This window comes from Aythya marila, assembly GCF_965140915.1.
Source record: "Aythya marila genome assembly, chromosome: 1".
NCBI classification, from domain to species: Eukaryota; Metazoa; Chordata; class Aves; order Anseriformes; family Anatidae; genus Aythya; species Aythya marila.
Genome location: NC_139042.1, coordinates 92749129 through 92820499, shown reverse-complemented (window position 1 = coordinate 92820499; position 71371 = coordinate 92749129). Strand labels below are relative to the sequence as shown.

Below are 71371 nucleotides of genomic sequence, written 5' to 3'. Positions count from 1 at the left end.
GTGGTATATGTGTATTTTGTCAGAAAAAAATACTGCTGCTTAAGTAACATAGCAAAATATCTGTGACCTCCAGCAGTAACACTCAATTTTCAGGTTCTGTCCTTGTTTTAAAGCATATCTACTGCTCTACTGATGGGGCAAACCATAACTGAGAATTGCAGTTCTGCTGCAAGGTACAAATTCCTTTTCCAGAGAAATTCAAGACTTGGAAAGAGAAATTCAAGGCTTGATTAAAATTAAACTGCCATTATATGTCTTTGCTCATAGGAGGAGCAGAAGCTGTAGTTTGTTCCAGATCTGGATGAACCATTTTAATTTAGATGAATGGGTATGGTGATGAGGTTGGGACTATGAAGTGTGATGTATTTTTTCCAGTTAACTACTGCATGTTTTTTTGTTTCCAGTGAGGAATCTTAAAAGCTTTACTGGTTATAGTAGGTAAACAGTTAACAGTGAGCTTTCAGCATAGAGACGTAGATGCCTTTGCATCCATCTTGAATGAGGAAGTTCTATATCAAATTTTACACATTTTAAAAGACTGAAAAAGCACTTCCTTCATCACATACATAGTCATTTTAGCTACCCATCCATCTCCCCCTGCAGGTAAATCTGTCCAGTGTCTCAAAGTAATTTGTAGTGAAACATATTTTCTGCATGTCCTCTAATTAAATCAGTCAAACTAATGAGTGTGTCCAATAAATTTCTTGTAGCATCCACATTCATATTTTATTTCAAAATTTCTCTTTTTTTTCTGAATGAATGTGCTCTTTTGTAAGAAGGAAGACAGAGCTATTAAGCCCAAGTTACAAACAGAGAAAGAGAAAAAGAGTTGTGTGGACCTCCACTGTCCATACTATAGTCCTATCCCTTTCCTGAGTGATCTCCACTTAGAAGAAGCCCAGTTCTAGGATCTTGTTTCACTAGTGACAGATTTTACCACCTTCTCTCCTTGTCAGTGTGATAAACCTGACATTTAGAGCCCTGTGATTGGAAGAATTTTCCTCCAGTATTTTACCATGTGTGGATCAAAGATATGCTATAAAGAAATCAGGAACTGTTGGATCTTATGATAAGAAATAAGTTGACGGTATAATAAATAGAAAAATACCTTTCACATAGCAGGGGTATAGGATAACCAAAGTAAATTAGCTCAGTTGACATGAATTTAGAAATTTGAAAAGTATTTCCAATGGTACATGTCTTCCGAAAACAAAAATAACCATCTCAACAGCAGCATAACCAACTATGAATATTGACCATAATGTTTTGGAATGACTAATTGTTTGCATGCCCAATTTTTGTTATGATAATGATGTCTGTGTGTTGAGTTTCTGTCCACTGAGATTCAAATAGTATGAGAGCCTGCACATCTGAATCAGGGCACCAAATAGGCACATTCACATACACCCAGGCTTAGCCAGTTTGCCAATGTATGGCCGTGACCTAGTGTTGTATGTGTGTATATATAAGACCATGAAAGTGCACAATAAACTGTATTCCTTCCTTAAAATAAAAAGTAATAAAAATGTTTTAATCATTAATGATGATTCAGATTCAGTCTGCAAGTGACTTCCTTTAGTTGAAAGGAGAATTCATTTATTTCCAGTGTGATTTTCTTTGACAATTTGCAGGTCTGTGCTGTAATAGAAGTGATTTCTGAACAATTTTTTTCAGCTGACTGTTGCCACAGGCAGAGACTATACAAAACAAAATATTATACCCAAATCTTAAACTTACATTTTTCTATATTCCTTCCAATTTAAAATTCAAACAAAAGGTAACTCAGAAGCACAATAATACTGAAAACTGGAGATGCCTTGCCTTAGCTGAAACTGCTGCGTATGCTGACTAAATGTAATAATTCTTGCTTATATTTCCTTTTTTTCTTAATTACAGATAAAACAGGAAAAGTGATATCAGCAAAATTTTTTGACATGTGGGAAGGAGGTAGGAAAAAGCACAGTAGAGCTTTTGTTAATGTTTTAGCGTTAAGTAAAGACATATTACATATTTATCCTGCTTTTTAAATGACTGTCTCGTTGAAAGGGATCAGCTAGAAGCTAACAGCTGTTGTTTTTGTTAGGATATGCTGTGGCCAGGTCTCCTGACAAAAAAATGTTGCCTTAAAAACTGTGTTTCTCCTGTTGGTTGAGTTGGTTAATGTTTATTGTAATTAATTGTCCTTTTTTTCTCTCTATTTTTTCAGTCTGGTAAGGATAGCACTTTTGCAGATACCACATCCAGATGTGGTATCTCAGTCAGCAAATTCAATTTTCTGCTATATTTTGTTCTATTCTGGTTGTAAAATCATCATACAAAATATGCTAGTCTGTCTCTTGGTATCCTTCAATGCGTCTAGAAAGAAGATCTACTTTAAGAATACCTTTCAATACATTTTCCAGACTTCGAATGATACAAATTTCCTTACTAACTAGTAAGGAGAAACAGAATGCTGTGAGGCACTGGCAGTTGATTCTTTGACCACTTAAGAATGCCTATGGCCATGCACATACATGCATGTACATGCATGCATAGAAATCGCACTTGGTCTAATCATGGGGCTACAGTTTTATATACAGTATGTAGACAGCCATGTCCCCAGTGTTCCTGTTACACAAGATGCTTATTTTCTGTAGAATATAATGTATGCCTAGCAATTACAAAACCAATAAATAGCTTAGTGCTGCAAATAAGCAGCCCCTCTTAATGAAAACAGGCATACAATGGGGTGTGTTACTTAGCTCTACAATTAGCACAGTAGTTAGCACACAAAAATAAAGGCACAGAATATCAGTGACTTCTGCTGGACTATTCCATGTTTTCCCTGCTTTTGTTATATGAGGTAAACATAAGAAACCATCTATACATTTGTGTATAAATGTTTTATTTTTCAGAGGTTCAGAAGTATCTTTACTGGGAACTGTAGATCTAACTTTGCTCTCCTAGTCTTCAGTGAGAGCTAGCAGCTTTCTCCATCTTTCAGAATTAGACAGGTCCTCTGCCTGCAAAGAGAATAATTGCCTAATTAGGTCTCATTTTGAATAGACAAGGCCAAAAAGCGAAGAGAATTTGAAAGCAATAGAAAGTAGGTGGAATTTGTTATGTGTGTATATAAGGGAGAAATGAATAATTAGCCGTGTAATTAATTCAACAGAGCACTCAGGAGAGCTGGCGACTTTCATCAAAAATGCACCACAAGGGTCCCTGCTTTTGATGGTGACTCATGACGATGGAAGCACCCAGTAAGCAAATAATTCATTTTGAGAGAATAGAGAGATAGAGCAGCACATAGTCTGACAATCACTCTTTTGAAATGGTGTAAAGGAATGATTTATTTCATCATGTAGTCAGGGTTGTTCTCTCATTGCTTCTCTTTAGGTTTTGATTTCATATGCATTCAGTGCTTGTCCATATCATGTATGTTGATGCTTCCAAAGATGGAAGGAGTGTGTTAAACTTGTTTAAAAACAACAGTTATTCTCATAAAGGGCCGTGCTATTACCTCTGGGTCACATTCTTCTGTTAAGAAGCTATCTACAGTTCTAATTGGAATGTATGTAGTTAGCATTCCTTTTTACATCTTAACCTGATTCTTCAAGTCCTTTCAAATTGTATGTTATTTTGTTCTGAAGTGATGATATCATAATTAAACAGGAACAATCTTAATCATTTGGTTGATAAACAGTTGATGCCCTTGTCCATATTTAAAAAGGGATGAAATATCAAACAGTATTTGAGACAAAATTTACTTCCATTGTGCTGTTACAAACAAGTTGTATTAACATCAGGGAAGCAGAGAGGAATATATAATTTTGTTCTGTAAGTTTAATGGCATGCTACTAAGATAGCACTCGGGAAGTTTTAAACTTCTTATTATTGCTTCTGCTGACCTAATGACATAAACCATGAAGCCACTGTGTTCTTTTTCAGGTTGTTTATGTTATGCATTTTTAATATGTTTTCTCTAAATTTTCCTAGGTTACGAAGTGATGCCAAAACATTAATAGAAGCCCTGGGAAGTAAAGAAATACAGAATATGAAGTTCAGGTCAAGCTGGGCTTTTATAGCTGCCAAAGGTTTCAAGCTGCCAGATGATATCCAAAGAGAAAAGGTCAGGTTAATTTTATTTTCACTTTGTATTTGTCTGTATATCACGTATAACTTTCAGGTGCAGATTTCATGGAGCATCTGTCTTAACTGTAATCTGTTCAGTAAGCCTCAGTTGTACAAATCAAGTTCTCTAATGTGTCATCATTCTTTGCTTTTAATCTGGGCCACGTACACTACTGGCTTCTACCACTGCAGCATTAAATCATGTTGAGACTTTTTTTTCTGTAGACAAATTTCAGAAGTGACCGATGATTCTAGATAGTCTCAGTTTTGGAATGTCCAATCTGACATGCTGTATAGAATCTTGCATTTTCTTCTAAAAGGACAAATTCCAAGGACTTCCTAAAAATGATGACTGCTTTTATATCAAAACTGAGCAGTCTCAAATTGGCTGTCCATGAACAGCAATCCCTGCATCAAAAAAAAAAAAACCAAACCTTTTTTGAATAACTTGTCCTCAGGCTTCAGGAAGTCTAAAAATACCATTTTTATATCAGATTTGTGTTTACATCTGTGACCTTGTTGTATTTGTTTTCTATAAGCCCATAAGTGCTTATCTGTATGACAGAAATGAGATTTAACAAACTTAATTTGTAAATGATAAACCAAGTATTGATGATGATGATAAAGATTGTTATTACTTTAAAACAGATAAACCACTCTGATGAAGACAAGAACAGATACAGTGGCTGGCCAGCTGAAATTGTGATAGAGGGCTGTATCCCAAGGAACTTGATCTGAACAAATGTGTCCCTCATCAATAAAGATATTTCTATATTTTTATAAGTATGACTAGTAGGCTGCATCCAGAACGCAGTAAGCATCTGACCAGCAGTTGTAAAATAAGTCATGTACAGGTTTTACCCTTGCTTTCAACTGTGAGGTTTTTCTGTAGTCTGAAAACAATAGATATTTTGATGACAAGTGGGAATAAAATACTCTGGTTTAGAATTACAGTGGTCAGGCAATCAGTTGTAAAATACCAGGATTATTGAAAGTGATTGTACGTTGCCCATAGTAATTTGTTAGTTATGTTTTCAATACATGTTGTTTTTTTGGTTCCCTATAAAAACTAACATACAAATAGAACCTGGTATAACTGGTAATATAAAATCACTAGCAATAAAACAAGTTATTTTTATGTTAATTTATTAGTAACTTTGCTTCTCTTCAGAAGAAGCATGGAAAGAGTTGTTACGTTTGTTGAGCTGTTTTTGGTAACGTTAACTATATAGAATAACATTGTTAACATGTAAAGACCAAAATATTTTAATTATTCTAGCAAATGTAAGCTGCAAATTTACTTGGTTTGTTTTATTTTCCCTTCCTGTATGTTTAACTTAATTTAAAAATTTGTACTGACTTCATGCAAGCTTAAGTGTTATTCATGCTAACTGGAATGGAACATATATATGAAAGGGAACTGTAGGATCCATTTATTCAATGTTCCTTTTTCTGAAGTAAAAGAAGTATGTCTGGACTGTTCTTAACTCGTGTTTGTCCCACCTGTTGTTCAGAAGCATCCAATAAAGCAGATGCCACGTTGCTTCTTGTAATATTCAAACAGTTTTCAACTGTTTGAAGTTGCTTCCTGTAGCATTTCACTGTTTACAGCTGAACATACAGAATTAACCTAAATGGGCCAAGCCAATTGCACAGAGAATAGCTTAACACCGTTCTCCTTACGCCCGTCTGTTATGTATTTGAAGACTGTCCTCATCCTCTCATTCCTGGACTGAATCTACCAGGTGCATTTTAATCTTTCTTGACATTCTTCTCATCATTGAAATGTTCATTTAGCAGCAACTTTCTTAACATGCTGTGCTTCAAATGGGCCACAAGCAGCCTTTGCAGCTCTGTACTATAGTCCTGCACTCCAGACTTTGGGCAGGAGAAGATCTGAAGTGGTGACCTGAGGGGGTGGCTGCCAACAGCCAGGGATTCAGTCTGCTCTTGCTTTCTCTTAAAAGGGTTAAAGCCCTCACAGCAGTGCTCCCTATCTCTACCCTTGTCATAGCTGCCACTACTCACTGCTGTGTTCCTTGCTTTCTGGTAGCAGCTCCCTCCACAGTCCCTAAAGCTAGAGTTTCTGCTGCCAGTTTAAGAACTGCTCCGTTGCCCAGGGACGCTGCCAAACAAAGCAGCTAAATTAGTTTAACACAATTTGATTTTGGCAGACACAACGGTTATTCCTTATCACCTTGCAACTGATTAGTCAGTGAAAAAATGAGTACTTAAATGGCTGTTTCAATATTTTTATACATTTAAATCATTCTTCTTTTGTTCTTTTGCTTGTTCGTCCTACAGATTTCATAGGTAAAAGGCCTCATTTTGGTATTTTACATATCTAGTAGTACATGCACTGTTTGCAGTGAACTGTTGTGCCACGTCCTAAATTTGGGTGCATTCTTGAAACCTAGAGATTTGGATGAGAAACCCAAGATCTGCCAGAAGTTTGCTAGTTCTCAGTTAAGAAAAGTACTCTGCATCTGCTGCTGTTTCTTATATTTTACCAAGAGAAAGGAGAGATATCATAAGCATCTATTTTGCATGCAAGACTTGCAGCTTTCTGGAGCTCTAGAGATATTCCAGAGCTTATTCCTCAGGAGATTCAAAGCAGCAGGCTGCAGATGCTCTGTAAATGCTTCCTAGGGATGTTATAGCAGATAAATTACATCTCACCTGTGCGTCTGATAAAGTGATCTAACCAATTTTACTTCAGCACTCATGTCAGACAAATCTGTGCTAATGCATACAGCTTGTGTATGTTCATTTTCTTAAGTGTACACCTTCACATGATCAGTAATTTGTTCAGGAAGCGTTCATGTTACTGGCTGAACAGTTACATCATAACTATTCCTTTACATCATAATCACCCTTTGTTACATGCCTGATATAATGTAATTACAGTAATAATGGTAAGTGAGCCTCAGGATGTCGAGCTCTGAGACAGTCCTGGGACAGTGCAGTTTGGCAGTGATTGCCTTCTACTCCAGCCTACAATTAAGTCAATTACAATTAAATTTTACATCAGTTTCTGTTTAGCAATTATCACAACATGTACTGCTGCTACCCTTTGGAGATAAAAAGCAAAATACAAAGTACAACCAAAGCTCTGCCATCACCAAGCCTCAACAGCATCTTGCTTTACTGCTCCTGTGTTTGCTTACAAGCCTTAACACCCTCAAAGAAATCCCCTCTTAATGTCATGACAAGAATGTTACCCTGTTGCCCAAACAACCTTTTTTTTTGTTAGAAGGCCCTGGGCATTCGGTTTTGCACATCCACCCACTAGATAACTGCTCCGATGTACCTGGGAACAGGGACACCAGATACAAGCACAGTCCTTTGCATTATTAACACCCTGCCCATCAAATCCAGATCACACAGGTACTTCTTGTTTGGGGTCTGTGGGGAATGTGTCAAGACACGTTTTGCCCAGCTGGCAATACAATTAGTTTCTATTAACTGTGTGTCTTCTAATTTCTTAGCTAATTAGGTAGAAGCACCTGCAGTGCATATAAGCTACCAGTGATTTACAGAGCAAGAGCCATTTCAGTCAGTGTGTGCCTTACCTAACACAGAATCACAGAATCACAGAATTTTCTAGGTTGGAAGAGACCTCAAGATCATCGAGTCCAACCTCTGACCTAACACTAACAGTCCCCACTAAACCATTTCCCTAAGCTCTACATCTAAACGTCTTTTAAAGACCTCCAGGGATGGTGACTCCACCACTTCCCTGGGCAGCCTGTTCCAGTGCCTCACAACCCTTTCAGTGAAGAAGTTCTTCCTAACATCTAACCTAAAACTCCCCTGGCTCAACTTAAGCCCATTCCCCCTCGTCCTGTCACCAGGCACGTGGGAGAACAGGCCAACCCCCACCTCGCTACAGCCTCCCTTGAGGTACCTAAAAAGAGCGATAAGGTCGCCCCTGAGCCTCCTCTTCTCCAGGCTGAACAAGCCCAGCTCCCTCAGCCGCTCCTCGTAGGACTTGTTCTCCAGGCCCCTCACCAGCTTCGTCGCCCTTCTCTGAACCCGCTCAAGCATCTCCATGTCCTTCTTGTAGCGAGGGGCCTTTTAGTGCCTTTATTTCTACAGAGAGGGGTTGGTTTCTTTGCCCATCCCTATGGAGCAAGTTCACAGTGCTCCATTCTTTACAAGTGGGCAACAGGAAAAGGTATGTCCTGGCAGTTTGAATCAAAGCTGACTACCAGAGTGCTCTTCACAACACATCCCTGCAAAATGCTCCGTCAAGTTTTCACTTTCTCAGAGATGCAGTTGGGTCACCTAGACAAAGCCAGGTAATACTGTGAAGTGTTGAGGAGCTGTTGGCTTTGTTTTCCTTCACTCCTGCCCCAGTGCTTACATATGGTAGGTGGAGGAGCCTCACCAGCTTTGATACCTCTCTGATCTCATTAAACCACAGAGAAGTGATCACCTGAGTAAAAAGATGTCACTTTTTCAATCACTTTTAAGAACAATCTTACAATCAAAGCAATCTTACAGAGAACTGGTTTGAAAATGGGATTTCAATTTTATACACAGTGAGCACGTTGAAAAGAACTGCCTTCTAAATTGGAGTGAAAAGCATTTAAGCACTTTCAGGGAACGGTAATTCTGAAAAGGTGACCTGGGCAAATGTTAAATAGCTTTGGATTTCAACATGAGGACAAAAATCAGGAAATGAATATTTAGTTTTATTTGAAGGTGAGGCAATAGTGCATAGGATCCCTTGCGCAGATCTCCTTACCTTCTCTGTCACTCACTGTGGACCACAAGCAAACTTCATCAGTGGACAGCACTGTTGAATTGAGGTAACATCGTTGACCATAAGCAGCAGGTAGGAAGCAACTTGCTGCACTCCTCTCGGTCAGGTAAGCGCTGTGGTCTTCATCATGCCTCATGAAATAATACTCAGCGTGGTTAGCGAAGGATGGGTGTCACCACCAACAAACAGGACTAAAGCCTTCAGAGGAACCAGGCTTTTTCTAAGCCATAGTACACACATCGAATGGGAAAACGTGAGCTTTAGGCAGCAGTACTGCTCAGGGATGGGTTTATGCATTTGAAAGCAAAGCGGCAGCAGGTGGCAGCAGTGCCGTTCCACATCCCGGCTCTGTAGGGTCCCCAGAGCTGTCACACCGGACAGGTACCTGCTGCCACCTGGCCGTGCTCCTGCAGCTGGGAACGCAGCCAGCAGCTCTGCCGGCGGCGTGCCAAATCCCCCCCCTGTGCTTTGCCAGCAGCAGGCTCCCATTTCAAGCATCTCCACAGGCAGCAGCCTGTTGGTCAGCATTCCTCTCTGGAAGTGTCCATATAGGCCCTTCATATATCCTGGGCATTTAGATAGACTTCTGGACAGAAACAGGCAAAGTAGCTGCCATCCCCACCTCTCTCTCCAGTGTAAACGTGACAGAAGCAATCCTATAAAGAATGGAGTACCAGGACAGAAGCCTTTTTTTATCTTTCTGTTTAAGAGAATCAAAAGTGTTTCAGGGTCCTGACGTGCCTCTTAAAAATCCCTGATGGATCTTGCAGTCCGGCCTGATGGCAGTAATAGGAAATACCAATCAAATAATAGGTAACATTTTCGGTTTCTCAGTGGTAACTGTTGCTTTAGGTTCTTTGTGTAATGCTATCCATTGCCAACTGGGAAGTTTGCGGAATATTTTCATAAGCCATGTACTTATGAAAAAATATATATATCTAATGAAGTTATACTTCCTATAGCTGCTTTCTATCTCTTGGACATTTACTACCAAAATGTTTTCAGGAATGAGACTGAACTTCTACCTTCTCCCCAAGGCCAGAAGGTCTATGACAACTTGTACCTGGAAAAGAGGAACTGAGTCCTGATGTAAGCCTTTCCAAAGGATTATTCATGCTTCAAAGTCACATCTGACTCAAGTTCCAGTCTTCCTCCCATCCTGGCTCATTGAACATTATTGTGCTACATGATCAGATTTTACTGCCTGCAAGAACTAAAAGTGACAGAATTAGACCTTGAGTATTTGTTCTTGCCTCACTCATGCCAGTCCCAATCCCCAGTAGCTGATTTGGGAACACACACCACTCCCATCCCACGGCTGGGAGCAGGAAATCTCTCTGCTCACCCCAGTAGCTGAAGCTAGGATCGCACTCGCTCTAGTAGCTGACACCACAGGCTGGGGGCACCCACACCCACGGTCTGACCAGCTTTACTTTACACACAACCAGCCCTTTCATGATATTTTCTACCTGTACCCCCCAACACACTTTGTTCCTCCTGCTCCCACTGTGGGTTTACTGAGCTCTGCAATTTCTGCACCCTCCGAGGGTGGGCCCCTTGGTTCACAATCTTATCAGTTGCAAGGTTCATCCTTCCTGGAAGTGGTACTTGTAGCTTGTTAGCCCACCAATTAGTGTGGCTGGGAGGTTTGTTTCTCATGATTGTCTTCCAGCTTAGAAATCCTCCATCACATGACCCTGCTGGAATAAACACTCCTACATTGTCACATGCTCTCATAAATGTGACTGACCAGACTTGGTTGCATCACTGCCTCCCTTTTGTTATTATCCCAGAGAGGTACTGGGGCTTGGCAAGAAGATGTTAGGTGAGAAAACAGAGACATTACTGTCTGGCTTGGATCACAAGACCTGGGTTCAGGTGTCATTGGACTGATGTTCTCCTGCAGACAGAAGAACTTGCAGGTAAATCTACCAGTTGGAGCCTGTTCTCAGGTAGGACTGAGCAGATAACAAGGGTAAGGATTTCCAAAAGCAGAGGGAAAAAAAAAAAAAAAAAAAGGATTTAAGGCATTCAAGGAAACAGGCCCATCTGCAAAACTGTAGGCTAGCTTCTTTAACCAGCTCAAGCATGGTTTTCATTAGCCATGGCCAACATTCACACAAATTGCAGAAAAGCTCCATGGCTTAGCACAACTGATCTAGACCAGGAGGTTCTTGAGAGATGTTTTATTCTTCCCTTCAAAATCTTCCTAATATTGATGGTCTCCTTTCACTTATAAAGAAGATTGTAGGATTGCTCTTTGCTTTCCATATAGTCACAGCATTTCAGTCTGTTGTGACTTGTCACCACAGTCCTGAAACTGCTCCAGCTCAACTGCTGCCAAAGCCAGCTTCAAGCCAGCTGTGAACTTCCACCCCTGCTTTCTGGCATTGCAGTGCAGCAAAGCTCTTAGCAATACACACAGCACTCCACCCTGTCAATAGCTCAACAGTTTACTGAAGCCCTCTAGCCTTAATCAGCCCTTGAGATGCATGACTCTCAAAGCCAAAACAAATAACAGGCACTCCTCTTGATAATTTTTGGAATTTTTCATAAGCATTGTTCTAGCAATAAGTAATCCTTCCTAGTTTTAATTGCTTGTCGATCGTACTTTTAGTCCTTTTCTCTTGTTCTCCTTATAATTTCTCTATAAATTTTTTTCTCCTTATAATCTCACCTATAATTCTTTGTCATGAAAAAAAGGAGGAAAGAAAGAAAGATATCAACCCTACAATAACTTCATCAGAAAAATCCTGTAAACATCCAGAAGCACTAATGCCCCAGCTGGTACCAATTTTAGCCCTGATTACCATCTGCTGCAGGAAATAGTATGGGCAAGATTGACCTATTTGCTGAGGTATTTTTGTTTGTCCTAAGATTTACTGCTTTTTTTTTCATACAGCTCTTTAAATGTTTTATTGCTTGCTGATGAACACAGTAAGTATTTTCTTCCAGGCTACTGGCAAATAATTGGATTGTTAACAGAAGCAGAGGTGGCAAGCAGGAATGTGTTCCTTAGCTGCTCCCTGTTGCTGTGTGCCTTGCCAACACAAATGTGCAGCTAAAAGCCTTGGGTGCTAGAGGAGACAACAGGTCAGAGGGATTGCAAAGGAATCTAGCCGTGGTGCTAAAATAGAAATGTGTCTGCAAAGATTGTGTTCATGTAGGTACAGCCTGGAGCTTGGGGTGTTACTGCAAGTAGGTGAAATTAAACATCCCCACGTGTGTTGTTTTGCTGAGCTCAAACAATGCTGCATAGCAGAGCATATGGGAAGGCTTGAATAAGATATTGCTGGAAACTGACCGTTGTTTATTGGTATTGTTGTAGTTGTAAAAGTATATGATGCTTTTGGAGAGTGAAAGTGTAGTTTCATAACACAAATATAATGAGTCTGCAGCTGTTCTGGCATAGCAAAGCATGTGTTTCTGGAGGAGAGGGTCTAAGGCTACATCTTGGTTTTGGCTGGGAGAGTTAATTTTCTTCCTAGTAGCTGGTAGGGTGCTGTGCTGTGTATTTGGAATGAGAATAATGATGGTAACGCACCAATATTGTCGCTGAGAGGTGCTTGCACAGAGCCAAGGACTCTTCAGCTTCTTGCACTGCCTTGCCAGCAAGGAGGCTGGGAATGCAGCAGGAACTGGGGGGAACACAGCCACGACAGCTGGCCCAAACTGGCCAAGGAGATGTCCCACACCATGTGGTGTCATGCTCATCAATCAAACTAGGAGGAGTTGGCTGGGGGGCTGCCATCACTTGAGGACTGGATGGGCATAATTTGGCCAGTCGTGAGCAACTGCATTGTGCATCAATTGCTACTTCCTTTGCTTATTCTTCTTGGCTTTTTTTATTATTATTTTTTTATCCTTTTCTTTTATTATTTTTCCTTAATAAACTGTCCTTATCTCAATCTGTAATTTCTTGCACTTTTCAGTTTACTCCCCCATCCCACTGTGTGTGGGGGGGGGAAGGGGGGAAAGGTCAAATGCTGTTCAGCTGTCTCATGGGTTAAACAACAGCAGGCTAGCACAAATTTCTTTCACTCCCCACAAATGTAGAAGATGAAGGATACTCCAACATGCTGTAATCACATAGCTTTTTAGTTGGTATTGTCATTAATACCCACAGGCTATAAACCTTTATGCTGCATTTGTGAGGCCTCAGCACTGGGGTCTGTCAGATCTGTTCTATCTGAAATTTCTATGGTCTGCTTGTAGACTGCCTACTTGGTTAAGCTATGACAACTGTTTCTGTAATTGACTGGGTATCTATATCTAGTTTGTTTTACTTTTGTTTATTTTGGCATGGTACAACCATGGTTTTACACAAAAAGCAATAACAAATAGTAAAATGTGATATCTGCAACTCCAAAACAATGATGCAATGTAGGGAAATACAACCAGCAGAGGACTCGAGAAGTAAAGAAATGGACTGTGATATCAAGGAGTGCAGGTGCAGGATGGTAAGAGATGGGACATGGGCTTGGCACTGGAAACCCAACTCACTAATGGTCAATTAAAAAAATAAATAACACAAAAACTTTCAGAGCTGGAGCTGGAGCTGGACATAACTGGCTGTAGGTGAAGTAAATAGAACAAGGAAATGCTATTTCACATGTGTAAATGGTACCGCATATTGTGAATTCAGATGTAACCTGGAACTACATACCAAGGAAGAAAGAGAAAGGTGTAAATATGTGCTAGTGAGCATAGAAATGACCATAAGTACAAGGAGGAAGAGAGGGAGGAAAAAAAAAATGAGGGGAGGATGAAGCCATCAACATTGACATCATATTCTACCCCACCCCTAGTGAAGGACTCCATGTGCTGACAACTCACTGTAATATCCCAACACCAGCATGATTTATTAGCAGTCTAGACTTTTCTTCACTCCTCTCCCAAGTGCAGTGTGGATGGGGTGGTCTGCAACCATTTCTGTCCAAGTTCTCATGTTTGTTCTGCAAGGATCACCAGCATGGTCACAGGTTTCCCAGTATTTTTAAGTGTGTGGATCATATAGAAACAGCAAATGGGCTTACAGAACTTTGCATGCAACTACAGCTTCAGCAAGGCCTGGACAGGCTGTAGAGTTCGGCAGAGAGGAACCTGATGAGGTTCAATGTAGAGTCTTGAGCAAATGTAGAGTCCTGCACCTGGGGAGGAATAACTCCATGTATCAGTACAGGTTGGGGGAAAGCAGCTCTGAGGAAAAGGACCTGAGTGGATGACAGGTAGGCCATGAGCCAGCAGTGTGCCCTGGTGGCCAAGAAGGCCAATGGCATCCTGGGGTACATTAAAAGGAGCGTGGCCAGCAGGTCAAGGGAGGTGATCCTCTGCCTCTACTCTGCCCTCGTCAGGCCTCACCTGGAGCACTGTGTCCAGTTCTGGGCTCTCCAGTACAAAACAAGACAGGGATCTCCTGGAAAGAGTCCGGCAGAGGGCCACAAAGATGATACGGGGCCTGAAGCATCTTCCCCATGAGGAAAGGCTGAGAGACCTGGGTCTGTTCAGCCTGGAGAAGAGAAGACAGATGTGATCATTTATAAATATCTAAAGTGCGGGAGGTAAATGGATGGGGCCAGGCTCCTTTCAGTGGTGTGCAGCAACAGGACAGGGAACAATGGCTAAAAGCTGGATCACAGGAAGTTCCACACAAATATGTTGTAAGAACTTCTTCATGGTGAGGGTGACAGAGCACTGGAACAGACTGCCCAGGGAGGTTGTGGAGTCTCCTTCTCTGGAGATATTCAAGACCAGCCTGGACACTTTGCTGCTCAACCTACTGTAGGGAACCTGCTTTTAGCAGGGGGGTTGGACTCAGTGATCTCCAGAAGTCCCTTGCAACCCCTATGGCTTGGTGTGCCGACTCATCTACCCTACCTTTGTGTGAAGAGTGACTTGATTGCCTCAGGGTTTTTTCTAAGAAGCATTCTGGAAGCAATGTTGTGGAAAATGAGTTCCAGTAAGCATGACACAGAAACACAGGGAGGAGAGAGGAGGCTGCTCCTGAAATGACGTGGCCAATACTTGCCCAGAGCTCTGCTTTGCATAAAAGCACTACTGCCTATCAGGGAAGCCAGGATCCACGCTCACTCTTTCACACCCCTGCACACAAATTACAGGGCTTTCCTCCAATAGCAGCAGCATCTTAGTGATGCTGCAAGGCAAAAAGCAAACTTCCTCACTTCTTCTTTCAACCGTAGTCAAAGGGAAAGGCAACGATAAATGTCTGAGGAGTCAAAGAGAGCAGAGAAAGAAAAAGTGCAGAGTGAGCCCTAAAATCAGAACCTTCTGGGGCTGCAAAACTCAAGCCCTGGTTCAGAAGAGAATTCTTCTGCACAATCCTAATTAAAGTCTCCTTGTTCCCAGAATAACACCCCTGCCTGCTGAGTTGAGTTGTTTCCCTAAATTCAGACATGATGGCACACAGTGGACTCTCTTAGAGCGAACCTTACAGCCTTCATTTGTGCTCTGTGCAGTCGTCTTGGGAAACAAACCACAGCTTTGTTCAGTGCCTTTCAAGAGACTGCCCCTGCTCACAGAAAAGCTCTGCAAACATTGGGATGCTTTGACTTTTACTTGTATAAATATATCAGCTTCCCAGCCAGAGCCCCATCATCTCTCTGGGTTCGGCATCTGTGGCTGATCTCCCACAGATGCTCACCACCCTGGCATCTGTGACCCAAGGGACCTTATTTTGTTGGATATTCATTATCTGTTAAAAAGCAACTTCTGCAACCAGCCATTAAATCCCAGCCTAGAGACAGGATCCCCACTGCCAGTACTCAGTGCATGTACAGGGGCGTTTACTCAGCAAGTTAAAGCCAGAACAGGAAATAACTTCTTGCTGAACTTGTTTCTGTAGATGACGTGTTCAAAGCAAAGCCTCATGCTGAAGGAATGGGACGTAGACATTCTCTTCCCGTTTAAAGACACATGACTCCTCATAAGTCATTCCTTTGCTATTGAAGGCACCAGCAGTAATTAGCTTGCAGTTGGCCATTATCAAACACCAAGGAATCTAGCATTTATTGTTGAGACTGCTTTCTCCTGACATGGAGGATCAGGCTTTTAACCCCCTTCACTTAAAACACAGTGTTCTTTGTTATCACATATAAGAACACACAAGTATATTACAGCCAGGCATGCCAGCTTTACAGCAGATAACTCAGTCTGACAGGCAGGGCTGGGGAGCAGAGTCACCCAAGGGCTGGCATAGCTGATGGTCCTGCTCGGGTGGACCTGTGTTCTTCTGTCCCTGGGACCACAGAACCCATCTGTTTTTCATCGTGGTTTGCCAGCTCACCTAGGCCATGCCTGCCTCCCTTGGCATACACCAACAGGAGTGGGTCTGTGTGTCAAAATACTCTTTGCAGTCCATGGGAAGGAGGAGGAGGTTGCTTCATATGATCTTGTTTGCTCTCAAGGACCATGTACCTGCAAGTGGCTGTGGTATATGAGGTATGATCTTGGAGCACATCTGCTGGCTTTCTCTGGCTCCAAAGCAATCCAGAAAGGATGCTCCAAGTCTCCTCTGTGACATGAGGCAAAATGCAATAGCTGGGGACAACCCTGAGATTTGCTTCAAAAGCATGTAATGGAGATGGAGTAAAATGTACCCTTAGACAAAACAGCACTGCCTCTGCAAGCCACATTACTGCAAGAGACTTGGAGGGAAAGACAGAAAAAGTGAGTTCGTATTGTCTCTAGGTAAAGCAATATAGGCAAGGCTTTTAGCATTGAGCTTTTGTCCATTTCCAGTCCATGCAATTGCTGACCAAGCCAGGCCCTCTTCTACTCTGAGGGATCTCCAGCTGTTGATGATTTCAATGCACAGCCAGGTTATCTTCTCTCATTTACCTCCGTAGATAATCTGCCATGGGGTGATCTCTTCTGCTTCTTCAATGCCAAATAACCTTGCTCTGGAACACCGCACTTACTGAATAACCGGAGGTACTTTGTCAAAGAAGTGAAGGAAAAATTCCCTACTGCTTCCTGTTTTACATGGACCAAAGCATGGTCCACTCCAAGTGTGAGCACTCCTTTTCCACATTTTTCTCACAGAGCACCTCAGCAGGGAAGCACCACCTCCCTCAGCTGCCAGGGCTGGTTCTACCTGCATTAGGGATGCAGTAAAATTGAGGAAATGGAGGCTCCCTCTCTGCTCAGCAGAGGGTAGGAGAAACCTGGAGAAGCAGCGATGATGTGCTTCACACTCTAGTCTCTCCTGGGCATTGCAGCATGATGAAGTGGAGCCATCTCCTCTCTCAAAACAAGGTTACAGAAGTGTCTGCCCTTTCTCTTACAGGACATGTGCTTTGACCAGCAGCTCTACCCTCTGTTAACAGCCTCCTGCCTGGATGGGACCTAAGTCCCCCATGGTGGGCATCACAGCAAGATGATTTGCCAGCAAATGGTTCATATTTAGGAGGTACAGTGACATAGCTGTTCTCTTCACTTGCTTTTCCTACAGCTGCTGCTCACAGGCTTAAATATTGTGTGATTCAACAAGGATCAATGCATACTTTTACAGTATGTCCCATTTTTCTCTTCATCAAAATTATTTCCAAACATACTCTGTACAGCTGAGATTTGAATGAAATTCAGTTTAATCTATTTTTATACATCCTTTATTGTGTTGTCTTAATCCGTGGAATTGTACTGCCGGTGGGACATGCTGGTATAAGTCATTACATAAAGATGAAACCTGTTTTCAATGCATTATTTCCCAGTGGGTTTTCCAGTGTGTTAAAGATGTTATTACGCTGATTCAGGAGAAAATAGGAGAACCTAAATCTCTACAATGGGAGAAAGGAGAACGCTGTCCTGTTCCTGCAGAGCAAGCTGCAGAATCCTTCTGGTGCTGCTCAGAACTCCTCTCTGAAACATGCAGAGGATTGAACAAAACCCTTTAACCAAGACAACCCCATCAGCAATGCTCAAAATTAATAACCCAGTTGGTGTATGTGGGAACTTATTCCCTTGCAGGTCTGTCTCCTACATGCCTAAGGGCATGATGACCAGTGCCAGAGGGAGGCCAGGACCTGCTCCAGCCCTAATAGTGGTGACCCGGGGGTGGCAGCAGGTGGGACAGGGAGGGAGGAAGATGGGCTGGCTCTGAAACTGCAACAGTGCCATTTCTGGTCAGTCTAATCTGCAGGGGAAAGTTGGGCAATTTGAGAATCACTCAAAAAAAAAAAAAAATGGAATTGAGAGTGGCTGATAAAAGCAGCAGTCAGAAACAGAGGAAATGAGAAATAACAGAGAAAGCTGATATTGCCTAACAGCTCAGAACCCATAAAACACCAAAAATGGGGGCAGGAGAGTGAAGACAGTCAATGACTCTGAGTAACAGTGCGGAAACACTGGAGACTTCACCTGCCCTGAACTGATGAGCAACCCTGAGAAATGCCTGGCAGCAGCGCAGGGCAGCAATGACTCAGCCCTGCCAGTATGGCCAAGTTGGAGGGGCAGGCATGGAGATGCCAAAAGCACACACACACACACAAGCCTCCTGCCATTTGTACAAATTGGGGTGCTGGGCAGCAGCAAGACATGAATTTCTTTGATTTTTTCCCCATCCCGGTAAACAATAAATTCCTCCCCGATCCTTTTCTTTACACACCAGCCAGCTCTCTTCCTGATGTTTAGCAGAGACCAGAAACAAAACTCCCTGTTTTCCGCTGCAGTGGGACCAGAGGACAAATGGCAGAGGTGCCAGGCAATATTGTTGGTGAGCGACAGAGGTGCAGAGTGGCCACTTTGGTGAGCCAGCCTATTAGGGTGAGACAAGGACCTGTTGCTTGCCAGCACCCTATTTTGCATATTTTGGTCCCGCTGCAGGGAGAAGTCACAGGATGAGAGTGGAGTTTCATTTCTGGCCTCTGCAGTGCAGAAAGGAAAAAGACATCAAGTTCCTATTTCCAAAGCTGTTAATTGGGAGCACCAGTTTCGTTTCTCCCAGTTCTTGTCAGAGTGTGTAGGTGGAGCCTGTACATAAAAAAGCACCCAAAGCAATTGAGAACAGTTACTGTTTCTCCTTGCTGCCAGACAGGTACTGTGAGGTACAACTTTTCCTTTACCTTCTTTTAAAAATAACCATATGATTTTAATTGCTGTCTTTGTTGCTTTAATAGTTGGTGAGAAGGCTGCATAAGAATCTAAAGTAAGTGTGGTTAAAAATTAGGTTGTCAGGAGAGGAATTTGTTGTTTTTTGGGGTGGGGAAAAATTAAAGAAATTAGTAGTTCTACCAACCTATAGTAATATAGCACAGGTTAAAACAAAAAAATATTCAGTTTGGCTTAACTCTCTTTAAAAGAAGACAACCGAAAGATGGCATTTAAATTGGAATGCACTCCTTAAAATATGTAACGTGGGGAGGCAGTGCTCAGTAGCATGGTCTAGCCAGCGGTTTGTGCGTATAACATTGTGAGCATTTCATTGCTTTTTTTCTGAGAAGACAGAATTAAAAATCACAACACAAAAGGCTGTGCAGGTTGCACAGCTATCCTGTGGTCACGCAGAGGTCTGTGCGCTCCTCTGGCGGGACACAAACTGGATAAATTTTGCTCAGAAGAGAGGAGGGAGGCTGCAGTCTCAGCACCATGGTTTGCATTTTGGATTCAGTGATAGGTTTTGTGACTTCTTCTGGAGATGTAAAGCCAGGATTGTCAGAGGAAAAAGAAACAACTTGTCTCCAGGCTGGCAATTTGTGCCACCCTCACTGGGTCATCCTGCCCAGAAGAGTTTCCTATGGTACAGGAGGACCTTGCTGGCACAGAGGCAGGCAAAATCTTAAAGTTTGAGGAAACCAGTATTGTACCAATGCCATGGCAGTTTTGGTGTCAGCAGGGTGTTGTCTGACCTGTGCAATCAGTACATGTCTTTCAGGTGCCAGGTTTTGCCTGTTGACTCTGGCCAGCTTCAGAAGGTTGCTTTAACCACTGCAGCTGTTTATCTCCTTGCTAAAAGAAGCTATTATGTACATGGTCAGAAACAGCCCTTGCAGCAAAACATTTCAAAGTTATCACCTTGTTTTCAGAGTCCCTAATATTCCCAGGTGCCATAAGTTTATCTTCCAGGAGCCTTTTTTCTTTTTTCTTTTTTGTTTCCTGGTGGCCTCACTTCACCACTTCTGCATCTCATCCTAGCCACTATAAAGCTTGCTGCATAGCCACTGTCTGAAGGAACTACATCCATGCCTGTGAGGCCATATGCTAATAGTGGTACAAGAACAGCTCTCAACTCAGCACAATGAATATAAATAATAATGCAAAAGTGATGGACAATTGTTCCTGGGTAATATTTATGTTAAAACCAAAACGAGTAGAATGCATTCATTCCACTGAATTGTAAAGAGGGTGGAGAATGGGAGAGAGGGGCAGTAGAAGGGATTATTATCAGAAACATTATCATCAGTACTTTATTTTCCGTGGCAATAGAAAAACACAAAAGAATCTGGTTGCCTGTGAATGGGGAATGTTTATTACAGATAAGGCTCTGAGTCATCATTCAAGGAGAAAAAAAAAAAAAAAAACTTAAAATTCATTAATAGATCAAGTTTATAGTGAAACGAGAGTGAAAGGGAAAGTGTGGAAAAAGGTGAGGAAAATGAGAAATGAATACCTATATGGAAATGAAAGTAGTTCTGTTGTCTTTTATTGTTGATAAAAAATCAAGCTTTTCCTCGTAAACATTTATATTGTATGTCGATTAAAGGAGACAGGAATATTTTTAAAAAGTACTGCTTTATTAAAAAGAGACTGAATAGCAATTAAGGAAGTAATTTGTTTGTAAACTTCTTTTATGCATTGGAAAAATAGCTTATGTTGTGTCTAATCTTCCTGTTTTGACATCTGCTAAAAAGACAAAACCTGTATGCTTAATTCAACTAAAAACATCAAAGGACAGGAGTTACTTTCAGAAAAAAAAAAAAGTGTTACTTTCAGAAAAAAAAAATGTGTTTTTTATCATTCATAATTTCAAAACTTCATAATTTTCCCAAGTGTTTAGCATAAGCAGATTTGGGGAAAGACAGGCAGGTTAATATATATATATATATGTATATTTATATTATATTTAATTTATATTTAATATATATATTAATATATATATATTATTTTTTTTAATAATGCTTTTTTGTTTGTTTGTTCTGTTTATTTCTTTAAATCATTCTCTCTGGAAATCACTTTCCCAGGAATATGCCTCATCCCTGGCATTCATTTTCACTGGAATATGGGACTATGCTGACCCCAGCCTCCATTCTCTGTTCCTCTGCACTGCTTGGTGGGAGGACTTAAATGAGGGTGGATGAATGGAAGGTGGTTTTGGTTCGCTTTTAGTGTCTCACTGCTCTAGGCTGCTAGTAATAGGCAGTAAGTTACACTGATCTCCCTATGCTGAGTCTGTTTTACCTGTGACAGTAGTTGATGAGTGATCTCCCTGTCCTTGTTTCAACCCATTATCTTTTTCCATTGTATTTTCTTCTCCCCCCCCCCTTCCCCCCCCCCCCCATGTTCTCTTGAGGAGGGAGAATGAGAGAGGATGTTCTGGAGTTTAGCTAGCCATCAGTGTGAAACCACCACCTCCCCCCCCAAAAAAAAAAAAAAAAATAATAATAATAATAACAATCTTGTTTACCCTGTAGCAAATTCTCTTTTTTTTTTTTTTTTTAAAAAAAAAAAAAAAAAAAAAAAAGGCCTAAGTGAGGTGGGGAGAAGTGTTTCAACTCTGGAGACCAATTTTACTGATTTGAAAAGAATTCTGCCACTTAATCTCTGCTAAGGGTTTGAACCAGTAGGTAAAAACAGTGCTTTGATTTTCTGTGCTGTGGTTTCTGTTGCAAGTTGGAGTCACTCAGTGCCCCATGTTTGATTTCAGAAGCTGTACAAAAGAGTGGTTGGAGCTGATAAGAATCACTACTCAGCATAACACAGACAAGCCACATAGCAAGCCAGAAGACCAGTGGAACATGTACAGCCAGTACAGCAGAAGTCCCAAGTTCAAATCAATGGCCAAAAGACGCAGTCCTAACCTGATGAAAGATGGTTTTCAAACACTTTTCTCACCAGTATGTACAGAAGCTTCTGCAGTGCCACTGCCACCAGACTTGAATGATGAAATAGATTTTCCTGTGCCAGAGCAGACTACCAGAGAGTCTCAACACGAGCAGAAGGTGTCCATGAATCTGCACGAAGGAGAACAGGACGTGGTAAGGCAAGCAGCTTGGAACAGCACAGATCTTCTCATGCTCCCCTTTGTGCTTCACTTTGTGCTCCAAATGAATTTTTCTGTTCCTTCAGGCACTTGTTAAGTCTAAGCAGAGGAGAACTTTGGGGATCAAGGCCAAGCACTCATTTGTGTAGCTGGGAAGATGTGTGCCTACCATTAATCGGAAGGCATAAATAGTGTAGGTGTGGTAAAAAGCACGGCAGAGTCATAGCAGCCAACTTAATGTGTGAGATACATCTGTTTCATTAGGAACAATTAGCAAGCATTAAATGGGAATCCTAAAATCTGAGATACTCTTTATTTGAGGCTCTGCAACCTTCAACAGAAATATAAAGAAATCTTAAAAATAATCTGTTGTATATATAACACTGGAAAAGATTTTTTTTTAAGTCTTTTTTTTTTTTTTTTTAATTAATGGGGTTCCTTGAGAATGGTTGGGATTTACTAGCCAGCAAACACTGTAATGAAGATACTGGGGAAGGGTTAACAATATGGTTTTTAAATTCCTGCAGCTAGGGACGTGTACCCCCTTTCTTATCTTGAAAGAAAAATCTGCTTTCTGATTACATCTGACAGATATTTTCAGAGGTGGCTTTCTTATAAAAAAAGTGATGGTGGTGGCCTGTTACGGTCTGTAAAATACTGATATTCTCAAAATTGCATTTCTGGAGATGGCCAACTGGAATACAGTGAGAGGAATTGAGAGAAGGCACCAGGATGGTCTTTATACACTTAAATAGACATCTTTAACAGCAGGTGGACCAGCTGGGTAAGGGTTGGAAATTACTCAGTCTGGTTTCATGAAAATGAAGAGCATGTGTAAAATACCTTGCAGTTAGTATTAAATAATAATAATAATAATTCAAAAGGCAAAAAGAGAAAAGATATCATGAGATTATCATGATATCATGAGATTTTAGCCACCTACTAAGAACACCACAGCAGAATGATTTGGTGTTTGCTCAACAACTAAATCTCCAAACTTCAAAACAAAGATTTGATAATCTTCTCTGTACTAAATTGTTTTATTACGGTGACCAGTCTGTACTTGCATACATATCCTTCAGTACATCTGTAGATGACTGGAAGAAAATGTCAGTTATTAAAAAAAAAAAAAAAAGAAAAAGAAAAAAAAAAAACACATTTAATGTTGAAATCCCCTTTCACTTTTCACCTTTCAGGACAGCATACAAAATTTATTATTTTTACCAAGGTTGTTTCAGTCACTGAGCCAACCTCAACTGATTTAGCTATATTTACAATCATCCATTTATAGCATGGAGGTGCAAGGATGCATAGTGATACGAGGTACAGCCAGAAGCTAGTACATAAGGCCTACTAGAGAATGATGAACTGGAAAATGTGCCAAGAAGAATGTTGGGGTTTTATTTGTTTTGTTTTGTGGAAATAATTTATTTTAAAATTATGGAAAATTCATAAGATCACTGTAAGTTTAACTCCAGCAGGCAGCAGAACACACCTTGTACAATCAGTATGAGGAGAAGATCCGGCCTTGCATTGATCTCATTGACAGCCTGAGAGCACTTGGAATAGAAAAAGACCTGTCATTGCCTGCAATCGCAGTGATTGGAGACCAGAGCTCTGGGAAAAGCTCCATCCTCGAAGCCCTGTCTGGTGTTTCTCTTCCTAGGGGCAACGGTAAGAAATCACCTTCTCAGGTTCTCAGCAGAATTTCACTCTGATAAAGTGAAACATTTTTTGATGGTGGTGTTTTTTTCCTGGTATCTGGGAGTAGATAACACCATGACTGAGACTATATCTGAATGATGAGACTCCAGGGGCTTTCTTAGCTCTGGTTTCCAGCTGAAGAAATGGATGTGAAGGTGGGGCACCGTAGTGTTACCCAAACAGGTCACATGGTTTGGGTGGTCAAAGGAGCAGGAATAAGAAGCATGTAGTATAGCATACTTGTGTCCAGGCCGGGAGCCCCCAGCACAAGAAGGATGTAGATTTGTTAGAGCAGGTCCAGAGGAGGGCCACAAAGATGATCAAGGATCTGGAGCACCTCTCCTATGAAGAAAGGCTGGGAGAGCTGGGGATGTTCAACCTAAAGAAGAGAAGGCTCTGTGGGGACCTCACTGCAGCTTTTCAGTACTTAAAGGGGTCTTATAAAAAGGATGGAGAAGGACTCTTGGGAAGATAATGATAGGACAAGCAGGGAAAGGTTTTACACTAAAAGAGGGGAAATCTAAATTAGAGGTTAGGAGGAAATTCTTCACTCAGAGGGTGGTGACGCACTGGAGCAAGTTGCCCAGAGAGGTTGTGGATGCCCCATCCCTGGAGGTGTTCAAGGCCAGACTGGATGGGACCCTGGGCAACATGATCTAGTGGGTGGCATCCCTGCCTATGGCAGGGGATTTGGAACCAGATGATCTTTGTGGTCCCTTCCAAACCAAGCCATTCTATGATTCTATGATACTTGCCTGAAACTGTAGACAGGCTGAAAGGCAGCAGCATCATCTAACCATGTGTATTTTCCAGCAAAGAGTGACTAGTTTGGAAATTTGCTTCTGGTTTTTGTTAGTTAGTTAGTTTGTTTTTTGGACCAAGATTTTCTTACAGATTTTTTTTTGTTTGGCAAAAAATGTATATCTTTGCTTATTAGCATATGGATATCAGAGAAGATAATTGGAAGACTTCATTTGCAGCTCAGGAAGATTAATTTTCCAGCTTCATACATGTGTGTGCATCTACATACATGTAGATGCACACACATGGGTTCTACAAGTCCTGTATTGGCTGTCAATATCTGAGCACATTTAGGCTTTCAGGCTGGACTTGAGAAAAAGGTTTTATTTCATAATATGTAGGCACAGCATCAAAACAGGTCATGCAGAAAGGAACAAATCTCCATCCTTGTAGGTTTGCAAGGCAAGACTTGGCTGGCCAAGCCACATTTGACATCACATAATGCTGGTGACACCAAGTGGGAAGTCAGATGAGTGTCCTTTGGCCATGTCCCTTGAAACTTTTCTTTACAGCTCTCTGAAATATTAGGCAATGCTGTGCACACACACTCTCTGTCTCCCATGTATCACAACTGCTAATGGCATTACCTCTGTCTTTGGCATCACTGTAGGTATCGTTACTCGATGTCCCCTGGAACTTAAACTGAAAAAAATACCCAATTCGCAGGAATGGAAAGGGAAACTTTCTTACCGCAATATCAGTACAGATCTGCAGCATGCATCAGAGGTGGAGAATGCAATAAGAAATGGTGAGTTGTAGCATATTGCCCTGATCTGAATTGCTCAATCTCCTTTGAACCCTTGTTCTGCTTCCTAGGCTGAGCTGAAGTCTGTGGACTAACACAGGGATCATAGCTGCTAAAAGCTGAATTCAAAGCAGACGAAGGTGAGGGAGTGCAATATACATGCAGGTTAAGAAAGTTGTGCTACTTATTGCTTCAGTGATGAAGATGGTCCATGATGTCTGATAAAAGCTCAGGCCATGTCCTCAGATAGCTGCCATTTGCCCAGTTTGGGGAGTGTGTCTGTCAAGCTTGAAACATGAGAAGCCCTAAATGGTTTGTGTCATCAGCTCAAAACCTTGAGGAATGCTTGTGGTGTCTGTGGCTGGAAATCCAATGATTTTGGAGAAAGTTAAAAGATTACAGAGTGAAGGGCATACAGAGCTCCCATCAGTTAGTGTGACCACAGCCTCAGGGACTGCCCTTCCCATGTCACATCTTTACTTTTATTGTATTTCCTGTAGTAAAAGAAAACATTTTTCATACCTAAAAGGTAGTAAGCACTTGCCCTAAATGTGAAAGTGAGATTGTTCATATTTCCTTGACTAGGACAGCTCCACAATGTTGTTATTCAATGTAATGTTTCATTAGTTTTTCAATATGTTATTTGGAGATTTTCAATATATCCTTCAAAAACTGCAAGGTAGGTGGTATGATTTGAATAAGCTAATTACAGAGCTGAAAATCTTTAATGAGAATGGTCACAGTGTCTCCCTGCTCCTCAGTGCTGCTCACAGTCCATCATTGCCTTATAAGATCTGGGACAAAATGCCTGGCCTCTCAACGTTACTATCAACGTGTGAAGAATATAGAATAGTACCTACTGATCTTTTAAAACACCCAAGAATTAATGTCTACAAAGAATCTTGATGTTGAGGAATAATTTCTGCAACTGAATAATACCTTATCCTATCACTTTTGTTATTAATTATTTGTATGTATTTTGTCTTCATATGTTGCAGTCCACAAGCATATGGTCTGTGAAATACTGCAGTTCCCATTCCAAAAGGACTCCACATAGTCCATAATAATTTCCTTAGATTTTTGCAGAAATAGAGAAATAGATTTACATTCATGCCTGCATCTGGGAAAGAAAAAAAAAAAATCATGCCTAAAATGACTAGTTGCCTAGGTGGTAGTATGTACTTCCTGAAGTCATCATATTCACAGAATCATGGAATCACAGAATTTCTAGGTTGGAAGAGACCTCAAGATCTTTGAGTCCAACCTCTGACCTAACACTAACAGTCCCCACTAAACCATATCCCTAAGCTCTACATCTAAACGTCTTTTAAAGATTTCCAGGGATTCCCACTTCTTCTTCACTTCGATGCATCATTTGAAGCCTGTATTCATTGCTTTGCTCTTTTCCCCTTGCAGCTCAGGATGTTGTGGCTGGTACAAAGGGCAACATTAGTGGAGAACTAATTTCCCTAGAAATCTGTTCCCCATATGTCCCAGACCTGACATTAATTGATCTTCCTGGAATTGCCAGAGTGGCCATGAGGAATCAGCCACAAGACATTGGGGAACAGGTAAAATGCAGTCTCTTATGCCAACCTATGGAAAGACTCATTTTTGTAACCTACCTTACATACAGATCTGTGCTGCAGGACATTGCAATAATTGTTCTGGGCTTCTGAACTAGAATGATAGCTATGCTAGCAAGCAGCCAGACCTTCAGGAAAACAGTCCTAATAGGAACAGCGATGACCAGGATCCACCCCAGGTGCCTGCCAGGGCAGCACAGAACATCCCATCCACACAGACCCAGGTCTCTGAACACAGCACTGCCCCTGGGCTAGACTGCATCTAGAGTTGGGATGCATCTAGGCTGGAGGATAGATGCATCCCAAGAGGGTTGTGTCTTCCCAGTGCTGGGGAAATACTGAGTTCTCCTATGTTATTCCTGAGCAAGAATGCAGATCAGCCCTCTTACTGGCTTGGTGTACTGTCATCCCTTGCTTACAACATACATCAGAAGGGTACTCATGCTCATTGTTCTCATCGCCTACCAGATCAGAAGAGACCCTTTCTGTAGTATAAAGAATATACATTAACGTGGAGGCTATCTCTATGCTTCCCCTGGTGGCTTTTTGAGGAAATGCTGGGGAACACAAAACTCCAGAAGATGGGGTCGGCTGTGAGAGTGTTGTGCAGGAGCTGACTATATTGTCTCTCCTAAAATACCTTTACACAAGAATTTGGAATAAATGTAGAACAAATTAAACTAGACATATCAGCATTAAAACAGAAACATGGATGAATAGACAAAATAGACCGTCTGGTCTTCTTTCTCTAGGAAAGTGTTCATTTCACAATCAGAAAGTAACCTCCCCATTGTATTCAGAAGAAAGTGGCAGGTTTGATGTGACACTGCCCCATTGTACCCAGCTGCCTGCATGCTTCAGACATATAGCACTTATATGTCTGTGCTATAGCACTTTATCATGTCAGAAATTGGGATGGATGGGGGTTAGAGAAGAGACACCTTTACCAATACTCAGAATAAAGAGTTAAATTGCTTCAGTATAAACACAATAGAGCTGTGTGTGCCTTTTAAAATACAACACAAACTCTGAAAAATTCATTTGCTTTGGCATTGAAGCATAGAAATGTTACCAACTAGGTGTCATGAGAGATGTTTTTTCACAAATCATCCACAGAAAGGTAAGCCAAAGATATTTTTTCTCCTTTCAGAGACACAAATTTCATGTCAGGATAGTGACTTCCTTTCACTCCATAAGTGTGTAACTAGGCATCATAACTCATTTTTCTCATGTGAGATTATTTATGAAATATCATTAGTACTTTCTTAATGAAAGATGATATGTATGTGTTTAAATTTTACATAGTATGAGGGGTTAAATTTTCTCTAATTTACATATTTTTTTCAGGACGAGCCTAACAATAATCTGCTCTCATTCACATTAGGTGTTTTGATTTATCTTTATGTAGGAAAACAGGCTGCATTCTTCTGTTGACACATTTCCATGTTATCCTTTACTATTTAATAGCATTCTCAGTGTATGTGACACTTCGTGTCATCAGACAGTGAGGTGGCTTATATTGCTAGAAATGCTCATATCCTACATGCAAACATTTGATTTCACTGAATTACTACTGTATTACATTTCAGATCAAAATGCTAATTAAAAAAATTATTAGCAACAAAGAGACAATCAATTTGGTAGTGGTGCCATGTAATGTGGATATTGCAACAACAGAAGCACTGAAAATGGCTCAAGAGGTGGACCCTAAGGGAGAGAGGACACTTGGTAAGATATTTTTTTGACTGCAAGTATGAATCTTTTACTTCCATGAAAGTCAAATGTTTTGCACTGCACACCAGAACTGCAAAGTTCTAGTTCAAAGCTACTAGAAGGGAAAAATAAAATAAAATAAAATAATAAAATAAAATAAAATAAAATGAAATGAAATAAAATAAAATAAAATAAAATAAAATAAAATAAAATAAAATAAAATAAAATAAAATAAAATAAAATAAAATAAAATAAAATAAAAATATCTAAATAAACTGTTTACAAAGCTGGAGTAGTTCTAAACATACCTCAGTTTTGAGTCTTACTGGCATTCCCACTGTAAATAACTGGAAATTGACAATCTCAGAGTTACTTGTGGGAAAACCTTGCTGCTCCCTGCTAAAAAGGTTTGCAAAGCAATAGGCATGGTGGGAACCCTACTATAGAGCAAATATTACAGTGCAAGGTCCAGGAGCTGAGAGCTTTCTAGAAGAGAAAATGAAACGAAGAACAGCTGCTTTGTAAAATGCTGCAGGGAACATTTCCACTCTGACAGCTAGATGTCCTACTGCACCTCTTCCACTGTCAACTTCTGTACCTGACTAACTTTCTCTTTGGGTGACTTCACAGGGATCCTCACAAAACCTGATCTGGTGGACATAGGAACTGAAGAGTCCATCATTAGCATAGTACAAAATGAGGTCATCCCCCTCAGAAAAGGCTACATGATTGTGAAGTGTCGTGGTCAACGTGACATCCACAACAAACTGACCTTGGCATCTGCCATCGATCAGGAGAGACAATTCTTCGAGACTCACAAATACTTCAGGTACTTCTCATATAAAGGACCTAACCCAAAGCATATTAAAGTCACTTCAAATCTTCCTGTTGACGTGTTGAGATTTAAGTTAGGGTTAAAACCAAAAATTAATTATACTCACTATTTCTCATTGTCCATGTAGTATTGCTTTCTAGTAAGCCAGAATAATTTTACATGGCAAATACTCTTTTAAAATATATTTTTGTTGCACGTTTGATTTGTAACTCTCCTTGACTCTGACTTCATGAGAGGAAGTTTGGCTGAGAAGTTGCCAAGCAGTAAAGGACCTGGGGGTATTGGTCAACAGCCGGCTGAATATGAGCCAGCAGTGTGCTCACGTGGCCAAGAAGGCCAACAGCATTCTGGCTTGTACCAGAAATAGCATGGCCAGCAGGACAAGGGAGGTGATCGTCCCATTGTACTTGGTTCTGGTGAGGTCACACCTTGAGTACTGTGTTCAGTTTGGGGCCCCTCACTACAGGAAGGACATCAAGGTACTGGTACACAACCAGAGAAGGGCAACAAAACTGGTGAAGGGAAGGGATGAGAATGCAAGTGTTACAAGAAGGGGCAGAGGGAACTGGAGTTGGTTAGTCTAGAGAAGAGGAGGCTGTGAGGGAGACCTCATTGCTCTCTACAGCTACTGAAGAGAGGTTGCAGCAAGGAGTCTGTCAGCCACTTTTCCCGGGTGACAAGTGGTAGGATGTGAGGAAGTGGCCTCAAATTGGGCCACTTGGGATGTTTAGGTTGGATGAAGGAAAGAATATCTTCACAGAGAGGTTGGCTGCCCAGGGAAGTGGAGAAGCCCCCATCCTGGAGATATTTAAGAAACGTGGATGTGGCACTAAGGAGCATGGTTTGCTGATGAGACTCAGTAGGCAAGTTGATGGTCAGACTTGATGATCTTGAAGGTCTATTCCAACCCAGGTGACTCTGATTCTAAGTGCAATTAACCTCAGGAGATCAGAATAGTCCCAAAGAAGTCAAGTTATGCATCTGAGCACAACCAGTTAAGTACTGAAGTATTTCTGTTCACTGGAAAACACCACGAAATTCAGTATGATAAAAGATAATGTTTGTGCTGATGTTTCCCCAGAAAACAACTCAGCAGCAAATCAATCATTACATGAAGAATAACAGGTAAAAAGGATTTTGAACCGGCATACTTCCCACATGAAGGAATAACAGCAGTACAATAATCTGTTGTTAGAAATGGCCATTTTTTAATTCTTCTCTGTTTCCTTTGGCTCCACTAGTTGCAGTGGCTGTTAAGCAAATCTTGCAGAGAAGATGTGGATTCCACAGAGCCCTTGGCTGCTGCCGCATTTTTATTTTTTTTTTTACTCAGTGTGTGCAGCAGAACATCATCAGTGCTGCCTCCTTACCTTGTAAACATGGTCTGTCCCAAACCTCCTTTTCCCCCTTTTTTGCAGCATTCTTCTGGATCAAAACAAGGCTACTATTCCTCATCTGGCAATGAAGCTCACAAATGAACTTGTGGCACATATTATTGTAAGTAACAGAGGTGTCATACTAAGCTATGTGTACCAGTTACTACCTAAAAATACATCCAACCCTTCCCCCTTGAACTGCAATATTTTTTTCTTTATATGCATACATAACTATCCTTCTTATACTTAAAGGATACTTAACTATCCTTCAATATGGCAATCTGAGAGCAAATTGAGGTGAGAGTTAGAGGCAAGGAAAACCATGGTATGTCCTCAGATTTGCCTTTAAGCAAAGGATTGGCAATAAGCAATTCATTTAATCTGCTTGTGTATTATAACCCCTGCCTTTTAAATGGCAGTCATGATACTTTTTTTGTCTGTAAAGTGTTGATAGGGTGAGCAACAAGTTACTACTATCAGCTTTCTAAAACACAGTAATTTCTATCAAGTGAAAATGTCTTCAAAATCTCAATTAAGATGTAATTATTTTATGATACTAGTAAAATAATATATTTTATTATTTTATAGAAATATATCCAAAATAATATAAGCTGTTCCATGAAGGGAAATGCTAAAATACAACAATCATCTAAACTCAGCCCTGAAGGAGGAAAAAAATCTGTATTTATGTAAATTTACATTAAAAAAGCAATCAAACAGACATGTCCAACCGTGTATTTGTCAGGAATAGAAGGATCAGTACATTCCCATCACAAGCTGCCAGGAGACACTTTTTGGCTCACTGTATGTGAAGCCTAGACTGCAGCTCCTCTGCAGGGAGGTCCACCCCGGTATCTCAGGTAGCCCCTGAGACATATAAGGCCACATTTGCACGGTGGTGCTATCCCACCGTGACTCTTGGGATGCAGGTGACATGGAGTTATTTGACTTGAGAGCAGCAAAGGTCATGTACAGGCCTAGGTCACTCCTGCAGCTATTTTGTTTTCCTTCCCAAACCAGATGTGTTCAGCCTACCTAACAGTCCTTCTTTCCTGTCTACCTTCCAGAAAACTTTGCCTACAATAGAGAACCAAATACGTGAGGTGCTGCAAAAATCAGTGCAGGAACTACAAAAATACAGACGAGGCACACCCACAGTAGAAGCAGAAAAGCTGGCTTTCCTCACAGATGTAAGTATCAATATTGATTTAGTTACAGAGTTGAGCAGACCTTTTTAAAGATAGCAAAGCAACAGGATGGACCAGGGAGCTTCTTGGATCTGTCACTGCAGGGTTTTGAGAGCTACCTAGGCAGACCTCTGGCAGGAATACATTATACCTGCAAAAATTTTGGACTGCAGGACTTCATGTTCCTGTCTAGCAATTTTTTTCCTCTGATTATGTGACGAAAGAGCTCAACAACAAACTGTTTGATTGGTCAAAATCAAGCATCTCAGAGAATGAAAATCTACACTCTTTTCTGCCCAGCTCACTGAAATTCTCTGAAGAGTTTCCATTGTTTACAGCACTCGTGAGAATAAATGTCTTACTGATATCAATATGTCCATTACAATTTAGTAAATGGTTCTAAGAATTCACAGGGAAAGAAAAAAAAAAAAAATGCTAAGAGCATAAAAATTCTAAGGAAGGAATATTTTCAATTAATCCTATCTCACCATCACAACAGCAGATTTACTTAACAGGTATAAGTTAGTCTGAAGAAATGAAACTTTAGTACATTGTGGTTTTGTTTTGTTTCGTTTTTTCTTTTTAATTCATTACAGTTGATCAAGCTATTTAATCAAGATGTCTCTCGGGTGATACGTGGAGAGGAACACTTGTTTGGAAATGAAATCAGACTTTTTGCAAAACTCCGCAAAGAATTTCAAACATGGGGACTACTTCTCATGGAAAATGCTGACAAGGGTAGGTATAGGAAACCATCATTTACACCTTATTTGAGAGAAGCTAGGAGCATTTATCTGCTGTTATGCAAGGCAAGTTATGCTTTGATTCTTAGGAACAGAGACCCAGCTTGCTGTCTTTACAGAGATGTCTGAGCCTCTCTTCTCTCAGCAGAGCAATAAAAGCAAGCCTGTGAACCCTGGCAGAGAATTGGGTGCTGATTCTCTGAACCGTTCTTCTCAATAACAGAAAATACAACAATAATAATATTTATACGATGTAATTAATTAGTTTTGTTGGTATTGTTGTTATTATTCATGTTTTGTAATTTTGGTCTTTTTTGTTGTGGTTTGGTTTTGAACTCAGCAGTGACTGGTACTGGCCAATATTGTGAGGGTAGCATCTCCACGAAGAACCAGTATTTCTGAGCTCCATTCTGCAGTAACCACGTTGCTTGAAAGATGGGCTCAGTAGTTGTTATTCACAAGAGCATTTTCAAAGACAAGAAAGAGACTTTCTTTAAGAAACTTAAGAGAATTTCTTTAATCAGAAATTTATGCAGTGACTTAGTAGTAAAGCAATGTTATCTTAATATTACAGTTCAAAAAAGCATACCCAGTAAAATGTGGAAATATGAAGACCAGTACCGTGGACGGGAGTTTCCAGGCTTCATCAACTACAGGACGTTTGAGGACATTATAAAAGAGCAAATCCTAGACCTAGAGGAGCCAGCTATTGTGATACTGAACAACGTGATCCGTATGTTTTACAGGCCACATGAGGCCATCACATGGGTGACGCTGGTGTGCCTGATAATTTTGTTTTGACATGCTCTTCAGAATTTGTTAACACGCTTCCCCATGGCTGGGAATGGGGAGTTAGTTAACTATAATAGATAACACTGTAATGAAGTGGTACAGTGGAAGTACCTGGTACCAGCCAAGCTGGTTGGTATTCCCAGGTGCAAGAAGTGGCATGCACAAAACCTAAACCAAGATTCTAGCTTCTTTGCCAGTTCTTTGCATGTTATATACATTAAACAGCGACTGCTGGGAGGGGGGGAAAGGGATTTACGTATCCAGTAAAAAACACCAAAGGAAAAAGTATGTCACTATTCCCATGTTTGCCTTAGAAGGGAGCTTTGGCATCTGTGCCAGACTCAGTGCTTCCCTGGGAAGGCCACTCTGAGGTGTGCTTACATGGCCAAGTGATGAACCACCTGGTCAAACACAGCTGCAAGCACATAAATTGCTTTATCAATGAAATCTCAGCAATATTTAATTTCTGACAAGATAAGTAAGTGGTTACAGGAGGTCTTGAATGGCTCATGCTCTTCAGCCTAGAAATCTAAATTCCCATCTGTCTATATTAGTTATAAGGGCATACTGCAGAAAGCAAGTGGTTTTCCCAAGCCTTGTATTGCCAATAGCTTTAAAAACTTATTTGCTTACCTGACTTTATTTTGTCTGTCTGTTCTTCCCTTAGGACTGGTTGAAGAGAAATTTCTGGAGCTCACTAACAAGCATTTTGCTAATTTTCAAAATTTAAATAGAGCTGCTCAGGTGAGGAACTAGCTATAACCCGAGATAATTCAAGAGCAAAATAGAATGTAATTTGTAAATACAGCCACGCTTATGGTACCTATCCCGTTGTTTTACCTATATGCAACCATGCAATGTCATGACAGTCTATGATTTGTATAAAGTAAGTAAGAAATTGAAAACAAACGTGTTTGTAATGACACTAATGAAAGTGCATTTTTCTTTGCATTCTGTGCACAGAAAATGTGGTGTGGCTGCCTTGAAAAGTCTATCATTAATTTCAGTTCTAAGTCCTGCAATGATTTCTAAGCATGTCGGTAGCCTCTGAGCACTGCGGGGGTGCTTGTTGCTTTCTGAAAGGAAAGCCAGGGTGTTAGCCAGGGCAAGCTTCTCACCTTTGACAAAAAGGAACAGTGGCAGACAAGCCAAAAATCATTTAACCATGAAAGCCAGCATATTCCTGTTCACAGTTTGGAGGCTTCCAGGTTTTGGGGTGGAGTTAAATGACATTGATGTCCTCAAAGACCTTTTCTGTGAAAGAGCTTTGAGGAAGAGGTGAGAAGCATCGCAGGCCAGCCAGAAAGCAGAGCCCACTCACATGGCACAATGGTTAAAGGGAAACTCAAAGGCAAATGTGAGTGAAACAGGTGATTTGCTATGTGACTTGCATGGCCAAATCCTACCAAAGTCCCAAGTCAACCAGACAGCAAGCAAATAACCTATTTCAGCCAAGCACAGAGGAATTTTGGGTGCATCTTTAGGCACAGCACAATCAGAGAAATTAAGAAAGGAAGAGGTTTTGGCAGAGTCTGGAAACAAACAAACAAACAAACAAAAAAAAAACTATTCTGATGCAGCGATGCTAAGGTAGCATTTTAGGAGACCTTAAGGATGACTAAGGGGAATTTGTTGCTCCTGCAGGCTTCTAGGTGGAAGCACCAAAAAGGCCAGAAAGCATCAGATTATTTTAATGAAGATGCCAGATAGCAAGGAGGTAGACAATGTTGGTTTGCTGACAACGGACAGGAAACAGCAGTTTTTGAGACCAGTAGGAGGGGAAATGGATTTCATTTCAGTGCCTGCTATCACAGCTTAGTGCAAGAGGGACAAGCAATTGAAATGCATGCAAAAGCATCCAAAAGGCATGCAAAAAAGAGGGCTGGCTGAACTAATTTCTGGCAGTTGCTGCTTGTTCCCACCAATCTTGGTATTTTCCCTCAGGGTCCAAGCACCAGGGTATGATTGAACCCACTCCTGTTTAATGGAGAGACCAAATGCTGCCTATTCCTGCTCTTTCTGCAGTGGCAGAGGAACCTGCAGCTAGAGCATTACTGCATGCACCAAGAGCCAACCTGGGATTAGCCAGTGTTGCAGTGAGGTGTGGAATACCACATCCACCTCATCTTGCCCCAAGGACACTGCTAAGCATCTCAGAACTTTTTTTTTTTTTTTCCCTAGGCCAGAATTGATGTCATTAGAAATACACAAGCAATGAATGCTGAAAATCACATCCGGAACCAGTTTAAAATGGAGAGAATCGTATACTGTCAGGATAACATCTACTTGGATGATTTAAACTCTGCCAAGGCAGAAATACTCAGCAAAGACGGTGGGAAGGAGAAGATCAGTTTTGGATCCGTTTCAGATAAGAATGCCATCTTCATCCAGGAAATGATTTCTCACACGAAGGCCTATTTTACTGTGAGTTTACAGCCTACAAGCCAGCACAGCAATGCTCTCTGGCTGGCTTTTCCTATGGGGACAAGTGCTGGGGGGATGGAAGGACTGTTACTTACCTGGTTTAGGGGAGAGGAGAAGATGGGGGAGAGCTGTTAGCCTTGTAATGAAAAGTTATTGATACTCAGATGATGGCAAGACCCGTATTCCAGTAAAGGAGCTTTGATCATGCATATCCTGCTACCTCCAGAAAGTGGTTGCTGTGGCTGCCAGTTGGGTACTAACTCATGGGGCGGGAGGAGTGGTAATCAGATGTTTGGTTAAAATGAATTTGGCTCTATATAGAGATCAGGTGAATATAACACATTGCAGATAGCTCAGCAGGTGTTAAGCAAAGAAAATTGGGTACTTTAATAAAAGAATATTTCAGAGCAAGAAAGCAAAGAGAATGCATAGTATCAGAAGGTGCTTTTGGTCTCTGTTTCATAGAACTCACTCAGAAAGCACCAACTTAATATTAATAATGCAGTAACTTAGGTAGTGGTTCACCTTGAATTTCAATAGCAAGGTTTTGCCAAATTCTTGCAATTAAACGTTCGGGCTACTCTTCCAGATTTCCATACTGAGAGGGAGAGAAAGCCATCAGTTTTAATGGAGCAAGAGATAAAAGCAGAATTGCATAAGCTTCTTCCCTCCAGCCTCACAATACCCTCTGCTATACCACAAAGTCTTGAGTTGTACATTTTTGTAAATGCCCTAAACAGCCTTTTCAACAATCACCAATGGATGCCAGGGCATCACATCTCCATGCAACTTATGAGAGGCCAAATAGATGAGATGAGATGAAATGAGGGGAAAGCTCTTAAGCACCTATGGCCTTTGCAAATGGCAAGCATGAACCTGGCAAGCATGAACCCATGTCACCTATGGCAGGTCTGCCAGAGTTCTGGGTAGAGCTCTGCTGCAGAAAAACACCCTTTTTTAAGGCATCTACACCCCCCAGCAATAGTCAGCAGTGCCTGGAGGATGCATAGGCTCAGTAAGTCTCTTGCTGACTCAGCTGAACTGCTCCTTATTACGAGATCTCTGCAAACTAGTAAGAGAAACTGAGTATCTAGTCTTCAGTATTTTTCACCATAAGTATGATCCCATCCTTGTAGATCAAAGATTTGCAGCTGCTGAGTTCCAAAGATACCTGAAGCCAAAAAAAAACTTAGACTTTTCTGGAGATGGTGGCCTAAACCCTTTAAGGCCTCCAAGGCTGGGTTCAGTTCCCTCCCAGCCTCGGAGAGGTTTTGCACCTCCCATCACCCAAGAGCACCAGCTAAGCCCCCATGCCCTGAGGCCATCTCTATGGAAATGGCCTCACAACTTCTTCTAGGACAATCTGTTTCCATTTGCATAGATAAGCCAGGCCAGAGAGTTGTTCAGGTTATGTAGAAAATTCTTATAGTTTTTCCAATAGATGTACTTGCAGCCCAGTCTCACTGTTGCTGAAGATGTTTTCCCTTAAGGGTAAAGCTTACTCCAAACCCGTCATAGTCAAAAGGACAATCACATTGAAACCCCATCTAGATATAGAAATCTGCTACCTTTTGGGGGGAACAAACAAAGCGCAATTTAATTTCCAGTACCATAACAGATTGGTGGTGTTCAGAGAGAACAGGTTTGATACCAGAAATTGTTGACAAGTTTTATTCGTGGGTATGTCCTAGCATAAATCTTAAAAATGATAGCCGATAGAGCTAAGTAGGGAATGAAATACCTTGGCTCTTATCCACAGAAAAACAACCAAAAAAAAAGGAACAGCTGATTTATTCCCATAAATCTTAACTTTTAGATTTTTAGGCATGAGAGAGACTAACAGGAAACATTTTTTAGTTCCTAGAAGCACTCACTTTTTGAACAGTAACTCAATATAACAGTTTAAAACATGCTGTCACTTAGTAGATTACCTATAGCCCCCCCTTTTTTTTTTCTTTTTGGGAAATAAATCTTGTAACTTTTTTTTTCCTCCTTGCAGGCAGCAAATAAACGCCTCTCCAATCAGATTCCTCTGATCATCCTATCTGCTGTCCTTCATGACTTCGGCGACAACTTGCAGACCTCAATGTTGCATCTTTTGCAAGAAAGGGAAAAATTAAACAGTTTACTTCAAGAGGACAGTGAAGCTGCTAAAATTAGGAATTACCTCAGTGGCCAAGTTAATCGGCTCAGCAAAGCCTACCAATGTCTGAAGGACTTTAGCTGTCTGTAGATTTCTTCACTTTTCAGACATATTTTTCTACTTTGATTTTCTAGTATTACTGATCTAAAACCCTCTGAAACATAAACACTGACCTTTACTGCCAATTTCTCAAATTTTCAAGAGTGGTCCATTCTGTCCTATTTTCCATAGTCTGTTACACACAAACACCTACTCTTGTTTAAAATGCTCCATTAGTAGAGATGTGGTTAAATGAATGTTATCCTATTTCTAAATGTTCATTTTATAAACTTTGTCTACTGTGCATATTTTGAAATATTTTTTAAAATAAAAGATTGAACTCCAGTTTTGGTGGGTCTGTTGTTTTTGCACTTACTGCCCATCCCTAGCGTTCCTCTGCTTCGCTCTGTGCTGGTTACTGTATTTATTTCCTGCCCTTGCCTGAAGGATGCCTGTGCAAAGTGTCATCACTGTTAAGTCTCATCCCAGGAGGTAGAGATGGTGCGCACAGTGGGTATGCAACAGTTCCAGCCTAATGGGAAATACAGTTAACTACATCTGATAAGTATATCCCCAGGATTATATTATATCTGCTTCTCCTTTTTCAGATCTCAGAGTTGTAGAGAAACCCTAAGACTCTTTTCTTTTGGATTCCTGGAGCCTTGGCTGAATTTTTGGGTCTGATGGAAGATTCACTGGACAGCTGGATTTGGGAGTGTTTTAATCCATTATGGACACTGAACACTGGAAGGATGTCTCAGCATGGGGTTTGGTACCTGTCATCTTACCCCCCAAAGGAGGAGGAAAACCTTTTCAAAAGATGTCTTTTGTTTCATGGGAGCAGGGACAAAATGTAATACTGCACTGTATTTGTGACATCTTTCACATGGAAGATTTATGGGCAAAACTGCGCTATGGGCTGCATAGAGCTAAAAAAACACATGCCTATGACAATTTGTCATTAAGTAATTTCCAAGATGGTTACAAGAGAAGCCTCCTCTTCACCACACTGCAGCAGCAGGTGGCTGACTTCTGCAGCACAGCCCTCACCCCACTGGAAGATACAGCTTTTACAACCCTGTTCAGCACTATTAACAGTTTTCCACATTTGCTACTGGAGACTTGCAACACTGCAGTTCACGAGCCATGTAATGGCCTGATACCAAAACAATGAACATACTTAATTTCTGTTTTGAATGTACTTCAAATTCAATGACTACTTCACTGTAAACCCCGAGGCACACTTGACACTAGTGCCATTGAAAACACCCTGTAGCACCTTGAGAAAAGAGGCAGATGCACATTGCTTCAGGCTGCATGAAATGCAATAACAAAACAGGGTGCAAGTGCCTCAACTCACTGCCTTCAGGCTAAGCTTCCCTTTACCTCAGTTTCACCAGAAATGTGATTTCATCAGACCCAGCCACTGAAGACATCCAGCATTCCTGGACATCCAGCTCTTCTGGATTTCTCTAAGGACCTGAAATACTGGAGTTAAAGGAATCTCTTTGATCACCCTCTTACATTTTTTTGTCCTCTTGTTTCTTTTTTTCTTAAATCAGATACTCAGAGGATTTCAGACACTGAATTCAGCAATTGCTTCCAAAGCATTCCAGATAGAAAACACTACAAAGGAAAGTTCTTTGTAGAAAAAAATATATTTATTTGGTGCAGTGTTTACATGCAAGATAATTGCATTTCAGTACCAAAAGAGAAAACAAGACTAGTAGAGTCATTTCATTCAAAAAAAAATTATCTTTCTTAACAAATGTGACTTGTTATGGCTTTTTGATCCTGTGTACTGGCTATAAATTATTTTCAAAATCCTAGTCGAGGTGGCACTGTGATATTAACTGCCTTTTGCTAAAAGCATCATACAGGTACCCAAAGGACAGCTCTAAGGAATTAAAAGCCAAATTTAATAAATGAGGTAGTTCATCTGGTTAGGCAGAAACATGGGGTTGTATTTCTTCTCACAGAACATCCAGCCTCTGGACATGCACTGCAGCCAGAGGTCCGCTGCCTGCAGCACAGACTCTTGGACAGGACAGGACAGACCAGACGTCAGCTTTCACAGCAGGGAGAGTTCAGGAGTCATCACGATGTGCTCAGCCAGGGACCCCTGTCAGGATGGTTAACTCCTGGCTTCCCACTGCAGCTCCAAAAGCATCCCTCTCCTTGGTCCACATCAAGTGACAGCAGGTCCTGCCCTTTCCAGGTTCAGAGCAGTTTAAGGCAGAAGAGCACTTTTAATTACTGAGATAGCCAGGCTGCTCTCTCAGAACAGTCTGACTTGAATGACGGCAGTCAAGGTCCTGAGGATTTTTAACTACCTGAATATACAGTATTTTTTTTTCCTGTGTCTCTACCATAGTGCATGAAAACTTCCCTTCATATATACCACAAAACATTCACTTCTAAAATTGCCAACCAGCAGCTCAGAGATTCAATGTTCACATTACTTAACATTCAGTTTAAAATGCTACTAAACCTTCTCGGTATCCAGCTACAAAAATCTTACGTTAAATTGTGATTACAATTGCCATTATAAACCTGTACCTGATTATCAAATGAAAGTACTCAACTAAAAAAAGACATCTCAGAAAGCAGTTGGCAGAACAACTTTCTGCCAGGCACCACATCAAGAAGAAAGGTGCTCATTGTGATAATCCTTCACTGATTAAAATCAGTCACTGTAGCCAGTACAGAACCGAGTGTGCAATCCTTCATGTTATTTTTAAAAAAAGAAAATTCAAGGAGAAGAATCATTTGTAAAAGTGAATAAATATCCCATGGCTTCATTTTTTCTTGTTCTCAGAAACATTGATCATCAACAAGGACAGACAGCATTGTCATCTGTTTGCCTGTTTAAAACAAAAAACAAAAATTTATAGTTGTGCTAACAGACCATCTTATCCATTATTTGGATGCTTTTCAATGGAATAGCTTTATCAGGCAGTTCACAGGATATGAATAATTAAATTTAATATTTTTAAATGCCCCAAATATCGAAGCTTAAAGACTAAAATATCTTACCTGCATATTTTTATAAATCCAGTCTGTAAACACAGTCATATTCCCATAAACTCCAGGTCTATTGGGAGTAGCACAGCCACTTCCCCAGCTGGTATCTCCAACCAACCACCACACGGAGTTTTCATTTGTTACCAGAGGACCTCCGCTGTCACCCTGCACAAAACATCCATACTATCAGTGGCCTGACCATCGGGAAAGATACAGAATATGATTCGTTTCGTTTCAGGACTACAGGTTAGGTTTCAAAAAAGCTAGAGACCATTTCAGAAGAACAACTAAAACAAAATGCTATGGCAATTACAGTATTAAATGATAACTGTTTGCCATAGGAAGGAAAATTGTTTGCCCAAAGCACTGGATGAGATAAGACTTCATTGACTTTCTTGTTCACAAGTGTAATGCTAGGGTATTGTAGTGATTACAAAGAGCTTCGTTTTCAAGTACACAATCACAAAACATCCTCAAAGCATTAAAAAGTGGCACCTTACCCTCTTGGCATATATAGCAAGACTTCAGCACTTGCTACCATTCAGGATGCCACAAAATGAACTGGAAGCCCAACCAAAGTGTTAGTCATAAAAATATATAATTGTAGGATCTGTTTTTAATTAATAGATGACAAAATTCCTACTAAGAAGACGAAAAATAAATCGGCCAGATTATTATCAAGTGTTTATTAGTAATAATTACCTGACAGGAATCAATTCCTCCTTCTAGATATCCAGCACAGATCATTGTAGGCAAAATCAGACCATTATAGATATAGATAGAATTACATTTAGAACGTTCTATTAAAGGTACCATAACATAATTCAAGTTAGTTGATGTTTTACCTAAAATTGAAACATGCACATAAACACACACACAGAAAGACAAGATTAGAACAAGCCTCAGGTCACACTGCTATTACAAATCCCAGCAGCTAGCACTGTTCAAGGTGAAATAAACCCGCTAGAAACTTTGGCATGGACTCTTAAGACATATGGTCTATCACACAGAACACTTTGACACCACAACTCCCTTCCCAGAGGTCAGGAAGTTACTCCGCATTGCTGTCGGTGTACCCTAAGGCAAAAGAACAAGGACCTGCTCACCACAACCCTGAATCAACTGCATAAGACACAGGGCTGTTAAAGGCCCATGAGCAAAGCAAGGGGTAAGAAGGTTCTCTGTTTCACAGCCCAGAACAAAGGGGCAGCAATACCCAAATTCAGAGTCCATTTTCCCCAACAGCCTGCTCCCCCGCCCCCCTCCCCCCATGCCTACCACAGACCAGGACCTTCTGGCACTGAAAGAAAGCTTGCTTCCCTTTTCTTTCTCCTCCTTATACATTTACCTAGCCAGAAGAGGACGAGCTCTGTAGAAGACCCGAACATCCCAGAACCACTCTTACCTCCTTGGTACTCTGCTCCCCATCCAGATATCCAGCACTGCTGATTGGGCTGGAACGTCATTCCTGCATTAGGCAGACAAACTGGCTGTACAGTATCTACAAAAAAAAACACACAGTGACAGTCTGCAATCCCAGATGTCCAGGTATAATGCAAAAATAAATAAATAAATAAATAAAAGCGCAAATGAAACTTCTCAGCATGACCATAACTCGCTTTAAATATATACACACACCATGTTTCTTCTCCTCTCCTTAAGGATAGTACAATACTGTGCAACACAAGCAGCAGTAGCCCTTTCCCAGAGGGCTACCTACCGCATCCTGACCTCAAAGTGAGGAGCAAACACAGTTAATGGTTCTAGCTCAATTCATCAACAATTAACACCAGTCCTCTTGATCAGTAAAGGGGAACAAAGAAGAGAACAAAGACTTCTAACAGCTGGCTTCATTCTGTTTACAAAACCCTGCTGAAAATAACGCAAGCAGGATTCAATGCCTGTATACAAGTATAAAATGCAGAAATAAAAAAAAAGACAAATTTTCTTGGTAAAAGCAACCTCCCTACACCCAGCAGAAGACGAGCCCCTCCAGATTACCTCTAGTAGTTTTAAACTGATGCACTGAAATATACAGTACCTGTACATAAAGCACCTATACACATATAGGACCCATATACATAAAGCACTTAAAAGCTTAAATAATGCTTTGTCTTCTCATGTTCCTGATTGCTTACAAAGAATATGCATCTACTTTTAAGAAAAGCCCCTTTCAGCTTTATGTGTTTAAAAAAAAAAAGGTTAGCAACCTACTAACGTGAGGTGTTATGTTCTTCCCTCTGAGCAGGAACTTCTTAGGACAGGGTTTTTGTTTCTTTGGACTTTGTGGGTGTGGGATGGGTGGGGGTGGTGTGTGTTCCCCCCCACCCCAGTAGTTATTTGATATAGCTTAGTTTACCATTTAGTCAGTTGCTCCACCCTTACTCTCTGAGACTGCACATACAGGAGTGATAACACTTGAACACCTTACAGCACTCTGCAGCAGATGTACATTACTGACCACGAGGAAAAGCAAACAAGCTTAAACCTAGTCCAAACTCCCTTACCTGGTACTAGACGTAAATAAACCCTACTTAGGAAATCAAAGGGCACTTGAAGGTGCCTCTACCCACATTTTGCTTTTCCCACGAGTAAATATCTGCAAGGAAGATTTCTTCACTACCTTCAGAAGTTTTAGGAGATGTGCTCATTGCCATTGGATTTTTTCCTTAAGAAGAATACTTACCAGTAAAACTCAACGGTGTCTCTAACTTCATAAGGGCAACATCATTGTCTTTAGTGTCTGTATCATAATCTGGATGGGAAATTATTTGTTGCACTTTATATGCAGCTCTGAAAGTAATGTCACTCTGGCTCACAATCCCAGCATAAACTCTCCAGACATATGGGTCAGAAAGTTGTCTACAGAAAAAAAAAATGTTAAAAGGTTTGTTTCCCTGGTAGGGAGTTCAGCTTACAAACTTCAAACAATTGTCTTTAGCATCCATCACCAAGAACGTACATGCATTTGACTACCACTTCTGAAGATAAATTAAAAAGTAACTCATGCCTTCCGTTTTTGGCCAGCCTCTCCTCATCAGCCAACTAACAGCATGATTTTTACTGATGTTAATCCAAACATATTAATATGCCCCCCTCAAAAAAAAAAGAGACATCCTTGTCCAGATACCTGTGTCTCATACACATCAAAAAAAAGGTGAAATGGACAAATAGCATAAAAGGGAGCTAATTTAATCAAAAAAAATCTCATGGTCAGTTTTCCTGAAAGACAGAGTACAAGATAACTAAGTCTGTGGAAGGTTGATTCTAGTTTCATAAATATACAAAAAATATTTCAAATAGATTAAGAATTACTGTCTATCCCCTTAGTCACTCAGCACAGCAAATTATAGGCTGAGACTGCAACACTGAAGCCTCTTTTTTGATTTCAGTTGCTGAGGGATCAAGTTGTTATTTCTAAAGTCTCACATGTCAGTGTTATCACTTGTGCACTATCCAAAGCACGGAAGGACAGCAGAAGCCAGAATTAGTAAAAACATGATCTAGTGAAGGAATTTCATTATCCTGAAAATGTTATTAGGCTGTTTGGTTGGGTTGTGTTTTTTTGTTTTGGTGGTGTTTGTTGCCTTTTAAAAATAAAAAATAAAAAAAATGCTAAGCATATGGTCTAGATGTAATTTAAGTAGTTACTGTGATCCAGTACAATTTACAAACGCTCAGTAGAAAGCTTTCCACAACTGTTAAAACTCTCTCGCTCAGAAGTGACAAAAAAAAAAAAAAATCCTGAAAGCATGTATTATTTTTAACCCAGCTACACTTTGGTTGCCATTCCTAACATGTTGCGTATTACAGAGCTCACACTTGAAAACAGAGGGGGGGATAAGATCTTCACATAAAACTAAACACTTGCATTCCTTTCTCAAGGTGAAAGACAAAGTTATTTTTCCATGGCGGCGTCTCAAACTGTGAATCAGCCAACCAACCGTTAAAATGTTTTTGCTTACTGGATTTTCCTCCAATAGAAGAGGAAACAATCTGCCACAAAACACCCTTAACTGTCCTTTAAAACTGTACTTTCACATTAAAGAGGGACAAAGCTTTTCTTTTTATTTTCTTCTGTTCATGCCTACAATGCCTACAAAAAGTGTTCCTTGGATAGGTATAAATCTACAGTTAATACTGACTTGGGCTTTACTGCTTGACTCTATAGCATAAAGATATGAGGAAATGAAGGGTACAGACATGTTTGAACTGATCACATCTACAGTTTTGTAATGTTGGACATTTTGGGGGCAAAGTGTAATGCCTTTGTGACGGCATTGTGTTGTCTGGCATCAGTTTGGTGCTTTGAATATGCCTTTTAAGTTGGGTGGGTGTCCGTGCCCAGCACATCCGTCCAATTTAATTTCCCCCTTCAACAAGCAAAATAGAATTTTCTTCCTGTAGAAATCAGACTATCTGCAGCTTCCAAAACTTCCTTCAACACTAAGTCTATACAGCTAAAATACCATATCCAATGCCTGCATTTGACTCCGTTTTAAAGCAGAAAGCTGCAAGATCTGTTCTGCCCCCCTGCCAGCCAGAAGCAAGGAAGACCACCCGCAGGCAGACCCACATGGCACTCACCCCTCCACGCAGTGAGCCGCGGTCACCAGCCACTCGCGGGTGATGATGGAGCCCCCACAGACGTGCGTGCCCTGCACGTGGAGGCTGAGCTGCCACGGCCACTGCCCCAGCGCCGCCGTGCTGCCGCCCACGATCCTGTTCATGATGGCCGTGCTTTTGGTGGGCAGGCCGCACTCTGGGGAATCAGGCACACACAGACAGGCGTTAGAGAGAGATGGTCTCAAAGGCGGTTTCTTCAGCCCAGGCTTCGCTGTGGCACAGCAGAGAGGGGAGAGCAGACTCTGCTACTGGTTGATCCCACATCCCAGCCATCACCCTACAATGCTCACTCATGGGATCGAGCTGGGCTGAGCCTCACACGGCCCAGGCACCCTTCACATCGCAAACACTGCCCTGCCTCGCTGGTAGCTGTTGCCCTCAGTTCATCACTTCAGAAGTGAACCATACGAGGGTGGTTCACTGAACGCTCTGAGTGCTGCTGTTTGACTATCTTTAATGAGCCACATAAACACACAACATTGTGTTGTGCAATGGAACAGGCAACACCCAGGAGTCACCTCACCACAGTTATTATGGTGAGGAACGGTGTCCACCTGATGGCCACATGTCAGTGACTGCACTACAGACTTCCCACCACAGCGCACCACGGGCAAGCCATTTAAAGGAACCAGAAGCAACAGAGAGACAGCAACTGGGGACCTAATATCCCCCTTGTCTCCTCCTCAATTCTTTTCCTTAAAATGTGAAGCTTGGGAAGCACGGTTAAATCATCTACACATCAAAAGACGGCAATTATTTACGTCGATTCAGAAAGATTTACTGCCACAGCGTTCAAAGGTGTGAACATGCAAAGGTCTGGAAAACAAGGACACTTACGTATGCAGCGTAGAGAAACCACATGTCCTGATGTACAGACATTGCTGCAATAGAAATAAAAAAAATAATGAAACAGGCTTTTAGGCAGCTAGCAAGGCAAATAGCGGGCAAAGCTCACCCTCCAGCTGCTTCCTACCCGTTCCAGCTATGTGCCCTGCCTTCACTCATCTTCCTGGTGAGGCTTCCCTCTTTTCTTCACTCTCTCCAGCTACCCTACCAACACCCATCTGGCCTCCACCATTTCTTGCATTCACCAAAACTGTCATGTGGAAGCCCGCAGACTCCAGTAGAGGTAGGCAGCACAAAAGGCTTGTAAGCCTATTGAGGAGCAAGATAAAGAACAGCATAAGATAAAGTTGAGATGATTTATGAAGCAGTCGTAGAAGACTTTGAACAACAAGGGAGCCACAGAAACCTTGCAGGTACAGCAGTCTACGGGTAAGGAAATGAGAGGCTTCAGAGTTAAGGTACAGTAGACAGGGCAACCTTCTATACAGCATGGGAACAGGATGGGACACCTCTGTTTTTTGAAAAGGAGTGGAAAGATGGAAAAGTGACAGATGTGCTTTTAAACAGAGGTAAGAGCAGTTGCTGCAAGCAGATTTAAAAGGCAGCCTCTTTCCCTCCAGCAATCCCCAGAGAAAGAAGTGCTTGCATTATGCTGTAGGCAGAAGCTGTGTGTCCCACAACAGCTAAAGATACCCCTTATAAAAGGTAATTAGTTTGTCTTAAGATACCTGTTATATAGCCTTTTATACAAGTCTGTACTCCCAGCACTTGTGTTCAGCTTCATAAAGCTTTTAAAGCTGACTTCAGCTGCTACTCCTTGACTATAGTAATATGTATCTCTGTAAAACAGAAAAAGCCTATTAAGAAACACAGCAGTTTCAGTTTTCAAACGAGTGAAAATAAATGGTGCCAAGCCAGAGCTTCTGACGTGAACAACACTAATATATATTTTATATTAAGCACAGAGCCCAATGGAGCAGTACAATGCCAGACAAACAGGTTTCTTTAAACATTCAATCTCAGTTTCCCATCAGACAGTTATTAGATTAAAATATTTTTATCTAGTACGTGTACATGGTAGGAATCTTCAGCCTTATGAAACAGAACATAATCAAGAGATGCCTTTGCTGGTACATTTATAGGGCATAGCAAAGTTCAGGTCCCATAGGATGTAACAGCCACATTCTGTGGGACATCTGCAGGGGCAGTAAGTGCTGCTGCTCTGCAGGGCTTTCTGGATGAGGACCAGCCTTGTACAGTAGCTGCTGGGCTGTCTTACTGATTGGAAACTACTTCAGGCATTGCTGATTCAGAGACCTTAATTCAGGTGTGCAAGTTTTCCTGGACAATAAATTCACTGCATTACCCCACCCCCACCAGAAGACAGTATTTGCCAACCACATCAAAGAGAGGCAACACAAAGTATTTCAGCTGTGGAAGAATTTATGCTACAGCGTTTACACAGGGAGAACATGGACAGCATTCTGGCCACAAACGTTTATGCTGCTCTTCACACCAGCATCTGTTATGTGTGTCCTCAGGAGACTGCCAGCCGCTTTTTATTTCACATATGTACTCTTAAAAACTGCAAGAGGGAAATTTTAACCATTCTATGCATTTTCAAAGACTGATAAGGGTTAGACTTACACATTATAGCCCATATCTTTACATGCAATCTTTCCAAAATCATCAGTCCAGTCATCTTGGCAAACAGGATACCAGGTGTTGCTGACAGGTGAGTAAACTTCAAGGATAAAGTTTGGTCCAAAAAGTCTAACTGCCAGAAAAGTAATAAAAAAAAAAAAAAGAATATAAGAACACCACACATGCTATACTTCTTCTTTCTCTACTTAAAGCTATTTAATACCCATTATATTTGCTTGCATCTATAAACCAGTGTTAATCTAATGCTGCCATCTACTCAAATTCTGGTTAAATACCAAGTAGACAGAAATATAACAGCGATTTAATTCCTTTATGCAAGGCAATTTAAAATAACTACCAGTTTAAAAGGCAAGTGTACAACATAGTTTTCATCTTGTCATTTCAGTTTTTATTCTTGAAATTCTTTTTCATATTCCACCACTGCAGAAGACTGAAATACCCAAGCACTTTTATCATCTACCTACACAACCGTGTATCATGTATAAATAAAATAGAAACCGTTATTATATATAATAACTTAAATACACTAAACAGACAAGCGCCTGTAGACAAAGAATGTAACAAGGAGCAATTAACTCTGACATTCCATGCCCTACTATGTACTTATTTTCAGAATAATTCAATATAAAATAGTCCAAATGAAAGAGCAGACTGAACAAGCTTCTTCAAAAACACATTATTCGACCAAACGGAGAGGAACAGCTTTACAGCATATGTCAGTAAATACTAACACTGCATGAAGCATGTACAGAAGAAGAGTTCCCAAACAGAGAATGAGCAAAACACAGGTGTTAGAATCAAGATGCCACACCTTTGGAATGGGTAAATTGAATCCATTTCCACCTTATGTTTTCAGCTCTACACCAAAACTCCTCTTGGCACCTTTTGAGTTGGAAACATTAATCAGACTAAGCTTTCTTACACAAAGCAGTTATAAAGTTGAAAATAAAGTATTGGGAGAAGAAGAAATGTGAAATATATGGAAAAAGACTTCCACTATCACCTGAAGTTCTACTAAGAAGTCACTTATGACTGTTCATTCCAGAACCAATGTTGTATTCAGGTTTGCACAAAGTAGATTTAAATTAGAAGGTAATATTTTAAAGCTTATTCCATATCAAACCAGCTTGGCTTTTAGGCATTGGAAGGGGTTGCCCAGAGGTGGTAGAGTCACAGTCCCCAGGGGTGTTTAAGGAAAGGTTGGACGTGGTGCTTAGGAACACAGTTTAAGGGGTGACATTGGTGGTAAGGGGATGGTTGGACCAGCTGATCTTGGAAGTTGATACTGACCTTAATTATTCTATGACCTGCTGAGCCAGCCATTTTGTTTCAGCTGTGCAATTGGACCAAAAACAGGCTGAAGGTCTAAATATAGGATTTGAAGCACTCAAACTTCCTAAAGCATTTTAGAGATATAACTGAGCCTAAGCCAGCCCTATGGTAACTTAGGCAAGCTTTAGACAAGGGGATTTGCTCAAGAATGCTTGCAGCTGGCTACAGGTCCCCTGCCTTGACCACCAGCACTCACCACAACGGTTTTCATCCTCCCCATTTGGGCAGTTGGTCACTCCATCACACCAATCTGAGGGAGACACGCACACTCCCGAAGACCCACACTCTAACGATCCGAGGCAAGGATTCTCTACTGTAAGGAGAAAGCAGCACAGTTATTAGATTGAACATCAGTTTAGCCTCAGGCAACTACTGCCAACTCTCACCTAAAGGAGAATGCCAGTTTGATGGAGCAAAGCATCAGAAAGCTCAGACTCAGAGATAGGAAGACACCTAGCCTGACACAACAGAAGATTTATTGCTATCTCTCCCTTACATTGCTTGTCAAATTAAATTATTGATGCAGCTGATTGGATTTTGTCCATTGCCTCCCTTGAATAAACAAACGCCATTAAGTTGTCTAAAAGGAATTAACTTCACGCTGATAAAGCATAGCATTTATAATCAGAAAAGGAGGAAGAAAGAAATTACTCCAATTACATCCTGTTGCTTTCAGTCCTGTTTAAAACGAGACTACATTCACCCCATACAAATCAGAGTTAAAAACAACAAACAAAAACCCTAACAACACAAAAGTGTCATCTAATAGTTTTAAATGAACTACCTTCTCTCTTCCTTTCCTGTCCTGCACAGAACATATCATTTGTGTTCCAGCTTATGGTGGTTACATGGACTGGGCTCACACAACTTTAACATACTTTCAAATCAAAGTCATCACAGAGACAAATATCACGAATAACTTCAGCTCTGAGAGATATCCCATTTTACAAAAATAAAATACATCTTAATCATTTACACTCTACCAGTTAAGCTACACAAATTTACTTCAGTCTCCTTCCTTCCATTGAATTTAAGTCAAGTTAGAAGTTAGAACAGAGTTTCATGTCGGAGACAATATACAGTAGTCATTTCCCTAATGAAATGTACTGTAGGATCAGTTGTCCACAGACAGTCACGTGCCAGGTATCCACCAATGCAAAAAAACCTTGTAAGACAAACTGCTCTGCAGCAAAGCTACTGCGATGTACACTTGTACTACAGCAGCTTTTCCCAGACGCTTTGTAGCTTTCCAGAAAAGCCAACTGAACAAGCTGCTCCAGGAGTCAAAAAGGTGATGACATCGCTTGATCTCAAAAACATTTACTTGACAAATGGAAAAGAAAGCAATAGCAACACTGTTTACTTAAAAATAATTTTTAAAAGCACATAGTTGTGGCTTTTCAAGCAACATCAGTTTATCTCTTATGAGATAGATAACAAAGTCTTTCCTATCCTTAATTCAGCATAAGAAGATAAAAAAAATGCATACTTCTAACCATAAGCATATTACTTCCTTTCTTTCTGAACACAAAACAAAAAAGTAATTCTTACCAAAATACCAAATGAAGAAAGCACCAACTGCGCAACAAATGACTATTAAAATGGATATTATAATTATTATGGTTTTCTTTACACCTGAAACAGAAACAAGGGCAAAAAGGGAAATTAGGTTTACAAATAAGAAATTTCCAACATGGAGACCAGCATTACGTATATTTCCTTGAAATTAAAAGTAGATGGTGTTTTTCCACCAGACTTTCTCCATTCCAACACCCTTCCTTCACTGCGGATGCAGTTACACCTGCATCCCAGCCACCACTTCTTCATCCACAAGGAGGAAGCAGGCTCTTGCATATTCCTTCAACACCGGAATCTGAAGGGAAGACCCCCTTACTCTGGAAGACATTAAGCCTAAAATTGGAAAAAATCCCAAGAAATCTTGCCTGATGAACAAGTCCTCCCAGTTGAAGGGGCTACTGGACTAGTCGACTGGTAGGTTGAAACTCTTGGGACATAGGTTGGCACTGATGGAGCATTTGTAGAGAAGTATGGTGGATATGGGTTAGCACCTGCTGGTGGCCTGGCAGAATAGTTTTCTGGCTGAAAGCCACGATTTTCAAAGTATGGCGGTGGGCCCTAAATGATAACATTACAGGAAAGGAAACAAAAGAAAGGCAAGACTGTGATTAAGACGAAGCAAATTTAAGATACCGTTTCCATACAGAACCCTACTAAGTAATTCTGCTACCATAGGAATCCACCACACATGCTCATACATACCAGTGACTCAAATTTGCATGGAGAGAGGTTTACAGCACATGCCTAATACTTCATACTTTGAATAATAAGAACAACAGTGATGCCCAAAGGCATATTAAGAGATCAGTTTCCTGGTCCAAAGTAACTCCATCTAGAAAGGATTTTTGAACCCAGCCCACCAGGTGACTGTACCAACTATTTCACTGGAACATCTGACAGCAAACAAATAAGCAGCACGGACTGTTTTAGGCAATACCATCATCAAAAGAAATGCTGGCAACTAACAGCCTCTGTGCACTCAGCTGTCCATGTCTAGGAAAAATGCCTACTTGCCATTCTGTCCTATAGGAAGACCTAGTGCACCTGAGCTACTTCTGAAACACACTGGCTTAACAACAGGTTGTGGAATACTTAACTTGTGAGAGATTTAAGAATTAAATCAGAAGCCATGCTAATCTCTCTCAAACATAATCTTTAAAAGCATAAATCTCTCCTAGAGGTATCCGAGCACTTGAAATCCTAGTTAATTCAAGCCTCTTATACCTGTCCCACAGTGTATCTTTCCCTTCATGCAAAAAACACAAGAAATACTTATATCCACATTTTAAAAGACTTACTAACCAGTACATAACTCAATAGTATGTTACTTGTAAAGAAATAAAACCCCATTAAAGAAAGAAAAAAAGAAGCATTTTGTTTACTTACTACAGTAGAGGTCATCTTTCCTTTGTCAGTAGTACTGAAACAACTCAAGTGTTTGGAAGTAAAGCTTGAACCTATAAAAAAAAAAAAGAACAGGAAATGATCATAACCAAAAGCTTTATCCACCTCTCTTGTTTTTCCTTTGAAAAAATGCCAAATCAAGAGGAAAAAAATAGGGAAGTATTTCAAGAGCGGGTATAAATTAAGGTACAGCCTGAAATCAGATCTCAATAGCCTCTCAATACAACCTTGAGCATTATACAGTGGCCACTATTCATCAACACGAGCACCTAGCAAACCGAGAAGACTGAGGCAGTGCTCACCCTCACTGACAGGAGGAGCGTTGTAGAGCACCCTGGCAGCAACCCACCTGCTGTCAGCGCCAGGCACAGTTCCTCCTGCCTCTCTCAACACTTACTCATGTATCACTGAACTTTATGACACGGAAACAAGAAGACGAACAAAGCATAAGGAAATAGAAATGCCACCAATTCATTTAATAATGCTAAAGATGGTATCCCTGAAAACCACACCATTTTCACTCCATTGCGTTGCAAACAGTTTTCTTCTTGGTTATGCTTTGTGGCTACCACACCAAAAAGAGGGGAAAGAAGCATGGCAGTGAAACAGCATGCCACACCAATACAAATCTTACTGAAACAGTAAAACAAAGGAGCTGCATCCAAAGTTTCAGGCATATAGCAGTTTATTTTGAAGTTAAACATTAACATTAGGTAAAACCAAAGATTAGCAGAAACACAAGAAATGCACAATGTTTGCTGTCACCTTTCTAACACAGGTGGCTATACACAGCCATACGCAAGCATTTTAATAAATAATTTAATCTACAGAGACCTCTCATAATATTACCCTACATGAGAAAAAGCACAGGAAGTGCCTCAGTCATACACTGAGCAACACAGTTCTCCAGCTTCCAGAACAAGCCCCGCACACCGGCACAATGCCACCACCCCTGTTGCAAGCCGCTACTATAAAAAGCAGCTCCACTAAGACACAGCATAATTTAGCCTAAAACAGAAGGTTGTTTTAGAGCCTGCACCTAGATGTCACCTCACCCAGAACTGAATTTCAAGTGTCTTTGAAGCAGATGTCAACCGCAGCTTAGCACCCAGAGCATGCCAATACCTCGTGACAGTTTAGGAAGGTTGATCATGGTATTTGCCTATTTGTGCTACCAAAAAATAAATAAAATAACGCACAGTTGAACTCTTACTTGCATGGAAGACAAGAGAAAACAACTCCTTCTCCTACTTACAGCAAGTCCATCAAGACTGGTGACTAAGTCTGCAGGACTTCTCTTTTATGTCGCATCCCTTCTTAGTCAATTCTTCATTGTAGAGCTGGGAAATGCAGTTCTGCCTAAACTCAGAGGACGAGTAACACTTCACAGGAAGATATTGTTGTTCCTTGTTCTCTGAGAAGGAAGGAAAAAAGGTACAGAAATTTAATGTTAACAGATGGAAGGAAGAATACTAGGTGATTCTGAGGTAAGCCAGGCATGACAAACAAACAAAAAGAATATTTTCTACATTTCAATTTGAAATTCTTTACAAGCTGGCAGATGACAGACTTCCTCATTCTATTTTTTTAATTAACTACAGGGAAAAAAGAAAAGAAATCGCTGTTGTTTAACTCGCTGTTAACCACCTCTCCCATTTCAGTTCTTGTTAAACTACTTCCCCTCTAACTTCTAATAAGAGATTTTCCATTATCACACCACAAAACATAGGCAAGACATAGGTACATACACATTTCAATGAAATTATTTGCCATGGTATTAAAAAGAGATTACACCAAAAACACTAGACTCCCATTAGATTGCGCGTTTCAAATACAAAAAAAAAAAAAAGATGGCTAGCATCCAATAATGATACAATCCAGGTTTCTTGAACATACATCACTGAGACACTTCAAAAAGTTTTACAAACAAATCAAGGATACTGCAGCAAATTCACGGATAAGCACACTGGGCCATGGAAAAACAAACTGACCTGCCAAACAGTCCCCATTCCAAGAGCGACAGAACTGGAAAGCATGGTGCTGCCTTATCTCAGGCCAATAGTTCAGGCTCACACATCTGACAGATTTAAAATTTACATCGCACATAAAAGTAGTGTAAACCCACATTGATAAGAAAAAAGTTTGGTGGGAACACAGAATTAACCTTCCCTTCCCCCAGCAGTCACTTCCCCAAATATGTGCCAAGTTATAATGGCACATTACCAGGTACATCTGAAGAAACCTCAAATGTTCCTTAAAGTGAGATGGCAGAGTTAAAGGGTACAGGGATCCCTATGCAAGAACACAGGGATGGAAGTCATCCCTGCAGTGGGCTTCAAAGAACAAGACAATGTCCAGGGTGCAAAGCCTTGCAGATCAGCTTGTCATGCAACACCTTACAGCACTGGGAAAAGCATAGCCAATGAACGAAAGGGAATCATCATTCATATGCTGTCAAGCCCTTGAATTTCAAACCCTTCAGTTTACTCCAATATTAAGCAGAACAAGCACTTGGCCCTCCAGCATTCCAGAAGTTCCAAAAATCAAGTTTGCTTTTTTTTCCACAACTCTGAAAGCAAAGAAATAATGCTATAATTTCACAGAATCACAGAACTGAAGGAGTTGGAAGGGACCTCCAAGCATCATCAGGTCCAACCCCCCTGCCAAAGCAGGTTCCCTAGAGCAGGTTGCCCAGGTAGGCAACCAGATGCGCCTTAAATATCTCCAGAGAAGGAGACTCCACAACCTCCCCGGGCAGCCTGTTCCAGTGCTCCATCACCCTTACCACGAAGAAGTTATTTTGCATGTTGGTGCCAAACTTCCTGTGCTCCATTTTGACCATTGTCCTTTGCCCTGTCCCCACAAACCACTGAAAAGAGGTTGGCCATATCCCTTTGTCTCCCACACCTCAGGTATTTATAAACATTGCTAAGATCTCCCTTCAGTCTTCTCTTCTCCAGGCTGCACAGACCCAGGTCTCTCAGCCCTTCCTCATAGAGAAAATGCTCCATGCCCTGTACCATCTCTGTGGCCCTCCGCTGGACTCTTTCCAGGAGATAACTGTCTTTTTTGTACCGGGGAGCCCAGTAGTTGTTTCTTCCCAGGTGCAGGACTCTACACTTCATTTGTTAAACCTCATTTGGCTACTTCCTGCCCAGGTCTCACATGCCTTCTGGCATGTCAGCTGCTCCTCCCAGCTTTGTATCATCGGCCTATTTGCTGAGGGTGGACACTATTCCCTCATCAATGTCATCATCAAAGATGTTGAACATTTCTAATAATAGCCAATGGTAAGAGTATAAAATATACAGCCATCGGCACTAGAAGGTTGTAGATCTGTTAAAGTAGGTCCAGAGGAGGGCCACAAAGATGGTCAAGGGGCTGAAGCACCTCTCCTACATAGAAAGGCTGAGAGAGCTGGGGATGTTCAACCTACAGAAGAGAAGGCTCTGGGGGAATCTCATTACAACCTTTCAGTACTTGAAGGGGACTTACAGGGAAGATTTAGATTAGAACGAAATTTAGATCTGGAAGGAAATTCTTCACTCAGAGGGAAGTGAGGCACTGAAACAGGTTGTCCAGAGAGGTTGTGGATGCCCCATTTCTGGAAGTGTTCAAGGCCAGTCTGGACGAGGCCCTGGGCAACCTGATCTAGTGGGTGGCATCCCTGCCTATGGCAGGAGGGAGGTGGAAGTAGATGGTCTACAAGGCCCCTTCTAACCCAAGCCATCCTATTCTATAGAACACTGTCTCACAGCAGGAAGCCATTATTAAAATATCTTAGCTCCTTCTAATATGTGTCTAAGGAGTGTTATAAGTACAGTTCTGTCACAGTTTATTAGACTTAGAAAACTTGCATCTTTTTTTTTTCCCAAGAAAAGTTGTCAGAATTGGAGAAAATTGAAAAGATTAGATTCACCCAAGACAAATTGAATCCAACACTTTTTTTGTGGAAAAAAAAAAAAGTTTTCAATGACTTCCTGCAAATCAATCCTGTATATTAAAAAAAAAAAAAAAAAAAAGTGGTAATTTGATAGGTCTCCACTTCGTTTGATAACTTGCTACTTAACTGGATATAGACTCCCTAGAACATGAGTCCCCCAAAGGCTTGTCTTCCTCCTCTCGACCACTGTCCCATGGACAAGAAAAGCACTGAGCAGAGTTGCACTGCTCAGCAGTAGGTGCTCCTCACCGCCCTGTCCTCCTTAGCCCCTCACCTTGCTACTGCCAGATGAAGGCAAGCCTCTGCTTTCGCCTCCTTGCAGCAGCAACAGGTCATGGCTCCTTTTATACTGTGTGCATCCTTCAATAACCAGGAGTCAACATCCCATAAAGACAAATAAAAAAAATTACAATGGAAAAACAAACAGGAGATAGAGTCCCATTTTTGTTCATAAAACCAGACTTTTACCCTAGGCTTTTACCCTAGTTTCTCCATGCAAGAAATAAAAATGTTACTTCCTTATCACTCACCATGTTGTAACTGCTAATTAAGAACAGTACCATGCTTCTAGAGGTGCAGAACTCTGCACGTACTACCAGCTACCTTAGTTTCCACAGCCTTTTCCATAGAGATAGCTATATATTGTATACAGGTGACACGTGTAAGTCAACAAGATGGAACAGTTACCTTCAACCATACTAATAGAACACTGTAAATTCAGTCAATTGGCTAATGATGCCAAGATTATATTGCTAACAGTACACTTCCTGTATTTCTTTACTACTTCAATGCATATTTTGTGCCATTTCCTTAAGCAGAAATGCTATTAGCTGTTTGCTAAGCTCTATGACAAAGACCATCAACTGAATAAATAAGTAAAAAACAGACCAGTTCCTGATAACTATACCTATGTAAAAGCAAACACGTGCACACAAGATAAAAAAAACAACTGTTAAAAATCAAATGCATAAAGACAAGTTCAGCTTCTAAGAGAAGCAAGCATAAAAGTATCCAATCTAGATAAGCAGTGACTAACACCAATTCATACCCAAAAATATCCATTCTTATTATCCAGATAAAGAAATACAGCATACTCATTAAAATGTTAATGGAGTGCAAAGCTCAATCTTAATACAGAATAAACCAACAAATTATGGCTTCTCTTGATGATACTAGAAAGGAAGTATGCTTTTATTAGTTTACATCCAACCATTTTATGTTATCAAAGAAACTTCAGTAGCTAAGGGTAGACAATCGTGATAGTAAGTGGTGGGGAGCAAATGAGCAAAGAGGTGATTCCAAATTTACTTGCATAATCTTTTCACACAATGGGCAATTCTTGCCTTTACTGCCTGGACAACAAAAAAATAAACATGGTCAAGGTCCCTGTTTAACAAGCAGCATTAAAAACATCATGAATTACAAATAAACTATAAAAAGGTTTAAAAATCCATTTACTTTTCAAAGAGGAAATAAATTAAATAAGAATATTCATATAATTTCATCAACAAGATTTCCTTAATACATCTGGAAGTAGTACTGGATATTTTTCCCTTTTTTTTTTTTTGTTTATCATTGCAGTAAATGTAATTTATTCCTTTGGGGTGAAATTTAACCTCTGTATGGGTCAAAACCAAATCAACAAGAACCTGAATGTCTAAAGTAATTGAAATTGAGTTATTTCAGTGTTCTCACTTTTCAACTAATCTTCTCAATAAGGGTAAGCTCTGCTCAGTGTGCCCAAGCAGTAATATTAAAGTGTTGGTGTGTTCAGCCCCGAGCAGAGCAGGCTGAGGGGAGGCCTCATGGCGGCCTGCAGCTCCCTCACGAGGGGAGCGGAGGGGCAGGCGCTGAGCTCTGCTCTCTGGGGACAGCGACAGGACCTGAGGGAATGGCATGGAGCTGGGACAGGGGAAGGTCAGGCTGGGGGTTAGGGAAAGGTTCTGCACCCAGAGGTGGTCAGGCATTGGGACAGGCTGCCAAGGGCAGTAGTCAGGGCACCAAGCCTGACAAGAGTTCAAGAAGCGTCTGGACAAGGCTCTCAGACGCATGGTCTGGTTTTAGGGTGGTCCGGTGTGGAGCCAGGAGTTGGACTTGATGATCCTTGTGGGACCCTTCCAACTCTGATATTCTGTGACTCTATGGTCTTGCAGAGTACTATACAAGACTGCAAATACTTACAAGAAAGTCAATTTGCCACAATAGAGCCTCAGCATTCCTAGGTTTCCTAAGAAATAGCTTTGGAGCTCTTCCAGATTAGCTCCTAAAACATCATTAAACTATAGAACCACTTATCAACAGGTGGTAAAAGAAAAAAAAAAAAAAAAAAAACACACAGCACCTCTTGATAAGCTCTACCAGAAACTCAAATAAAGTCCACAATACAGCAGCATTCTCGAGGCCAGCAAACCAAGATTCATACTACTTTCACAGGCAAAAGAAAAAAAAAAAAAAAAAGGTATTAAGTTCTACGCGTACCAGTCTCATTTTAAACTGTTGTAGGATGCTGTATTCATAGTATGAGTAATGCTCTATTTATCTTCCCTGAAAACAAACGTTACCAATGAAACTGCCTATCACGAGTAAATGAGATGCTTATATATAAGGGGGGAAAAAAAGTCACATGCAAGCAATTAGGAAAGGTGGAGTGGGAAAGGAGGCAGAGAAGGCGTTGCCTAGCTGAGTGGATGATGAGTGGCAGAAGAGTTATAGCCCTACTAAAAGCTGTTTCCAAGACAGGGAGGGCAAGAGTCCAAAAGAATCAGATTTCCTGGTATGGTGGGAGTTGGATCTATCCATTGGTACGGATGCAGCTATTGCCCATGGCACCCAGCACCTCATACACTGATCACTGAATTGCTAGAGGATGCTCTAACTGCCAGCCTGGCATTTCGGTGCTTTCTTTCCCTATATTACACCCCCAGTTCTGCCTCTGCCCATTTCCCCTATAGCAGAAGCAAACAACCTCAGCTTCAATAGCAGCAAAATTCAAGTCTCGGGTTGCAGCAGTGAGAGCCTCTGGCTGCTTCTTTGGGGGGGGGGGGGGGGGGGGGGGGGGAGTAGGGAGGAAGCTCTCAAGAACACCTATTTACCACATCCAAGTTGCAAACAAATGAGCTTGCAGACATGGTTATCACTCAGCAGGAGGCACCCACCCTGCAGAAAAATAAATAAAAGCTAGCAATGTTAACAAAACTGGCTTATTTAGGTATTTGTCTAGGTCAGCTGTTTTCAACCTGTGAGCTCCACCTGCTGAGGGGCTATAAACCACTTTCAAGGGGTCTATGGCAGATAAGGAAGAAAAGCAAGCTGACCAGCAGGAGGTTTGAATCCAACGCACAGGGTGAACCCTCATTGCCAGGGACTGGTTTAGGGATCCACGCACTGAAGACACAGGACAAGTACTAACGCAGTGGCACAGATGCAGCCGAGCTGCAGATGCAGCACCAGAGATGCTCAGGGTGGGCAGACCCTGCACTGAGGCAGACTGCACACAGCGGGGGAAGGTCCTGTACCTCCAGGAGTGGCATCTCCAAGGGAAATATTCCGACCAGCAACCCAGAATGCTGCTTCAATCTGTTTTTCCTAGAATACCATTTCGACCTAGGCTGGACTGCCACAACAGATTTGCTCTAGATCCGCTGCCCTACGTAAACTTTCGATGTCCCACACAGCATCCGTCTCGTTCCTCACCTAACACTGCCCCACTTAGCACAAATCAGCCGTCAGAGGGGAAGCTGCTCCCTCCAGGTCTTTCTGAAGCGTTGAAGGTGTAATTTAACTCAGGGCAAACAGGGATACTCAGGACAACGGCGCAGTGTGAGAGCAGCCTCTCAAATTCACTGACCTACACACAGCCCTGCAAACCTGCAGTGAAACTCTAGGTGCCGGTAAGGTGTGATCACCAAGAAAGCTGCCCAAAACAGCATGCAGAGGGGGGGCTTTATTCCAACCCTCAAGGTCTTGGCCTGGACGTTTTGATGAGATGGATCGTCCTGGAAGGTGCTCTGCTCATATCAACAACGTTGCTCTTCCAAAATGCTACTCAACAAACCGTGCCACCTGTAGCCAAAAGTCAGCGCTTTTACAAGAAACCAAACGGCGGTGACACAGCAAGGAGGTCCCAGAATTAGGTTTGGTTTAACCTCCATAGGAACAGCCACGGCCTCCGTGACCTCGAAGGAGCTGCCCCATCTCACAGCATCTCTCTTCCCTTCATCACGACGGCACGAACAGATAACATTCACCTCGAGAAGCACCAGCTGGGGCGGCTTTAGCATACACAGAGCTCTCTGCAGCTTGGCCCCAGCACCCCAAAAAACCACGTTACCGGCTTCCAGGTCCCACCTCGCCTCACCCACCGCTGCAGGGCCAGCCTTTGGGAAGGAGGCAAGCGGCTGGACCGGGGGTGGGGGACACGGCCTCCACGCTGCCACCGGGGTCACTCGGCGCCCCCAAAAGCCAAGCCTCGGTTAAACGCCAGCAAAAACGGGGAGAGGGGGGCGGCCGGGACAGGGCGGCGAAGTGAGGGTCCAGGGGCAGCCCCCCGGCCCCGGAGGTGCCGAGGCCCGGCCGGGCCGGGCAAGGGGGAGCCCCCGCTTACCTGGGGCCGCCCCCGCCGCGGCGGAGCAGAAGCGGAGCGGATCCGGAGCGGGACGCGGCGCCGGCCGGGAGCAGCGGCGGCCGGGGAGGAGCTGGGGCGGGGGGAGAGGAGGGAAGGGGCCGGGCACCGCATCCACCTGCGGGCACCTGCCCCCGCCGAGGCCGGGCACCGGCAGGGGGGAGCCGGGATTTTCCCTTCCCCCAGCCCTCTTCCTCTTCCCTCCTCCTCTACCTCCTGCGCCCGTCTGCAAAACAAACCCGCTACAGGGAAGAGGGCAGCGAGAGACACCAGCCCCCGAGCGGGGGGGTTGAGACGGAGTTTTTTAAAGATCAGTAATCAGTACTCATTATTCGTCTGCTTCTCAAAGCGCCGTATGTAAATCAGGAGCCTCAGCCCTTCCCTAAACCAAGCTGATAGCGAGTGCTCGTAAAATTGGCCTGGGAAATTACTTCCTTTTTTCTTTTACCGTTGAGGTCTGCTTAAGAAAGGGGCACTCTTAAAAGATTAGTGCTGTCAGTAGTCTCAAGTCAGAGTCTTATAAGACTCGAGTGATTTGGGTTAACTCACTTGTAAAGCAGATCTAGAAAAGAATAAGGCTGTTCTCTGCCAAAACTGAACTCACAAGTTCAATAAAAATTGACTTACATCCAAAAGCCTCAGAGTATAACTGCGTAAGTTCATAAGTGCGTGGAGAACTTCCACTCACTTTAATAACAGCCCCAAATTAGCTACAGCATCGTTGCATACTGTGCTTAACACCTCTGCAGTGAGACTCCAGATAAGGGAAAGTCCCGAAGCATGGCATGATGAGTGTTTGGGCTTTGTTTATATTTTCAAACGCACATCAAGAAATCACATCCAGGGCACCAAGAAGCCAAAATCATACCTTCAGTATTTTTCCAGCTTTACTAAGCTTTCTTAATATTTATTCAAAGACATGAACTTACTATTCTGATATTTTAGTACTAATACATGGGAAGCATTTGCTGAAACATCTTTAAACTTTTGCGCAGACTTTCCAGCTGGACCTTTTTGTGGGGCTATTTCTGCTCATGTTTTCCCAAAAGGAGTTGGTGAAATTCAGTAGTTTTCCACTGTGGATTTAGTTGCAGAAACTGGGCTTGAATTTCTCCTGAAGCAAAATGTAAGATTGTCCCAAGTCATGCCTACAATGGTTCTCTAAAGTTTTCACCTTTTTGGCTTGTCCTTGTCTTTAATCTGCCAATCGTGTCCTTAAATCTGCCTTGTCTTTAAATCTGCCAGTGGCCTTTAGAGCTTAAAGATATTTTACTTTTGAAGCAGGGTGCCTGGTCGTGAGGTTTCCTGATAAGCTTCCTTGCCAGGACAGAGGGAGATGGCCCTGAAAACTGCCACATGTCACCACAGCCACAAAAGAGAGATGCCCCATGACCATCAAGGAGAGCTGTGCTGCTCTACAGGCAGAATCTGAACGTGCCTCCACCTTCAAAATTCACTTTTTCTTTGAAGATCATTTGGAGGCTCCTGTACTGATGGTGTGTTCCATTCCTCTCTCAAGACAGCTCCCTCAGTTATTAGGATGCCTAACAATTTAGGTTTCCAAAGGCAATTTTTCTGTGCTTAGGTTCCCCCTTTGGATTTGTCCAAATACGTAGCACAATGGCTAAAGGTAAGGAGAAAGGGAGATGTAAAATACCTAGGAAAATCCCACTATATATTGATGTTGTCCATATGTAGCCACTTCTAATGTATTACATCAGTTCAGGAGTTATAAAAAAAAAAAAAAAAAAAAAAAAAAAAAAAGTAAGCAGGACGACAGGGTAGCAGGGTATGGATAAGTATGACCTGCTGAGGAGAAGCTTTAGATGGGTAACCACATGGCTTTGTGGACCACGAAATAATACCGGATCTGCCATGGCAGGGATTCAGTGCGGCCCCATTACAATTAATGGCACCCTGCTTAGTTACAGACTTGAAGACCTGGGCACCCGCCAGCAGCCCGTTGATTAACACTGTTAACACCTTTTCTTTTCAGGCAGAACGGCTGAGCTGGTAAGGGAAAAGTGCATTCCCTCATTTCCCCAGTTCTTCTCTTTCTTGCTTCAGGCTGGGAGGTTGGTTTCTGGCTCACTGAAGGGTTGACATTTTGGTGCTCTATCGTAGTAAAAGCCTCTTTTTTTTTTTTTTTTTTTTTTTTAAACTGGTTAATATTCTGCAAGCTTAACTCAGTTTGCTAACAAAGGTCAAAGGGACACCACGAGCTGGAGCGGCGGAGGTGGAGGTGGGGAGGGGGACACTGCCTCCTCTTGGCAGCAGAAGTTGAAAGGTCTGTTCAGCTCGTCTTTTCTAGCCGAGGACTAGTCGTGGTCCTGTAAGCTCTTACAAAATATTTGCGTGTGTATGGCTTTTAATTATTCAAGCTGGCTTTTAGCAGCACAGGATGCCAAGCCTTCATTTTAGTAACGCAGTACGAGCCGCCTTCGACAGGGCGGGGCTGGGTTTGGTGTTTCAGGGCCAGTGCATGCTTGCAGAGGGGTCCTGCTCTCGAGGGGCTCTGTCTTGTCCAGCAGCCCAGACCTCCAGGTGTCCGAGGACTCAGACGTCATCCAGCCTGCTGCTGGTTGTCTCCATGCTCACACCAAACACCTTTTTCTCACTTAATAGTTTAAGCGCTCAGTGAACCGCTTCCTCCTCCATATTTATGAATGTGCATTTATGAATGTGAGGGGCAGGGGAGGGTGCTCTTTTGTTTTTACAGGCTCGGATGTTAATGCTCCTGTATACTTGTGCTAAGCATCGGAATTTCAGCATGTAAATGAACAGAACTTAAGGGTCTGGCATCACCCACCATCCCACCACAGGAAAACTTTGTCATTCTTTGCTTCCCACTTCTACTCTATTGTTTAAGGCAAGTCTGCCCACCCTTTAATCATAACTTGTACTGTTCCCGCAGTCCTCCATCAACACAGTTCATTTCCTACTCTGTTAATAACCAACGTATAATTCACTCCATTGTCTTTCTTTCTTACGTCTGATTTTTTGCATGTGTTTCTAGTGTCCAATAAAAAACTCAGGGCACGAGAGATAAAGTTTCTCTAAAGCAAAGCTACAGAATGCTTCCTTAAGGCATGTCAGGATGAGCTTGTCCTTGCCACTTTGGGACCACAGCACAGGACTGTTTTACCCCACCAAGAGAACCAGAATTAAAGGCATCTCCAGGCAAATTCAGTGCCAAAGCCCCCAGTTTGACAAAACCATTCAGATGACAAAACGGCTAATCCAACTCACCACTATTACTAACTCAACAGCCTTCACCCAAATTTAAGCACTGGGAATCTCATTATGGCATTTCTTCATCAGCACCATGAGAAACACCTCTGTTCAGCACTGCCTGAGAGATGCTACAGTTATGCATTCATCCACAAAACTACATCAGTAAGCTCTCAAAATTTGGAAATGTAGTTATTTAATAAGTAAGCTAAAACTAAACGTATGTTGACTTTGGTAGTACATTTGCATCTGCTGGTATTATCAAGAATACAAACACACATAAACTTACCTGCTTCAGGTCTAGTTGGAAATCAAAGTAAATGGGCAGACATCTCCAAGAATCATTTCTTATTCTAACTGTTGAACACCTGTGAAACAAAAGGTAGACTTTTGTTAACATATTAACTCAAGATGCTGAAAAAAAAACACAACTACTGAAACCAATTACCTGTTATCTGGGACCGGGAGAGGGTAACGCACACTTGCAGATCAGAGAGGCGTGGCCCTGGGAACATTCTCACTTCTTTCCCAACCATTCAGGAAGTTCTTCTGGAGTTTCAAGCCCTACAAAGATGGAAAACCAGAAAATTATCTAGGATTTTCTTGATTCTTTCTCTCTCACACTTCCCCTACAGAAACAAAGAAAGTCTTAGAGTTATGAAATTCTTTGCTTTCTCCCAGAGGGAAGAAACTGTCAGGGATAATAAGTGACCTTAATTTGCCTTGAACTGCATGGAGTTTCAATGTGTTTCTTGTCTGTTATTGTAAAACAAGAAAATAAAAGATCAAATACTGTTCTTTGTGTGATTTTTTCTGGGTGTACCATGTAAATGCAGCTGCATTTTCCTCCATCAGAATGGGATCTGACCTATAAATTTGGTTTGCTATCCACATTCAAATAGCGATGGTCTTGTGGCACAGAAATTGAATGACAACTTTAATTCATTGTATGACTTTTTCTGATACTTGGGACTTTTTTTTCACTGATCTGGTTGTTAGCTATGTGTTGCACCTGTAACACAAAGCAGCCATAAATCTGATGTATTCAGCCAGTTAAACCAGATTTATAGTTACTCTTGTGCCAGCAAACAGGCCTGAAGCAACTAAATGCATCAGTGAATATGAGTTTCGATGCAGATTGATCTTACCGTTCTTATAAAAAAAAAGAGATTACACAAATACATTGTGAGATGCATTTAAAAATACTTAATAGGAATTTGCAAAAGGAAAGTGACTCAATACTTACTAGTATTTTAGTAGAAATTAGGATCAGATGTACTAGTTTTGCTGATAAATACAGAAAAATGCTGACAGGGAAAATAAAAAGACAAACCACATTATTTATTTATTTATTTATTTTAATTAGTAATTATATATTATGTTTTTAATCTAAATATAACCTTGGAGAAAATTACTATCAATTTAGAGGAGCCAGATTTTCTTAACTGATCATTTAATGATATTTTGTTTTGAAAGTATTGAGTGTTCCTCATAACATCTTATATCAAGAAATATCTTCTTTTTAAAGATCCAGAAAGACCACTGTTCCACTGAGTTTAATTTCTTTCATAATAATTCCAGGCAGAAGGAAAAAAAAAAAAAAAAAAGGAATTAGATGAGCTGAATTTTCTGAATACCTGCATGAGATAACCAGAGATAAATTGTATCCGAACAGAATTGCCTTTTGTTTGTCTGAATAATAAAGACTTAGGGTTTTCTTCACTTTCAGTCCTACTTCTGCTCCAAATTTGCTGCATAGCTTTGGCTGACTTGTCCCTATCTGCCTTCATTTCTTCTTCTGTAAAAGGGAATTAAAGGTATGTGTTATTGGGAGCACTGTAGTTATTTTCACATTTAACCAAATATTTGTAAAAGTGCTCAGAGACTTGTTGATTAGACTGCTACAAAAGGGTAAAAATAAAATGTCCTCCTTATATTTACCTGCAGCTAAGCAAGCTTTTATGGTCTGTTCCTGCATCAGGTAGAAGTACTTGATTTTTATCAACATTTGAACATTGTTTTAATTCCATGATAAACTGGGGAGATGAAGTCAGAAAACTGTAAATCGTGGATTGGTCACAAACAAAATAATTGACCCAGCTCACTGGATCAGGCATGCTATAGGCAAGTGAAAATGCAGTTCACCTTCATGTTCTTATATTCTCCAGCAAGCCAAATTTTTGTGGGAAAAACATATTTAATTGCAATTATGGGAAAGTGATATTTACATATGCAAATGCAAGATTTTGGTTTCTGTTTCTTTAAATCTGAACCAGTATTCCTAGTAAGGGTATTTTTGCTGTTCCTTGAGTTTCAGGGAGTTTTGCTTACCAAGAAAGCATCTAGACGTTTTTCCATGAGTTTTTGCAGGATAACTTTATGGTTGTAAGTAAAGACTTCCAGCAACATTTTACAGTTCACTCAAAAAAAAAAAAAACAAAAAACAAACAAACAAACAAACAAACAAAAAAAAACCCTGAAGTGCCTCAGTGAAGCCCTGTTTGCAATATGGGTATATATTGGAGTGGAGAAAAAATTGTGTTTTTGAAACTTTCTGAGTCAGTAGTTACTATTCCACACCTCTGTATAAACATTATTAGTAAAAGAACATCATACATCCAGCTGTCTTACCACTCGCTACATTTTCCTCTTTAATGACTAGAATACACATATGTTTAGATTTCTTTGTCTTACTTCATCGTTCTTGATTTAGGTCTGACTCTCTTCATTGGTTTATTCTTGTTCAGTTGCTGCATTAATTCCTTCAGAAAGAATTATGTTTGCTTGTCTGCTACCTGTGTAAAAAAGTCTTGTGTTTAAAGGCGCAAATGAAACCAAGCCAAAATACTTATCTTTAGAGAAAGCAGCATGAGGAAGCAGATCTTTTCTAATGAATAATTATAACCATAGCATTCCTATTTTATTCTAAGAGGTGAAAGATTTATGCTTTAATTCTACCTTTACGTAATTGCCAACACTTCAGCACTAAGCAAGCATGTTTTAGAACAGGAAATTACTATGTTGATTTAACCACTTACTTATCAAACTTTGTCTTACTAGTTTTATAACACCTTTGGTATCAAATCCCAAACACATCAAAACATATCAAAGCCTCATATGAAGCTAGAGGAAGCTAACTGGAAGTGTTTGCTTTCTGTGGGATTGGTTGGACATAGGTCATCAACTGCTCTACAGCCACCAGGTAAATAATTTTCAGGAAGTAATTTGAACTCATCTTGAGAAATGAGTACAGGCTGGCTAATACAGGTTTTTGCTGGTGATGGACCTCTTTTCCCAAATATTTCTGTGGTAACAACAACAGTACTCATTAAACAAATACCAAACAAATACCAGCTATGGCTGGCATCTTCACTGTTAATTTATTTAAAACATTTCAAGTTATAGGTACCATGAAACACATTTAGACATTCCTGTGTGGAGCCAGGAGTTGGACTCGATGATTTCCTCGATGGGTCCCTTCCAACTCTGTGATTCTACGAATATTGCATGTACTCTGTAGAAAACAACATTATTGGGTAAGAAAACAGTGTCTCCCAAAAAAACATACAAAGCTAACAAAGCCCATGTTTAAGTGGTAACTTTTTACCACTGTTGCTAACTATGACATTGGAAAAGTGGGGCTGATAAAGACTCTTCACAAAATCCCAATCATCTTCTTGTCTGTCTGCACATTCTTTGAGGAGTAAATAGAATAGATAGCATAGATGGAATCCATATAAGAAAAGTAGATTCACTGAGAGTTAATTTTATTAACATGTTGTATCTGTTCTCAGATTGTTTTCCTCCTTTTCTGTTATCCATAGAGAAGCTAGGGGAGCAAAAGGCATGAAAAAATAGGTTACTTAGTTCATTTCCCATGAAAAGTCCTGTCTGGGACAACTTTCCATGTCCCCAAGCTTTGTTCTACCATTTTGCTTTTTTTCTTATGTTACACTAAATTTCTCCTTTTTTTCCAGTCTTGTTCTATTATTCAAACAAATGCTTTCCACCTTTCTATATTGGTAGGCAGATTTCACTTTCCACATGATTCTGTTCACCTCTCTCTAATAGTGTTGATCTCTTGCTGCTGCTTTCCTAAAGCTCGTGTTGCTATTGACTGCACAGCTTAAAAATTGTTCAGAAATATGGGAACTTCAGTACCCAGAAATGCATGGAATATTACAGGAATGTTACTTGAGGAGTAAAAAGATTTTCTGTGAGACAAGATGTATGTGGACTGCATTAATATTGCCACTTTTTTGCTATTACATTGCCAACTAATACCACAGATGGCAAGCGTGCACCAACTGGGTTGTAATTGTACTGAGGGGTTGTATTTCCATTTTGTGTTTTATTTCTTTTAAGTCTGTTTCTATAAAACTGTCCTCCCTTATTCAGATTTTGTGGGAGGCACATTGCAAATATCTATCAATAATTTATGTGAGCATTTAGTCATTTTCATTTATTTTACTCCTGTACGCCTCTGTTTTTGTTTAACTTCTCCCCATGTCTATGTACATGTTTCAGCTGTTAGCATTACCTATACAAGAACTGAAAGCATTACCTTATTCTCTCTCTCTTGTTTCATCTTCAAGATTAAGCAATCCCATGCCCTGTTTCCAGGGAATTTAGTTCTGCTGAACTACTCTGGCACAATAAAGAGTATTTTCACACCTTTGAAAAGAGCATGAATATTGCCAGATGCCAATTGCACAAAAACATGGAGTTAAATCTTCCTTAAACTGGGTGTGTGGAGACAGGAGAGAGAGTTATGACTGTGGACTGCAGTTCATGGGTGTTCAAGAATAGCTCTGTGTAATTGTGTCCTGCCACTTGCTGTGCTCTCCAGGCTTGTTCCTGAGGAGACCGGCTTATCAGGAGAGCACGACTGCAGAAGCTAGGAGGGTCAATCGGTAACCAGTTGAAGGTTCAAACTTGGGGGACTAATTCAAAGGGTTGTGGGTTGGGGCAGCGCTATAATCTCTCCAAACCAGCAGGAACAACCAAGGTTGAACTCCTGACCACAGCAAAGGTCATAGATGTTTTCAGCCTTTAGGAGAGCTAGACAATATGCAGGTTTTTTGTTTGTTTGTTTGTTTGCTTTAATATTTTTAATGCCTTAAACTTTCTATGGTTTATAAATACAAAAGAATCCCCCTAAAATTATGTTATTCTGCTCTTGTTTGTGTGTCTTGATACCACTGAGATTTGTTAGGAAAGCCTAGTCAGTAGACCATCTTTTACCATTGTACTGCATTTAAAACAAGAACTGTGGGATTCCACCCAGAAAACATGATTTTTCTCATATCCTTGCAGAAATTAGAGATGAAACTCAGCGAAGAGTTTACCTTGTGACTGTTGGGAACCATGAGATGAATTTAGGGCAATGAACCCACAAAACAGAAAAAAATAATCCACAAAAAATCGACTTTGAGCAGCCCATAGTATGAACCAGAAGGGTAGGTATGGAGCTAATGATTGAGGAGAGTTCCTGTATTTCAGCAAGACACCACGTGTTTGAACCCTCTCTGAGGAGACTTGCAATTTGTGTCTTAGCTATGAAACAGTTGACAAATTAATCCAGATGACCATTAGTCATTTCATTCAGCACAAACCCCTTGACTGTCAGACATTCAGAGCTAGTCAGTTATCAGAAGACTTCAAAGAGACCACTGCACCCTATGTACCCAGAATCTGTGTGTATTTTTAGTGCAACCCTGTGTTGAAATGAGTGCGCTGATCCAAAAAATGTAGCAGTATATGATGGAGCTAGAAAAGCTACAAGAGCCCAGTAAGAACAGGAAACAATATCAAAATAGGCTGCCTGAGTTAGGCATTGCCACCACGCCATGCCATGCTACTGGGCCAGATGCTGGGCCTGCAGTATGGATAGCACAGGTCCAGGAGGGTGCCCAGGCTCAGCCCAGGCTGGAAAAGGCAGTTGCAAAATGGACCTTAAAGCGAGCATTGTTTCCTCCCTCTTTTTGGCTGCTCTCATGAGAGTTAACTGGTTGAACTAACCTTAACCCAGTCCCCTAAACAGGGAATGGACTGAGAGAACAGCTGGCTGATATTGGTGCTGGAGTAGGGCACAGGCTGCAGTAGCCTTATGATAAGAACTGGAAAGATGGACCTCTAATGTTTCTGTGCTGTTAGACCACACCATCATGATCAGCAGCATTTTCAAGCAGTCAGACAGAAGGGTATTTGAGCTGCACTGCCTCAGATGAACTGGGATGCTAAACACAGCATAGGAAGCCCTCCTGGGGCAGAGCAGGCCCCATATGGAGTATGCTGCTGTGAATGCATTAAATGCTGAAATATGGCTAGGCAGTACATAGGTTAATGGTGCAAGTGTTTATTAATGGTGCAGTGTCTCTTGCTCACAGACTTAGAACACAGAGAGGACAGCAACCTCGCAAAGCTCTAAACAGGTCAGATGTACACCCCCAAATCAGTCTCTCCCTCCCAGAAGTAACAGTTATCTGTTTTCAGCCAGGACATTTCCATATCCTGTTGTCCTGGGGACATTCAGTGTCCTAATGCAGGTTAGCAGTCCTGTGAAATGCCCCTGAAACTGGCTGTCCATTTTTGTAGATGCCATTATGCTCATAGCTGCATACCCAAAGCTAAAACCACAAAGGGAAAGACAGGTAGACTGTCATTCCTATTATGGGGTAACATCCCTAACACTGGCATCTTCTTCAGGGTGCTCTTGGAAGTGAGAGATGTCCTGATTGCCCTCCCATCACCTGAGTAAAAGGAAAGGGAGCAGAAAAAGAAAAGTCTAAAGAAAAAATTCTGTGTACCTCTCTCAGAGGTGCCTAAAAGATTGAACCTTCCTTAACAGCAGGAGCTGTGGACACATGCTTGGATACATGCTTGCAGGTTGATTTAAACCCACAAGAAAGAAATCTCT

At 41.2% G+C, this 71371-nt stretch overlaps 3 protein-coding genes across 8 annotated transcripts in view; 2 read left to right on the top strand and 1 right to left on the bottom strand.

The window, feature by feature from the left end:
- Positions 1-5600, top strand: part of FAM3B (FAM3 metabolism regulating signaling molecule B) — a 15334-nt gene extending 9734 nt beyond the window's left edge. For all 3 annotated transcript variants that reach the window (XM_082751704.1, XM_082751705.1, XM_082751706.1), the window contains exons 5-8: positions 1897-1947; positions 3155-3242; positions 3979-4111; positions 4762-5600. In XM_082751704.1, the coding sequence (XP_082607830.1) occupies positions 1897-1947; positions 3155-3242; positions 3979-4111; positions 4762-4851 (362 nt within the window). In that variant the 3' untranslated portion in view covers positions 4852-5600. The remainder of the gene's footprint in view (positions 1-1896; positions 1948-3154; positions 3243-3978; positions 4112-4761) is intronic.
- Positions 5601-18885: 13285 nt separating this feature from the next.
- Positions 18886-38521, top strand: LOC309891830 (interferon-induced GTP-binding protein Mx). Of its 3 annotated transcripts, none has more exons than XM_082784699.1 (14): positions 18886-18932; positions 21759-22089; positions 23573-23768; positions 25210-25347; positions 26761-26915; positions 28520-28658; positions 29274-29472; positions 30897-30975; positions 31922-32044; positions 32638-32779; positions 33359-33517; positions 34244-34320; positions 35758-36000; positions 38000-38521. In XM_082784699.1, the coding sequence occupies exons 2-14, from the start codon at positions 21850-21852 to the stop codon at positions 38231-38233; spliced, it is 2124 nt and encodes a 707-aa protein (XP_082640825.1). In that variant the 5' UTR covers positions 18886-18932; positions 21759-21849; the 3' UTR covers positions 38234-38521. The 3 variants fall into 3 exon arrangements, with proteins under 3 accessions (XP_082640825.1, XP_082640824.1, XP_082640823.1); XM_082784698.1 differs by lacking the exon at positions 18886-18932 and adding an exon at positions 21106-21199 and having other exon boundaries at positions 23576-23768; XM_082784697.1 differs by lacking the exon at positions 18886-18932 and adding an exon at positions 21107-21199.
- Positions 38522-39861: 1340 nt separating this feature from the next.
- Positions 39862-64933, bottom strand: TMPRSS2 (transmembrane serine protease 2). Of its 2 annotated transcripts, XM_082784678.1 has the most exons (16): positions 64901-64933; positions 64742-64820; positions 53913-54071; positions 52640-52710; positions 51619-51811; positions 51227-51310; positions 49872-49988; positions 48326-48455; positions 47407-47517; positions 46670-46713; positions 45794-45968; positions 43893-44068; positions 42612-42707; positions 41909-42051; positions 41219-41371; positions 39862-41046 (listed from the first exon to the last, which is right to left on the bottom strand). In XM_082784678.1, exons 4-16 carry the CDS (start codon positions 52652-52654, stop codon positions 41035-41037), a joined length of 1449 nt encoding a protein of 482 aa, XP_082640804.1. In that variant the 5' UTR covers positions 52655-52710; positions 53913-54071; positions 64742-64820; positions 64901-64933; the 3' UTR covers positions 39862-41034. The 2 variants fall into 2 exon arrangements, with proteins under 2 accessions (XP_082640804.1, XP_082640803.1); XM_082784677.1 differs by lacking the exons at positions 64742-64820; positions 64901-64933 and adding an exon at positions 61204-61390.
- Positions 64934-71371: the final 6438 nt, after the last annotated feature.

Bases quoted from the DNA above. Each gene is read 5' to 3' on its own strand.
- TMPRSS2 (XM_082784678.1), bottom strand. The intron at 46,714-47,406 runs GTATCTTAAGAC...TTTCTATTGCAG, and splicing joins TATAAAAGGCTATATAACAG to CAATGTCTGTACATCAGGAC. The intron at 42,052-42,611 runs GTAAGAGTGGTT...TTTCAATTTTAG, and splicing joins GGGAGCAGAGTACCAAGGAG to GTAAAACATCAACTAACTTG.
- LOC309891830 (XM_082784697.1), top strand. The intron at 26,916-28,519 runs GTAAAATGCAGT...ATTACATTTCAG, and splicing joins CACAAGACATTGGGGAACAG to ATCAAAATGCTAATTAAAAA. The intron at 33,518-34,243 runs GTATGTTTTACA...TTCTTCCCTTAG, and splicing joins GATACTGAACAACGTGATCC to GACTGGTTGAAGAGAAATTT.